The sequence below is a fragment of the Anguilla rostrata genome, chromosome 17, assembly GCF_018555375.3.
Source record: "Anguilla rostrata isolate EN2019 chromosome 17, ASM1855537v3, whole genome shotgun sequence".
Lineage (NCBI taxonomy): Eukaryota > Metazoa > Chordata > Actinopteri > Anguilliformes > Anguillidae > Anguilla > Anguilla rostrata.
Window position 1 is genome coordinate 22466163 of NC_057949.1, and position 60948 is coordinate 22527110.

Sequence of the window (60948 nt, forward strand, 5' to 3'; positions counted from 1 at the left end):
TACAGATGTGTGCCATGCATGTTTAAGATACACGCAGGGCACTGTATATACATGTCACAGCCATGTTTCGGATGGAACGAGGCAGTTCAGATATGTATCTGTGATACGCTGAGTTGGAAAGAGTGGGCCGAAAATCAAATTAAAAGCGCGTATGACATTTTAAACCCTTAAAAGCCCTGAGTTAAATGGCCGTATTTGTGTTCCACGATTCCTGCGGGCTCAAATCACGCATTGGGTCCCGAGCCCCATTTGTGCAGTTTTACCAGAATTAAATTGGTTTTAGACTCAATTTGTAGTTTCATGTAAAAAAAAAAAAAAAAAAAGTTTAAAACTGAGAGTGAGCTATGGAAAAACAACTTCCTTTCCCAGCATGTGTGATCAATCTGGTCATGGTACCTGCGTTGAATTTATGTTATGTGTACATGAAAAATAACAATAAATTCAATTAAAATAAATAGAATGAGATGAGAGCGCGTGATAGTGCTTTCACGAGTAAATCAAAACTAGGCGAAACTTCAGAGCGCTGAATTTTGCAGGCACGCTTCATAAAGAACTCAGGCTGTGGCAGTCCCTTTATCAGCCTGTAGAGGCCAGTGTGGAGCACAGGGAAAAGTAACATCAGGTTCTAGAACCACGGCGAGCGGAGAAATATGAGAATGACATAAATGTAATGAGTATTCCTTTTGTGGTTGCGATGCGTATTCATAATAATAATATTTCAATGTCAATGATCCGGGTTAAAGGAATTTTAGACAAGGTAATAACCATTGCCGGAATTGTGGAACACGAAGAGGCTTGCTTTCGGCATTAGAGACGATCGCAGTTTGCGGTAAAGTAAGGCCATGTCTGAATGGTATCGGAGCGGAGCTCTGCAGCAGTGAAATGCGAGTAGATAACCCCAGTCAGCCCCAGAGACTTGCACTGGCCTTCTAAAGGTTTCTGAGAAACTGCCTGTTTCAAAACTACCTGGGGAAAAGGCGGGCCGTGCTTCCCTGTGTGTGTTTAAAGACAGTGCTGCGTACACTGTGGGTCAGGTCTACAGAACAGGAAAATGGTTGAAGGTCTCCCTTTTACAACTCCCTGTTTGGTTTTAAAGAAAGCTTTTTTTTTTGGATGGATGGATGGTTGTAATTTGTTCATGTTCATACTAGAAGGCCTGTTGTGCCAGTAAGACTCTCAGAGTCCATTTTAAAAGCAGTTCCATAGCAGCTAAAATAGGACTGAAAAAATGTATTATAATTACAATTATCATAATTGGGTGGCCTATAAACAGCCATGAGGATCAACCCTCATCCCTAAGTCACTGGCATACAGCTTTGCTGTTTAAACTAAACACAATTCTTTTTCCTCTTAAAATGATTGGTCTGGGGTGGATGATGACATCACGTAAGTATCCCTAGACTGCAATCACAAGTTCACCAGAGGCAGCTCTATACCATGTTCCTCATAAATACATGACAACATTTCAGTCATTTTGTCTGTAATTTTCATTATCAGCATCATCATCATCTTCATCTCATCGATGGCAGTGGGTTTCAGTCTTAATATTTTATCCAATATGAGACATTTTCTTTCTAAATTCTCTGCCATACCTGACCCAATCATACCAGAGAGCATTTTGTCTGTATAAAATAAAACACAGTGAGAAGCATTCAGCTTTTCGAACGGTGCTCTGAAAGAGGTTCCACTGGGCGATACGATAGCCAAGCTGGAGATATATATATATATATTTTTTTTTTTTTTTAAAGAGAAGGAACAGCGGTCCTGGTATGTGCCGACGCCGCGTGATTTCAGTTTGCTCGGCGGCTTGCCCCCTGCCTGCCGCTCACATAAACACACCTTCACATTTTCCCCCAGCGAAGCGCGTGTTTGTGTTGACTCCGCAGCGTTCCAAAATTGGATCTCGGCTCCAGGACGTTTGCGTTTCCATGGGGATCACAAGCCTTATCTACTCCTTGGGGTATTTTTTTAAAAATATATATACCCCAGACAATGAGCTTTTCATCTTTGGTAACTGTTCCAGGACCCAGTGAAACTCAATCATGCATACATTTGAAAAAATGCTGTACTTAAAATTGAACCTTTAAAGAATTAAATAATCTCCACTGAATCTCAAATCGTGTCATATATACATTTTGATACAATATCTGTAATCCATTCTAGTAACTGTCGATTTTAAAAAAATTAATTTGATTCTTACTCAAAATTTGGGAAGAGTCAGTTTAATCATTTTAGTCATTTATAGAGCCCTATATCATTCAGGAAGAACCTCGAGCTTTCAGGTCATTTTTTCATTTTCCTACCCTGAACTGATGCAATTAGCTTTCAGGAAATTAAAATGCTTTCATACACTCATTCTGCCTCTATGTTATGCTCAATTTATATATTTTGATTAAAACAAAAAGGGGGGAATTCAGCAACCAAGTCAACAAGGAAAAAACATAAAACATAACATTCATTTTGATTGGGATTAATTACTAATAACGTCACTTTTGAAATGCTAAATACCGTGGCAAAGATTTTATTATGCACAGGGTTTCACTCTGATCAACCCTGTAATTAGTCTTTTCTCTGATGTGTGTGTGTGTGAAAGAGAGAGAGAGCGAGAGAGAATGAGAGAACGAGAGAACGAGATGGCCAAGTACAGCAGGTACTAAATGAATGAATCTTACCATTCATTTTTATTGCAGCCAAACTTAATGTCTAGCGAATAAAACCATATCTGCCATTATACAACCCAGCAGTATAGTTTAGAACGGCTTGTTTGAAAATATCACAAAAACATGAAGGGATTTTCTGTGTATGTGCCCATATACTGTCAGTACATATGTATGTGGAAGAAAACCTGGTTATTTTCTTTAATAAGAGTCTCCATTATGCCAGGAAAATCCCCCGTGTGCCCACATTAATTGCGTATCACAGTATACGCCAAAAAAAAAAAAGTTTGACTGCAAGTTCTGACGTTAAGAACAAAAACGTATAAATTTTATAATCATTGCATGATTTGTTTAACCGGTAATTATGTTTCTTTCTGTGGTAATCATGAACATTCCAGATATTAGTCCTGTTAATAAAGCTAATTTGCAGATAAAAACAAACCCAGGTGTGACACGCAGCCGTGTACGATGATGATGATGATGATGATGATGATGATGATGGATTCGGAACTGGGGCGCTGTGTTCAAGGCCCGTCGCTCCCTCGCGCGCGTCCGCACAGGCTCTCACGAACGTGCGGGCCATTAATTCTCAGACGGAGTTTTCTGTTTTTGTTTCCCCTCTGCACATCTGCAGGTTTCTCCGGTGTGACTGCAGGCTACTGTTTGACTCCGGCTCAGCCGTCCCAGGACGGCCCTGCGCTCATTTCCTTTATTAAAGATAAACTCGGAAAATTATCAAATAATTAGCCGCGTTTTCTTCTCCGGTAGCTTCCACATCCCCCCCCCACGCACACACACACACACACCCTGATGGGCTTTCTGTAGCTGCCCGAATCTGAGCTACTGGGGTTTCAGTGGGTGAGTTATCACTCTCACTGATGAATGCACTGCTGCCTTTACTTCCTTACTTTGAGAAAGCTTGCACATTTGCGCGAGGATACAGGGTTATGCATCGTCATTAAGTTATTGCTTGATGGGAAAGAGGGAACTAGACCCAAGGTCATATAAAATGTTCCAGTGTTTAGCTGAACTCCTGCAGCTGCACTCGCGTGCACACACACACACACACACACACTGATGCACGCACGCACGCACGCACACGCACACGCACACACACACATTCATGCACACACACACACGCATGCATGCACGCACACGCACACACACTCATGCACACACACAACAGCCACTTCCTCCATTCGTTATTACCATGGAGTTCTCTGCATACACCTCTGTCTTTAACTTAATCTCTGGCCATTTTTAATTGAAATAGGCCAATGCAATAAGGACCCAAGGAAAAAAAACATGCAATTCTGATTATGTTGCTGAAATAGCAACAAGGGGTTGCTTGACACTCACTTCAATCCAACCAGCCCTTCATTAATGAACTAAAACAGGAGTTACTTTTTATATCTGTTCTCACGTGTCACAGAGACTAATGAAACACTGATGAGAATAAAAGAAATGGAATCCTTTCTGAAAATCTGCAGTGGAAAGTGGGGCTCAGACTGAGTGGCCCACTGCAAAGCTGTGTTGGGGAGGAAGATGATGATGATGATGATGATGATGGAGGTGAGGATGGGGAGGAAGAGGCTAGGCCTTCGGGTGCAGCATGATTCTCACAGATGCCAGTGACCCTACATCAGAGCAGGGTATTTGTGTTTGGGCTTTGTCTGGTTTTTCGGGTGGAGCACCCTCTTTGTCTGGCCCTTCCTAATCTACACTGACAGCTGTACTGTGGCACGGGCACTCAGTGGAGCCCACAGGCTGAGAGGCCCAGTGACACTGCTGCACTCAGAACCACCCCCAAAATACACACACACACACACACACACCGCAACCACCTACCACCCCATCTTGCTCCAATAACAATGAATGGTAAAATTAATTAATTTAGAGCCTGCTGCACTTGGTCCTCTCTCTTTCTTTCACTCAGACAGACAGACACACACATGTGCACACACACACACATACACACACGCACGCACACACACACCACCTTGCCAAGTACAGCAGGCCTGGCCCGTGTCCAGGACACACAAGCAGCTCTCATGTGAGCCTGGAGCCCTGGATTCCGCAGCAGTGCCGTTCAGAGTAAACCTGCATCTCCCTGGCGACCATCTGCACTGCCACAGACGCGGTTCCAACACCACACCCCCTGCTGCTGCTTCCACAGATGTAGCCAGTATACTCAATATACCCATAAACCCGTACACCTTCACCATCATCATCGATGCCATCGTCCAACCTCGTCGCGTGCCCTTCATGCGACTATGCTCAGACATCAACCTATAGATGCGACCGGTACAAGGCCAAGGCTGGTTTCAAACTGTAACTGACAATGTCCATATACCCAGAGGTGGTTTGCCCATAAACCCTCCTTAGAACATTATATCAAACCCCACTTTGATAGGACGGTTACTTTTCAAGTTTTATGCTAATCCGTATTATAAACTTGGTCTCACACCTTTGCGTCAATAGTCTGACATCTGCCCTGGTGATGCAACTTGGATGAGACCAGGTTGCATCACCATTTTTTTGTATTTTTTACTCTATGAGCAGCACCAGTGTCCACCACTTGAAATACATTCCAACTAGAAGAATGTGGGTGTCATTTTGGCATGGGAATTATGGGTATTAGCCTGTAAACCAGAAATCCTAATGTAGCACTGTTGAATAGTTCAGATTCTTGGCTTGAATTGCTTCAAGTAGACATCCAGAAATCGATTGTGTGTAAACTGTCAGTTACACAGGATAAGTGTGTCTACTGGAAAAAAAGGAAATCATAATATTTATTAAAATAATAATCGTCATCATCATAAATTCAAAACCACAACTCCAGAAGTCTCCAGACTTCACCCAACAGAGCAGATTCTGTTGCATGTGTGTCGAGACAGGAATATTAAAGAGCACTGCTACTGTAATAAGGGTCATTCACTGTCACTGAAACCCTGTGAAAACAGATTAGGGCCATGATTAATGCAGGAGAATAACTGCTCTCACACTTAAAGTAAAGATGGGGCCCACTGGAATGATGTGGCCATGACAACCACCACCCCCAGAGGTGACATTAACCTGCGCAACGTTAACAACACTGGTCCCTGCGGCAACTGTCAATCATCTTCTGCTGCCGATATAATCTCCCTCTGTTGCTGTGTCAAATGGGGCCTCCAATCGGAGTGAAGGAGGAGAGAGACCAAGTTCTTTTAAGGCACTATGTCTAAAATAGTGCCAAGACTACCGGACACCCCACACAAAAATCAAGCCAGAAGTGGTGGTTACATATATTACTGCTATTCATTTATGATCTCTGCATTCATATCAGCCAGATTTGCCAGGCCAAAAATACATATCACAGCATCAAAAATAATAAAATGGAGGAACATGGTATGGTATGAAACCAGCAACTGACACTGCAGTGACAATCTGAAAAGCAGTGCTAAATTCTGTCCATAATAATGCTAACAGCTTCAGCATACATACAGTAGTATCTGGCAATTACCCTTAAAAGCAAGGTACCAACAACATAGCACTGTGCAACCGCACACTTATGTTCTGTACATATGTGATTACATTGTAATTGCAGTGGAACTAATATTTATCTTTCTGTTTATCAACATTTTCTTTGAGTAACCTATGTGCAGCACAAGTTAAATTCTTATGTAATTACGCAGGCCATCTGAATAAGCCCAGCTTATAAACAATAACCACAATCAAAACCCCCAAGTGCCTTCTAAACCTTTTGTGCAGGGACTTAAATGTGTATTTAAAGAGCAGTTAAGAGAACTTCCACATGTAATTACTGTGTTCACAGTGTGTTTTAAACCCACAATATATAAAGTGTTACCAAAGAGACTGAAACAAAGTTGTTTTGGACTGACTGGAACATCTTGTATATGGATCATAATAAGCATGTGAATATATTTTTGTCATGCAATTTATGAATTATTTATTTATTCATTTTTGTAAGATGACACTGCACATAGCCATTTCACTATGAATCAGCAAGTGGCCTAATTCAAGATTGACTGCAATAACAACACACCCATTTACGTTTTTCATAATGTAACTGGCCACATTTGATCTAAAAAAAGGCATGAACACACACAAACGCACACACAATAACCCTTATTGTTGCAGGGTTTTACATCATCCGCCTATTCTAGGTTCCCTAGCTGTCTAAATTAGCCGTGAGCACAATATTTCCAGGGGCTTAAATGGGAAAACATCCCTGGTGAATTCCACAAACAGCCATTTGCATTTGTTTACCTTATAAACACTGCAGTGATTATTTGCCAGAATTAGGTGCAGAGGGCAAGGAGATTAATGAATGAATTAATCATTGCATTTATATCGCACTTTTCTGAACGCTCAAAGTGTTTTACAGTAATGCATGGGAACTCACCTCACCCACCACCAATGTCTAGCACCCACCAGGTGATGCACGGCAGCCATTTTGTGCCAGAACGCACACAGCACATTAGCTAAGGGGATTAGGTGGCAAGTTCAATAGAGCCAGGTTGGAAATTAAACCAGGACACCGGGGAACCCCCTACTCTTTGCAGCAAGTGTCAAGAGGTCTCTAATGACCACAGTGAGTCAGGAAATCCAAAAGATGGCATCTCCAACAGCATAGTGTCCCCCTCACTGCACTGGGGCATTATGGTTTCTTCAACCTGAGGGAAGATTGCCCCCTGTTGGCCCACCAACACCACTTCCAGCAGCGACTTAGTTTGCCCAGGTGGTCTGTTTCAAATACTAGCCAAGCCCACACTTGCTTAGCTTCAGCCATTTGGCAGGAGCAGTGTGCATGGTGGTATGGCTGCTGGAGATGCTTTTCCTGGTTGAAAATAACTGCAATGTAATTCTGAAGCCACGGGGCCGCTTGGGTTTGAAACTGAGACGGTTTGGCACGTATAGCGTTTTGAGAGTGCATATTTTATTAAATGTTGCATCCCATATCCGAGTAACTGTGTACAATACATTAGTTGTATTGTAGGAATACCACTAAATATCAGTTACTTCTGAGGAAGACAAGATAACCGCCACCCTAAAAGTCGCACTGATGATGCGCTTCCCTCCATCAATAGTGATTACATTCAGAGGGAAGCGCTAATTTTAACATCGTATTAAAGCAAACAAACGTTATATTCTGGCAAGTTAGCGATTTACATGCTATTATTTGATCACACTCTAGCATTTATGCCATTATGCATGCAAAGTAAACTGTCAAAATATGTTTTCTGCCAAGAGGGTTGACCGCCCTACTATAGATCACGTGTACTGCCGAACAGCTAGCAGTATCCTGCGACGCAGTGCAACAAACAGGGTGAATGGTAAGTCTCGCTTTCTGGTTTGCAAACTTATAACAGCCCGAACATAATTCCGTTTTTATATAGGCTACGGTTGGAAACGAAATATCACATACATATAATTGGAGCACAGCGGAGCGGATTCAGTATATTGTTCCGGCGATTCAAATGTGCGTGCACTTTTACAAAAGTAACACGAAATAAGCTACGGTAAAACAATCGGACATGGATAAACAGATACCGTTCGTGCAACACACTACGTTACTTAACAGAAATCGACCTGGGACTAGTTGCCCTTGGAGGTTGCAGGGCTGAAATACGGAATTACTGTGCAAACCAAAGACCAAACAACAAAGGCACGCTTCCTAAAATGGCGCCTAAAAATGAACTGAAATCGGGGTATAAGGCTTAAACATGCCCAGTGAGGTCACATTTCCAAAGACCGCGACTCCTTGTTCGGTAGTTAGAGCACTAGAAACTGATGTAACCTGTACAGCAATCTAGTGGAGCCACACGTTGCTGTACAGTAGATCTCTGCTTACTGGTTATTTGGAGCATAAAGCCTTTTTTATAACATCCCTGGGATGTGTATATTGGGACCATTGAGACTTTCTGGGGAAAGGAAAACCATTAAAAGCCAGGCCAAAGTTTTTTTTTTTGTTTTTTTTTTAAACCAATTGGGGTAATGCACTCCGCCCACCCAGTCGGGTCTCAGCCGTCACTGATTTGCTTGAAGTATGCCTGGCTAATATATGGCTGAATAATAAATTGCTGCATTTCTCTGTGGCTGCTGCACAAAATTAGGATTAAATCAGTTTTTTGGTAGTTTAATACTAGGCATGACGTAGGCTATGTGTCTACTGACTAATGTTCACATTATTTTGCTATTATTTATGCATCATTTCCGAGCAGCCCTCTATTTATTTAACAGATTTCTTCTGTATTGTAGGGTTTTATTTTTCATTAAATGTATATTATCCTGCCAAGTTGGAAAATTCTGGATAGTCGATCTCTTCTTTTTTTAAATGTATTAATTTGTTTCATATATTAATGTAAAGTCTGCTTGCAGTTTTACTGTACAGTAATATTGTCTTTAACAGGCTGATACTGTATTTGTTCAAAGCTTTCATTTATTTATTTATTTATTTATTTTTCATTTCTGGTAGAAATGCAGTGTTATGTGTAACATATTGGAGGTGGCAGCTCTGTCAAAATCTCTGCTTGCCTTGGTAGAGGAGCTCAGGGAAGGGCCACTGTGTCGATTGGGGTGTGTCAGGTACTGTCAGAATGCCACCCTCTGTGACTGACACTTTTTATGCATCAGCGCAAACAGAGGAGTTCCACAGGAACATTCAGGAAAGGTGGACTTCATACTGAGAAATGAAGTTAGATTCTTCCCTATAATAACAATATAATTTTTTTTTATAAATCAACATGGTTCACGATGAAAAGTTATGTTATCAAAAAGTTACAAAAAAAAAAAAAGATTTTACAGAATATTGCCATGGCGAAATGATTTTCATAATTCATAAAACATTTACTGGAAATGACTGCTACCTTAGTAAAAATGGTATGTTTTGTGATGTTTCAATGTCTGCAACTAGATCCTTCAATGACAGGTAAACTGTGCTAACGTAAATATAAGCATGTCCTTTGCTTTTTTTAAATGAACAGTTTTGATATCATTCATCAAGTCACGAAGGCCTAAATGCAGTCAGTGTTTGTTCTTAAATTTCAGTCGACCTTATTCATGTTAGCCTTTGAAAGTCATAAAAGAAGGTTGAGTATTTGACATGGAGAGAGAGAGAGAAAGTCAGTGCAAGCATATAACAAGCAGTAGGCCTACTTCTTGTAACCATGAAAGTTTTACTATAAGGCCTGTACTATTATTGGTATATATTTCTAGAGAATGTTCATTTTCATGTCATTCTGATATTTAGTATGCGTTGCCTCCAACTGCTTGCTCAGTGTAATTTTGAATATTAGTAAAATAATTATTATGAAAGAATATATCGATATTATGCATTCTATTCTACTGTAGCAAACTGAATTAAAGTACTTGTGTTATTCAAATTAATGTCACTGCTGTACATACTGAATTTGATTTAATGTTATTACTAATATATGCAATAGAATGGGCCTCTTGAATTCTCTGAATGAGAAATAAATTTTGAAGGGGCATTGACACTTTCTTGGTGTATGTTTGTGTGAGAAGAACATTTATTGCCAATATTGGCGATATTAGCTTTAATAATTACAGCATAAAATTCCAGCTGGGGTGCATCTTTATTTCACTGACAAATTGATAATGAATATTAATTTATAAATAATGTATAATGAATCTTGAATTACACTTGGTAATAGTTTTTAATCAAATGTGAAATGCAGCATTCCTGATGTGGCTTTTTATCATTTTATTCACTTTCTTTATGGTCTTCATAAATTAAAAAATTTGAAATGAACTGCAATCCTGTTTGGATGCCCTGCTTTTGAAGTTGATATCAATGTAAACTGCCCCATGTAATTTATTTGAGTGCCAAAAGTGAGTGTATGTATATAAAGTGTTTCTTTGGTCACTTTAACAAAATTAACTTGAAACTCATAGAAGATCATTTGTTACGAGTTAGCTTTACAATATATAAATTGTATATGTGAAACAAACCTGATTTCATGAAACAAGGTGTGCTTTACTGCAGACCGCAAGCAGCCCCCAAAAAGTGCCTAAAAATAACGAAAAACCATAGAATAATATTTTCACGGTGCACTGTATATGCACATAAGCGTGACGGCCGGGCAGAAAGGAAAGCACACAGAGGCCGATTTCAGCTTTCTCTAACCCTCAGCCCATTTGCCGGGAAAATATTGTATTAAGCTGCGAGAAGATGTGGGACAGGGAGAGAGGGGGGAAAAAGAGTGAGTGAGAGCGAGCGAGTGAGTGAGCGAGCCAGCGAGGGAGGGAAGCAATTGAGAGCAAAAAAAAAAAAATTGGAAAGTGCACATATTTATAACGCTAATTCGAGGGCCAGGAAATTTGTTATTTTTAAATGGGTGAAATGGCTCAATTGTTGCCGTTGGGGCAGTATCTCGGGTGGCAGTCGGTGCTGGGGTGTGTAAGCTGAGTGTGTATGAGGCTCGCTTACCCCCTTGCCCCCCCCCCCCCTTCCCCCACAGTCTGTATGTTTATTTGGACAGTTGCACCTTTTTGGGATGTAGGCAGGCGAGGGATGGATTTGGGGCGGGGTGTGGGTGCGGGTGCTGGTGTTGGTGCCGGTGCCGGTGCTGGTGCCTGGGCCGGGTTCTTCTGAATGTTCGGCGGCCACAAAGGGGCTTCTGAGAGAACCCCGACCGGGCAGAACTGCCCGAGTCCATGACAAATAACCCCGACCCCTCCGCCTCGCAGAGGAAATACTTTAACCTCATTACTTCCAATTTGTTTTGGCTGTAGCCTGGAAAAGTACTTTTTTATGCGCCCTGAATTGAAACCCCTTAAAATAAGAAGAAATGAGGGTGATTAAAAACAGGAAAACCAGTAGAGCAGCCTCCTAATATCAAAATATTACTAAAAAAAAGGTAAATTATCAGTTACTACAGCTAGACAGCCCTGATGTAGACAGTGCTGCCAAGCTAAGCGCTTGATTGGTTCCCTTTTGAGGGATCTGGGCCTATCACGACTGGTTGCAGGAACTCCATCCATTCTGTGACCATAGCAGTTGTATTTATTTTTTGGGCAACGATGGATGCTGAATACAGATTTAAAAGCTGAAATATGTACATATATACGCGAATGACCTGAAACTCTTGCTTTGTTGAAATACCACCAGCGATATTGTGAGAGACTGAGAATAAACTTTATTCTGAAACCTTTTTGATTTGTTTTTTTTTTCCAATAAAATTTTAAAGTCCTGCACTCACATGTCACAGCTGTGTTGATTCAACCCCTGGTCAAGATAAGGTTGTGACCCGGACAAAGACCTACCAGTGTCCACGCCCACATCCACTCCTAGTGATTACCAACTTCAGAACGTTTTGATTATTTACACCTCATAGCAAGGTCATCCAGTGATTCCAAACCCCCTCCCACCCACCCCTTCGGACCAATAACCACAGAGGTCAGAGTTCAGTGTTGTAGTCCAGGCTCTGAAAGTCCTGTTTATTTTAAGTCTGAACCCAGCAGTGGAGGGTGGCACGCGGGACAGGACGGGTGGTTTGAAGACTCGAGGGCCACACTCTGATGATGCGGGAGGGGAGAGACAGAAGCAGGCGTGAGTGAGCGCGAGTGTGCTGCACAGGAGAACTCCCAGAGCACCTGCTGTGATATATAACCCCCGCTGGGCTCCTGAGCAGAGAGATGCCCCGCCCCGCCCCTCCCCGCCCCGTCCCGCCCTGCCCTGCCCGGTTAAATAAATTGATCACCGTGCATGGAAAACCTAAACATATGACCGAGACTGTCAAAAATGAAATCGGAGAAAAGGTGTTCGGGGGGGTTGGCTTGCTTAAGAGAAACAGGGCTCAGTGTCTGTCACCTTGTTTATTTTCTTGGGATTTATGTATTGCGCCATACTTAAAATAACCGTGTTTTCACTCCTTTCCTGCGGATTCTTCGCATTCCTCCGTCCGGAGAGTGGTTCCTTAAACAAATCTCGCCCTCCCCTGCGGCCACATCCCTTTTATCACTGATAACGTCGGCACGGGAACGGGAGGAGACGCGCGCTCTCTGCTGAACGTGAGGTCGTAAATACGTCCGCTGCCGTGGAAACAGCACCTCCCCATGTCCCCAGAGCTTAGACCGTCACCTGCTCAGGCGCAGGCTAATTTATAAGCCTTAATTATCAAGGTGTTAGACAAACAAAAACAGATCCGCTCTATAAATTAACAAGGGGGAGGCCTGACCTTTTGACACTTCTTTCATGTCTCTCTCTTTCTCTTTCTTTCTGTCTCTCTCTCTCTCTCTCTCGCCTCCCCTCCCCCTCTTTTCCAGATTCATGTCCACAATTTATTCTTTATATAGTTCCAACATATCAGTAATATACCTCATACAGTTAACCATAGATGAAATCGCACAGTGTATGTCAAACCTGAGTCTCTGTCTTTGGGGTGCCTGTGGTCTAAATAAGGAATAAAATTCTAAATGGTCTAAATGGAGTGAAGTAGCTGTAGAGGGGGGATTCCAGTATGAATGTGCGCATATGTTTAGATAAAATAATTATAAATTTCAATGAATAAGTGTAATTGAAAATTTTGAATAAATAAAATTCATACTTTTTAACAACAATCTGCCTGCCAGGCTGACCAGTAATTACTTTTTAATAATCCGAACCGATCAGGCAGTCAGTATTCACGGTCAGTGTTCTCCAGTATAACTAATACCCTAAATACACTTTGTAAACACTGAAGTGTTTCCCATGGACAAACCTCTCACTCAGGAAAGCTCACGAGAAATGTATCTGCGCTCTGGTTTGTGTCATTAAGCGATTGGAGACTCTTCTGTGGGAAGAAAATACTGTTGTCTTGGAGACTCCTCAGCTGCGCATGCTGTCCCTGGGTCCCAGTGTTAGCTTTGCCCTGAGATAGCTGGTCTGTGAAAACAGCCCTGTATTTAAACTAATAACATAGCCTCGGGTCACTCCGGAGTGGCGTAAACGAGGGAACGAACTCTCCTACCGAAAGAATAACTGTGAAGAGAACTTTGCCGCTTCTCGAAGGTGTACGCACTCTTGAGTTTCCTCCTTCCTGCCCCGGCAAATTAAATGAGAGTCCCATCGTTCCCAGAGGTACTCACCGAAAAGATATGTTATGGGTCTCTGAGGTGACCTGTCCTATTAGGCACAGTTCCAGACAGAGCGGGCCCCGCAGTTCGGTGTTGAACCTGTACCGTGGCAGTGCCGACTGTGGAGGTCAGACGGTTGCTGCAGCCAATCAGAATGGTTCACTGTCTCACAGCCCACCCCATAGGCCTCTGCTCATCATTGCCCATACGAGTCACTGCGACCAAATGTGTCCATTGGATGACAGATTTTCCTCATTTTTGTCGACCATGACAGTCCGAATATGTTTTTAGAAAGCTCCTTTCACCTGTATGAAGTACGTTTAAGTTTTCGAGGACCTTTCACATTGTTGTTTCGGGTGACCATCGATATTTGGTTGTTTGCGAGGGGTGTGGCACAGCTCAGGGGTGAAAGATAAAGGGGTCATTACTCAGGGGTCCTGGCAGGTTCAATGGCCCCCATCTCCCTGTTTCCATGGGAACCACATTGTAGACTGCCCCTGAAGTTGTGGTGGTGACCTTATTGGTTAAACTTGGCTGGGCGGGACTGGGGGGACGGGGGGGTGGGGGTAGCAGGGTACCGCTGGGTCCTATCTCACAGGACACCGAGACGTTTTTGGGGCTTTCGGTCAGTACCTCCATCTATCTCCCCACAGGCTTCGGGGAGCTACAGGAGGCCTCCAGGCACTTCCTGCTTTCGTAAAAACACAAATGACCCCTTTACAGTGGTTTCCCCGGGCAACTCATTCAGTTTGGGAGTGGAGGGGGGGGGCGGGCATGGGTGTACAGCAGGAAGACAAAAATGCAAGTGACCCATGGACACGACTGCGGCCCCCCCAGAGGCTGTGGTTATGGTAGTTATGGGACACTAGCATCGTTCTCACACGTCACTCCCTCAGTTTGCGTGTCGATTTACGGCTGTGTCTGCTCCGACTCTGCAGCCCCCACCCCTGTCCTCCCCTATAGGCACCGTGTGATGGAAGGAAGAGGACCTTCAGTTAAGCTTATTTTTTGGCCACATTGTAGTTCAATCCATTTACGAAACCACGTTTTTTTTTTTTTGTAGATTCTTAACACTTCCAATTGTGCCAAACTCTTTGGAATGCTCTATCACCTGGATATCAGTTTATCAGCAGGTGCAGCAATGCACATATGGTGGAGGTCTTTCACAGCTTGCTGAATTGTAAAGGCTTTGTTTTTTGTTAAAATAAGGTATTCAATGTGTAAACTGTGGTTGAACTTTAGGCCAGAGAGGGTTTCTATTCATTCTGAATGTCTTGGACTTCTTTTCCCCATTTCTCACCAACTTAAAATAAATACTAATAATAATTGGCTGGGAGCGAGACAAATGAGTTTTGAATATTTTTATTAATGAGTGTGTGAGAGGCCTTCCTCAGCGGTATCCTTTAAAGTGCATGAGCAACACCATGTATTTTGTAGAGTCCAGCAGTGGCCTGGATTTCTCTCCTGTCTCAGCAGACCTGGACATTAATCTTTTAGCGATTGAGCAGGGGGGCCAGAGAGAGGAAGCCAGAGAGCCAGAGGGTGGACATAGCATGGTCAGTCTGTGCATTTGGCTCACCAGTGAAGTGCGCTGTGGTGACCTGTTTTCCCTGTGGTCGGAGAGTGACGCAAAAATAAAGCAGGGAGCTGACTTGTACACTATCTAGTGTTTCCAAATTTAAAATTTATTCACCCCCCCTGATGTCTCTTTGGTTACACGCTTCGTGGTAAACGTGCTGCCGTATTTGTCCACGTCTCTGAAGGTTTGTCCTGTGCTGCCCTTTTTGTTTTATTTAAAAGTTTGTTTTATTTTATTTTGTGCAAGTGGGGTGTGCTGGTTGTTAGTCCTCATGTCATCTCAGTTGCGTTTCGGTCTCTGCGTCACATGTTCCGCTTATCCCCTTAGACTCAAAAATCCTTTTAATCAGATCCGTTTTTAAAGGCATGTGCTGAGTCACCTGACAGCTGCTGGGAAGAGGTGGGTCTGCGGAACTGAAAACTATTTTAAGTACTGAAAACTACTTTTTTTTTATTGTAACGCAAGTGTTTCTTCATCGTTAATAATTGTAACATTGTGTCATTACATAGTTTGATACATTTTTGTATTAGTGTCAACTACTCTTTGCCACTTTAAAAAAAGTACTTTGCATTACTTTATTTATTTGCTAACCTGATGCCTCACCATGGAAACTAACACAGCTTAGAAGTTTCACAACTGGGAAAAATATAAATGCAAAAGGAATGGCCCTATCTACTCCTACTTGCTTACATACTCCTGCTTAATGCATTCTCCAGTTAAGTGCACAATATCCCAACCACCCCCAGTATATGCAGTAACTTTAAGGAATCCACAGTATAGTTTTTCAGCTGTTTATTGTGTGTTCCATGCCCCTAACACATGGTCCAAGGTCCTGTTAATTTTATCACTGATACAGAATTTAGTCATGCCATTTTTTTGTTTATTTTAATTTAATACAACTGGAAAAAGACAAATACATTTTCCTTTTTCCATCAGGCAAATGTGTAAAGCGTTTTTCTTTTTTTAAAGTAAGATGCTTTTTCCGTTTTTGCTATAATGTCACACTTCACTTTTATAGCACATTAGTCTATTTGATAACCCTAAATTATTATTTTATTTTATTTTTATTTTTTATCTCACTTTATTATGAGTGTATTTGACACAGATAGTGCATTTGGTTGAATGTTTTTGAACTGGTCTCAGTTTGCTGTTCACCGCTAACCGCCAGATCCAGGCGGAAGAGGAAACATCTTCCAAACAATGTCAACTGGAAAGAAGCCAGACTCTTAAAATTTTGGAAAATTGAGGGCGATTGGACCATACCCACCGTGAATGCTGGTAAATTAATCCCAAATGATGGGGAGTAGAATCTACAGAGGGCAGAGTTCCACACTCACATTTGTCCTGGGTTCTTTGTGAGGTCACAATAGGGTTTCTCTGGATTGTTGCATAAGACGGGCTTCCGCACGGCATGCTTCCCCTGTAGATTAGGTAGATTTGACACTGGCGTAATTCAGCATTTAAATGTTTTTTTATACACAAGGTCAGACTCAATGCGATAAGCCCAGCTGTAATGGATGCCGTTCGTGTTCACTGGAGCAGGCTTGATGGTATCGGAGTCAGAATGTAGCTTATAGTGCGCACCAGTGGGACAGGAGTACAGTAACCTCTCACATTCTCCTCTGTCCACATGCTAATGAGTTCCAGGTTGGGACGGAGAGCTCTCCTCTCACCCACATCCACCCCCGCAACTCTGAACTTGGGAAGTGAATTTTTTCGGGAGTCAGGTTTTTATTACGATGTGGTCGGGCTGGCTTAGGCTGGTAATGAAGGGGACGGGGGTGTGGGGAGGGGGTGCGTTTGGGATAACTTAATCTTAGTGTAAACAGAGTTGGGTGAAAGGATGACTGTGTGCCGGGTTTGAGGGATCACCCCGCTGGGCCCGTGGGTCCCGGCGCGGGGCGTTCGGCAGGGCCCAGGACTGCACACGCGTTTCTGGGCTCCTTCAGTACCCCGAACCTGATCAAGAGGCCGTGTGTGTGCTCGTACTGACCCTGCTCATCCTCCTCCACCCATAACTGTAACTACCCCCCACCCCCAAGCTCCTCATCTCTCCTCTCAACATGTCCCCCTGCACCCTGTCTCATCCCTCTCGACTCCAAACAAACACGTTTTACCTCATTCATTCACATCTAACATCATTCATTTCGACCCTGTAATGCCACACTGACATTCTATAACATCATATTCTGCTCGTATTATCCTCTTCCAGGTCATGCCACGATGCCGCTTTGTCACATCCTGCTTTATTGCACGATATGTGATCCCATATCCCTCTGCACTGTGGCATCCTCTTTCATGACATCCTATGACCTCACAATGCACTCACAGTGCACTCTCATTATAAAGTTTATTAGGTCACACCAACAGCCCTGGAGGACTGTGGGGGAAACCTTTTGGTTTGAGAGTGCACCTGAACTTCAGCCTCACGACCAATTTCTGAACTCTGACCTCAAAAGCGTGCACAGTGTACAGTGTATAGAGTCTGCCTGGGAGCCACAATGCTCATTACCTCTTTTTTTTTTAAATATTTCCCTGAGAAAAACCTTGCAGTTCCTGAGAGCGATTTAAGGGCCTCAGTGATTTAGTGTTGTGTACGACCTTGCTTTTCTTTGAAAGATGACTGTTTTATTCAGAAGAAGAAAAATGACTTTAGCAGCTCAAAAAAAAGTAGAAACAAAAATGTACTAATTATTCAATCTCACACAGGCCCCTTTGCTTATCAGCGTTCCGGAGGCCTTGCTGTGAGCTCTGAAATCCTCCTGCTCAGGTCACTGATAACAGGCTGTCTGTTCGGGAAGACAGACCTTCCTGGAAAGGACAGGACAGAAACCTTATGCTATGGCTAACTATGGTAACTGCTTTTCAATACATCGTACTACTTTTTCCCCCCTGGAAGAAATTGTGCACTAAAAATAATTAAACCTTTATGTTTTGTTCTAAGGGAAATGCTTTAGCTTTACAGTGGTGGCATTGAAGATTTACTGTAAAATACACATTGACTGCACATAATCATATAGTGTACTATGTCACCACAGTGATATTATCATAACATACCAAGTGAGACGCATCATATTTGCAGTTATTGAAATAGCATTTTTGAATGTTTATGTAATGAGTGTGAGGATTGTTTAAGTACGTATGAGGAGTTATATTACTCTCATTAAGGATCATTTGTAGAAAATGCCAACTACTTACACATTGAGAAATGTAATCAGAAATGTATTAATTTTAAGGTATTACCTCGTGTCCATTGGGTGAGTTTGAGTGCTACTTAATGACTGAATGTCATCTCATTACATTCCATTGCAGGCATTCTTATCCAGAGCGACTTACACAACTTTTACTCTGCACTTACATTGCATCGATTTATACAGCTACAAATATACTGAAGCAATGCAGGTTAAGTACCTTGCTCAAGGGTACAACAGCAGTGTCCTACCTGCAATTGAACCTGTGAACTTTAGGATACAAGACCAGCTCCTTACCCGTTGCCCCAAACTGCCACCTATCTCAATGCAAGACATCCCAAAAATGCTTCTGTTTACTGTTATGGGTTAGGGGTTAGAATTTAGATATTAAGTGATAGGGTCCCAACCTCAGGTATCTCCTTTCCACTCAAAACTGATTGGCTGAGATGTAGCTTGTGCTAACAGTCCGAGCCCAATGTCCAATGCAGTGGCAGAGCCTCCAAGTGCAGGGATTTTGAGGATCGGCTGTGTAGCTTCGCACGACGAGCACAAAAATCGTTAACGTGTTAGCATCGCGCTGGCACAGTCCGAAAAGAAAACGAACCGAGTTTTATTGCCGGTGTTGATGTTGGCTTTTGGCTATTGTGTGGTGTAGACAGCGGAAGAGGCTCTTAAAAGAGTCGAGCGGTGGCATCACACAAATCCGCTTTGGGGTTGCGGAACAAAAAAATAAACACGAGCAAGGCGCAATTAAAAGCCTGCAGGCTGCCTTTCTGCTCCAGCAGCAAGACAGAGAAACGCATTAAACCGCCAAGCGGCCGATGATGAAACTCGCTGGCCCTGGCTGGCATGGCAAGCTTTCTCCCTGACGTCAGCTGGCGATCGCTATTCCATTGTGCGCTGCCATACGCCGTCATGCACTGAAATCCGATGTCATACGGTGTACTAAAAAAAATTGACCAGCTTGATAAGCAGGCTCAGAAATCGAGCGTTTCCCCACTTTGAATCTGACGATTGTATCAGCGTCCAGTGTTTCTACGTTTGATAGGTTGTTTTGGCCCACAATGCAGTTCGCTGCTGGAAAGCCTGGCCTGAGATCGAGTTTCAGAGCCAGGTTGTACAGACTGCCGTTTAGTCAAAACCTTCGACGGTGGTGCCAGCAGACGTGGTAATAGTCCTTCGAGCCAGAGAAAAATGGAGCGTTTTATTGAAAGAGGTCGAAGACTGTTTCATTACCCATGAAACATAATCCTCTTTAAAGGTAATTAAAGCCAAACTTGAATTTCCAAAAACCTGCAGGAATGGGAGGGAAAAATAACAGATCAGATATTGTTAACAGTTGAATTTTTCCTACTAGTAGGTGAGATATTCAATATCCAAGTTTTTTTTCTTTTTTTTAAAAAATAAAGTATGCTTCAGACTAACTTATTTTGGTTGGACGGCACAGCGCCGATTCCCTTATCGCTATTTGCTTAAAGCTGACATTGTCCCAACATGGGGTCCGCTCTGAGTGGAGAGCTGGCGTCCATTTCAAAGGAGCACGCGCTGGACAGACAGACTCCGCGAGTCAGGGGTAGAAAAATAAAGGGAATATAATCAACATTCGAACATAATTTTTAAATAAACATTTGCTCTCGGGTTGACGCTGTTGGCAAACGCGTTTCTCGGTCTTGCTCCCGCGCTGAGAATTTAATCCGAACTCCCGGCGAAGGCTCGATGTGTTGCGGCGACGGCCTCTGGCCCCGAAATTAGGCGATGTGAATAACGTTATCCCCTTATTTAGAGGAAGAAAGCTCAAATCAAATACAGGGATTTTGGAAGTCTGGCTTGTTCATGGGTTTTGACTTCGGTTTTGCAAGATTAGTGTGTTTAAGTTCCTTTTTTTTTTCTTTTTTTTTTTACCACAGGACGAGGCTCTACATTACACGAGCCTCTGTATTTCCCACAACAAGCCACGGTAAGCCATAAACTATTCCACACCGAAGCTAATGTCAGAGTTCAGCTGACGCAGACGTTAGGAAAGCCATTACCCACACAAGTGGAAGCCAGTGTCAACGTCAAACTGCGGCAAATTGCTCATGCGGAGACCCTGGCCAGGTGAATGTGTTGCTTTTTTTTTTCTTTTTTTTTTCTTTTTTCTTTTGGGTAGTCAAACACAATGACGTTTAAGCATCTCTTTCCAGTGTGGAGTTGCCAAATGTCAAGTGCAAATGGAAATTTAGGAGTGAAACCCACAAAAACCTGACTCTAAAATGCTTTGAATAAGACTTTTTAGAATAACAGTTTTTCATTGCGTCATCAAAACGGTTATAATGACAACCAAACAGGATAGTATGGGAAGGGTGGCAGTGTAGTGTAGTGGTTAGGGAGCCAGGCTCGTAACTCAGGTTGTGGTTCGAATCCCAGCTGGGGCATTGCTGCTGTACCCTTGAGCTCGGTACTTAAAGTGAACTGCTTCAGTAAAAATATCAAACTGTGTAAATGGACTGCATGAAAAAAAATTAATCTACGTAAGTTCCTGTGGAAAAGGCATCTGCTAAATGTTTAAGTGTAAACTTCTAGTTGCTTTTTCTCGTGCCTGTGCCTGGTCATAATATTTTGCAATCTTGTAGGGGGAAAAAAAGTAATTTACTGCACAGTATGAATTAAACCGTAAACAGACGTTAAGCAGATGGCAACAGTGCAGGTAAAATGTAAATATAAACGGCCTGATTTCATAGCGAGAAATGAATCTAAGCTGATTTTATTAGTGAAGCTATTATTACATTTTCTTGGTTTTTTTTTCTTCTACCAGTTTTGTCACTGTGGCGTTTAATTGTTTCGTATTGACTACATGTGCAACTAGAGTTTCATACACTGACACTAGTCCACAACACCGCCAGTTACTCTGACAAGACTGTGAATTTGACAGGGATTCTGATACAGATGGTACACAAGCCCTGGTGCACTAGGATCAGTGCACCTGAAGGCACTGCCATCGCTGTCTTTGGATCTCTGGATTGTAAGAAGCAGGGAGCGGTTGGAGTTTGAATAGAGCATACCCAGGAGGAGCCCCCTGTGAGAAGGTCAGTTACAGCGCTCAGTGCTTCTGAGCTTCTGTTCTTGCGTGTTCCCCACGATCCTCTGGCGGGTTTCCACGTTACGCTGTAGCCCGCCATCCTACGAGTATTTGGGCCCCGACCTCTGTGGGACGCATGTCTGTGGCTGTCCCAGGAACATGGGGTAGCGGTGACCCAGGGCCGGGGGACCTCCGGCTGCTGTTCGGCTGCTTCCCCCAGCAGAACGTCCCGAGCAGGAGAGGCCGGTCATGGGTATCAAGAGGGGCTGAAGGACTGCTCCTGTCAGTTGTATTTTCACGCTTGTGCTGTGTTTGTACTGTAACCAAAATGGACTTCAGTTGGCACAAATGTGTGCCATCTTGATAAGAAGCTTGATTGAGTACAGGCTCTACTGGCAAATGCCTGGCCCTTGTCTGCCTACATTTAATGAACAAGTGACAGTAATAACAGTCCTAGAGCTCTAGAGCTATGTTCTAGAGCTATTCCAGAGAAAATATGAGATATGTCTGTTACTAAAAGGTAGTTAAGTGTGTCAAAAATACAGGATTTGAGCTTCTATGACTACGATCAAAAAAAGTCCATGGTCAAGATTCAATCAACATTGTCTAGCTTGGACTCAAAAATGCAAGCTCAGGAAGTTGCTGAACTTGCCGTACCGTGTTTGTGGAGAAGAAAAGAAAATACGCTCGCTTTTAACTGTGAGTCGACGTTCAGGGCAAACATCGATTGAATCCAGGCCTACATCTGACGACGTCAGACAAAGCCAGCTGTGAGCGAATTAACAATTGCACAGAGACAATTAACGGCGACGGTGCCTTGGAGTCGTTCTGTTTATTGTGGGAGTCGCTCATTGCCCAGGGATTTTTAACACGCGGGAGTGCCGTGCTCTATAAAGAGGTTATTCATGTTATAATGCCTCCAAAGGGGAGGCTTGTGTAAAGTCAGTCAGGATTTACGAGGGGACAGTTGGGTGGTCCTGCTCGCACATTATCAACAGGCAACAGCAGTGCTCAGTGAGGTCGCTGGCTCTGGACATCAGCGGACCAATCCTGGTCCGCGCTTCTATCCTGGTCCCACCCCCCTCTGAGTTCTCCGTCCCTCGGCAGTCGGGGTTTCGGCGAAGTCGCTCGTCATAGCCAGGAGGCTCCTCCCCTCTACATTTACCTATTTAGAATGCCCTCTCATCCAAAGCGATTTAAAATGGCGCACACAATAAGATTACTTACCAACAGTATGGATATAAGAATAGACTGTTGCACTAATTCAATTTAAGTGGGACAATTTTATGAGACGGTTCCAGTACAGTTCAAAATCTTACGAATTTTGGAATTGATTGATTTCATTTCAGATATCAGTAATTTAGTCTGCAGCCGTAGCATTGATTCATTGCAGCGCTAGTAACCGGGTGAATGAACATCATCAGATACTGGAGCAGGCAGGAGGAGAAAGAAGGAAGGAAGATAATGACAAAAACCATGAAAAAAAACCACGTCCCCCGTCATTTCAGTTCCCTGGCATTCGGGACCAGGCGCAACCCAGGACTGCTGGGTTTCCTGGTGGAATTTTTCACTTCATTTCACTACAATTCTTTTGGATCAGGCATGCCGTCTTTGGCACGGCTGAGAGAGATGCCCGTTTGATTTTAATTGTGAGGATCTGGATGGAATTCGTTCCGAGATCAGGCTCAAGCAGAGCTGGGTGGGAGGGGTTAGACTCTGCTCCCATGACTCATCTGGGCCTGGGACAGGAGGAGGAGGATGAAGAAGAAGAAAGCTCTTTTTAGTCATCCCTGGCTTTGTAGTTTTCAAGTACAACAGCCTGACCTTTCTATGGATGGTGTTTAGCAGTCAGGAAGGGCAACCATTTGCCACACTGTATTAGCAGCTGTTTACCCCTATTCTGTGCCCCCTAAATCAACCCCCTACACCCCTTCTGCCCCCCACCAAGTCACCAAGTCAAAAAAGGTTTTCTTTTTGTCTGATGTTACTTTGAAATAACATTTTTCCTCCTTGCTGTTGGTGTATAACCAGGAGCAGGCGAATGGAACAAACGCACCTTGAGAGCAGGAGTGACACAAGCGGTTAGCGTTTCCATTTTCCGCGTGTTTTTCCTGCCTCTCAAAGAGGACGGTTTGGGGGGGCGGGGGAGCTCCTGCAGAGAACCGCGGTGTTTGGTGTTCGCTGTGACCAGCAGGAACGTGGGGGGGTGGCGGGTGGTTCGTTGGCGGTGGCCAGGTAGGTAGGTGGGCGCTCCGACGTTATCTGACAGCGCGGAGGCCTTGTCTCACTTCTATGCGGCGCCCCCCCCCCCCAGCGGCAGCACGGGGGCCGGGCTGGGTTTGGCTCTGTGGGGTCTTCATCAATCATCGCGGCCCGCGCTGTCTCCCGGCAGCCTAGCGGGGTCGGGCCTCGGCGTGGCGGACCACCGCCGCTGGACCCTGCGGCGTTCCGCGTTCGGGGTCGGGCCCCCCCCCCTGCAGGGAGGGGGGGATCTCGAGAGCCACGTGCGCTCCTGCTGCCGCGGCCTCGGGTTCGACCCTCACGCCGTCAGCCTGTCGGTCTCCGCGCTAACCTTGGCAGGAGCGCTCCCGGTGATCTCAAAACTAAAAGCCCTCATTATATGGGAGGATTGTGTTATATTTCCTGTGGGTATCACCAGGGACGGAATATAATATGAATAAAGAAACTGGACCCTTATTGCTGTAATTATGTGTGGATATATGTACATAAAATACAAGTCAGACCCAGCTTAAAATGTTTAAGGCATTTAGCAGACGCTCTTATCCAAATTGACGCATGCATATACATACAATCCATTTATAAGTTGCTATTTCAAACCCAGTTACTGTAAGTGCCTTGCTGAAGGGTACAGCCGATATGTGCCACCTGTTAATTGAACCTGATTTGCAAGCCCAGCTCCCTAAACACTTTGTGCTGCACTGTCAGCCATAGCAAATTAAACAAAGCAAATACAAATTGAAGCCGTTCGGAACCTGTTCTCTGTAGTACACAAATAAAATATAATTGAAAGGAATGGCGTGACACGGCATGCACACACACGCACACACACACACACGCACACACACACACATGCGCACACACACACACACACACACACACACACAGCACGCACACACACACACACACACACACAGTGTGTGACATGCTCGTGAGTGCAGCCACGCGTGTCTGATACTGTGGTAGTTCTGCTGGAGCACGGCTCAGGAGGTCGGGCTTCTCCCTGCCGGGGTCCAGCGCTCTGACCACGGGGGCCACGTTCAGCCCTCCTGGCCCCTGCGTCGCGGGCCTGTGGGTCCGACAGGAGCGGAGGCGGGTGCGTCCTCTCGGCTGTCAGACGGGTTGGGTCACGCACGCTGGCAGGGCCTGGCAGCCGGGTCTGGGTACTGGGGATCTGGAGTGCAGCCCCCTGTGGCCTCCTGCCCAGAATGTGGGTGCGTGTGTCTGTGTGTGTGTGTGTGTGCGTGTGCGTGCGCTCATGCATTTGTGTATGAGTATACATGCACGTCTGTTGGTGTGTGCACAGTCATATTCATGTCTGCATGTCCTCATGCATTTGTGTATGAGTATACATGTACGTGTGTTGGTGTGTGCACAGTCATATTCATGTCTGCATGTCCGCATGCATTTGTGTATGAGTATACATGCACGTGTGTTGGTGTGTGCACAGTCATATTCATGTCTGCATGTCCGCATGCATTTGTGTATGAGTTTACATGCACGTGTGTTGGTGTGTGCACAGTCATATTCATGTCTGCATGTCCGCATGCATTTGTGTATGAGTATACATGCACGTGTGTTGGTGTGTGCACAGTCATATTCATGTCTGCATGTCCTCATGCATTTGTGTATGAGTTTACAAGCATGTGTGTTGGTGTGTGCACAGTCATATTCATGTCTGCATGTCCTCATGCATTTGTGTATGAGTTTGCATGCACGTGTGTTGGTGTGTATGGACAGGTCAGCCGTGGATAGTGTGCATGGTCTCAGGGTTTGGCTTGGCGAAGGCACATGTCCCTGCCTGGAAACTACAGCCAGTGAGGTCATGTGTGACAGGCAGGGGGAAAACAAAGATGTTTCCAAATCAAAGGTGCCCCCCACTTCTGTGGGCTGTTAGCCCAAAGGGGCGCTACTGGGTGGGACGTTCCCATTGCTGTGGCCCTCCCACATGCTGTCTGACCCACCCACACATAGTGTGTTCCATCTGCAGCCACTGTCAGTGATGGCTCAATGATGCTTCGTACTTGACCAATTTCCTCAGTTCTGCAAAATGCATCATATGCAGAAATTCCCTGAGGCCATGAGACCAGGTCGGTTCACCTGATGCCGATGCAGGGCTGCACAGTCTTTCTGTATGAGTTGACACTGGTTTAAATGTAACTGACAGGGCATCTGCAAGTTCATATATATATATATATATATCCACCGTTAACTGGCTTTAACACAAAAAATTCCAGACCTTTTTCCACCATGTTTATGGGACTGTTAACAATATGTTTTCAGGACTGTCGTGTGTACTTTTGTGGACATGAGAAAATGGGAAACTCTAACACAGTTAGGACAGGGTCAGGATTTTCCACGTTTACCGTTCATATGGTTCGTATTCCGGGTGCCCTCCAGCTGCTGGGAATAGTTTCCACCGTACGTGTGAGTCTTTCCCCTGAAATACAAGAAAGGAGAAGGATTCCAAGCGAAACCGCGGGCTCCACCCTTCTGTTACTTCTGTTATGTCCTGTCACCTTTCTGGAAAATGTCTGGAGATGAGACAAGCTTCAGGGAGAGAGTTGAAGTGTTGAGGCTGGAGGTTGGGCGTTGGGGTAGAGATGTTGTTCTTGTCCAGGTTCAATGTCACAGTCTCCAACCCAAAAAGATCCTGAGAGTTGAGGACTGATGGGTACCAGCTTATTACAAGTTAATTGAGTCAACTCAAAATCGTATAATATACAACATTATTTTAGACATGGAAGACTCTGACACACAGTCAACAAATGTAAGTTTAACAGGTGTGGAAAAAGCTAGTTGTAAATTTACCCTATACAGGTTGACACAGAGACTCCAAGTTAATGCCAACAGTAACCACTACTATTTAGGAGTAGTATAATTATAGCCACCTTTGCAGATATTTTCACAGGATCATTTTATTTTACATTACTTTGTGGCCGGAGACTTGATTGCTTGTCAGGTTTGGTTTTCCAGGTGGAAAAAAGCTGCAGTCACACCACTACATCCCCACAAAACACTCTGAGAAATTTAAATCAGATTCAAAAAGGATTCTGTGGCTCTTAACTGTAATTCAGAAATGTAGCCATGCTGAAGCTCACCTTTCTTTCTTATAAAACTGAAGCAAGAAGCTATGAAAAAAGTTTTGTTTTTAAAAGACATTTTTTGTACATTTTTTTTTTCATCCCAGTAGCAATGGGAGAATTATCTCATGTGCAGAAAAAAATCTGTACCTTGTGTACAAACATGAGTGTTGCGGTCTTGCATTGTACATTTACTTTACAGTCATTTAGCACCCTCTTCTCCAGTGCAGCTCATGCATTTTCATTCATAGAATCCATTTCTGCAGTTGCATATTTACTGATTCAGTTGAGGTTAAGTACCTTGCTCAAGGGAATAACGGCAGTGTCCCACCTGGGAAATAAAAAAAAGCATTCTGGTTATTTACCAGATGAAGCCTGATTTTTAAAAATAAACTACCCGTGCGACACCTTGGGGAGCTAAGAAGTCCCTCTCTGACACACAGCCTCATGGGAACACGGCCACGCCCTCCCGCCCACGCAGGAGCGTGCGTCATCCCCGTTCTCCGGTCTCCTGGGTCATTAGAGCTGCACAAGCGTGATGCTCAGTCAGAGCCGGTTAGGCGGGTCCTGAGGAACGCGTGCGTTCGGTCCCGTACCGCTGTTGCCGTGGCACCGCGTCGAACCCGAGGGCACTGGCGGCACTGCATCTGGACAAGGGCGTACCGGCCCCAAAGTGGTGCTGTGCCCACAACGTGCCAGTCTCAATTTGCCACCTTACCAGAGGCAATGTGACCAGACAATCACAAGCCTTACACTAATGGCTCTGCTCTGTTTTTTTTTCCAAAGGCTGGGTTATGTTTATTTTCACATTTCTTTCCACTTTTTTTTTTTTCCCCTCTGAGACAAATTGAAATAATAACAATAAATATGTCCACCATATTGAAGAATGGCACAGATATTACATTATGTTACTGAGAGTCTTTAAGAACATTAACAACTTCCATTGGCTTCTATTCCCCACAACCACCCTTTCAACAGCTATTTTTGTCTTTATCTCTCTCCTTTTCAGCCTAACCAAAACCCAGAGTTTATTGTTGGTTGCCATGGGTAACACCCGAGTGCAGGTAAACACACTGGCCAGCCCTGCTACCTGCAAACAACATTGCCTCTGTACTCAAATTAGAGAAATAACAAGCGAAAAAAAAGACCTGACGTCATTTGCGAAGCTAATAAATAGGTTAAAGACTCGTTACGGTTTCCTGCAATAATTGGAAAGAAGCAGACACAATGTTGACGAAAAACAAGGTGGTACACCGGCTACTGGGAAGAGGAAGTGACCTCAGAAACGGATAAACAAGCAAACGAACTGCGAACAGACTCCAGAGTGGCTGTGTTTTTTACCAGGGACTAACGCCGCTGACGTGCTGGGGCCTCCTCTCATACTGACAGCTTTATGGAGCTGTGAACACGGCTGCAGACACCGAGGAACGGGAGCGAGAAGCAGGCCGTGTAACGTGCAGCGGGCTGAGTACGCGTGAGGGGCTGTGTGGGGCTGGGGGCCGTGTGGGGCTGGGGGCCGTGTGTGGGGCTGGGGGCCGTGTGTGGGGCTGGGGGCCGTGTGGGGCTGGGGGCTGTGTGGGGCTGGGGGCCTGTGGGGCTGGGGGCCGTGTGGGGCTAGGGGCCGTGTGGGGCTGGGGGCCGTGTGTGGGGCTGGGGGCCGTGTGGGGCTGCGGGGGTGGGTGTGGCTGGGGGGGGTGGGTGGGTCAGTGCACGTGGTTTCTCTTGCTACTGATTCTGTGGTGGATTGAGGTGGATGGCGTGCTCTTCTCACACAGAGGGCCGGGCGATAGGGACCACAACCTGGTAGGACAGCAATGCACAATAAAAAAGTTACCTGTGTGTGTGTAGAGGTGGTAGTGGTTGTGCTGTGTGTGTGTATTTGTGTGTGTGTGTGCGATACTGTGCTTATAAGCGCTTGTGTGTGTCCTCTGTGGGTTAACCGTTGTGCTGATATGATTATCCGTTTAACTGACTGAATGCTTTTTGTTTCCGGGTTTCCCATGCAGCCCAGCGCAGTGCGTCAGGCCGACACAGGACGACACGGCTTTGCGTTTCCCCGTGAGCGCGGCTCACAGCCGGATAAACCTGGGGGGGGCGCCAAACAGGGCGGGGTGACGCCCCACGCCAGGCCCCCTCCCTGTGCACGGGGCGAGCGGCCCAGTGGAAACGCGGGTGACATCACCGTCGCCGTCGCCGGCTGCGCGCCTGCTCCCCGCGCGACCGGCGGGGTGTTTCTGGGGCGCAGCGTTGCCGTCCCGGACAAAGACGCCCTTCATGTGGGCTTTCGCGTCACCCTGGAGACCGGTTCAGGTGACTCGCGTCTGGACTAAAAAAAAGGGAACCTGTGAGGCGGCACCAAGGCGCCACCTGAGAGAAAAGGGAAACAAACACAAAAATGGAGGCGCGTGGTGTTCTCGCGCAACTGACGTTCACAGGGCCCTGTGCCCTACTGTAACTCCCTGTTTGCGTTCCCTGTGATGCCTGCTGCATGTGCCGCTCTTTTTCTATTCTTCTACCCATCTCCCTTCCTGTTTCTCTCTTGTTTTGTGTGGTGGATGTTCTCTGGGCACGATGAAAAGACCTACTGCCCCAGAGATCGCCAGGCCCGAAGACAAAGGGCCTGTAGAGGCTATTTTTAATTTTTAATTAAAATAACTGCCGCCCCCCCCCCCTCTCCTTCTCGCATAATAAGGCCATACTACAGTGTTTCTCCCTGTCTGGTTACATTCATAGTGCCGGGCAGCGCTTTTTCAGGCTATCGTACTCCCCCCCCCCCCCCCCAATTAAATCCCTTCGACTCGTGCTCCACCTGCACGCCCCGCCTCTTCAGCTCACCAGACCATGTCCAGGCTTGGCCTCCAGCTGCAATTAAGCGGCCAGACTCGAACGTTAACCCCGGCCTAATTAGGGCAGAGCGAACAAAAGCTCGCCTTTTATTTTCTCTGAAAACGGGGGTTTTTATGAAAAGCCGTCGGGGCAAGCAGGCCAGACAGGGGGGGCCTTCAGCCTCCAAATAATCAAACGGCGGGACGGCTTTACGGAGCAGGGCTTTGCCGTGGATCTCCCCGAGACCACGTGAAATATTCCACCCTGTTCGTTTGTGTGTTCTGATCTCGGCTGTTGTTACGAGACCGGGCCACCAGAGTCGGAGTTAATAACACAAACGGCAGAGGCCTTAAGAGATTGTCAGGATGATTCTCTTAATGGCTGGCAGAGGGTCGAGTTGGGCGGTCACAAGTTTACATTTATTTTTGTAAGGCCTTGTTTTGGGTATTGGATGTGGAAGCGTCCACTTTTCAGCCTGCTGAGATGTCTGGTGAAGACAAAAAATGTATAAATAAATTCCCTAAATTACAAGATTAGGCAGGTTTCTAGACGGCCAAAAATATAAAAGATTGAAAGATTATGAGTCAGATTCAAACCAGGTACGATTCAAGCTTTCTTTTTTCATCTAGCACCAATAAAGGGTTTGATTTCTTTATTTTTTTAGTCTCCTTTGGTGGTAGATTAATATTATGGCACTCAAGCTGCCTGGAATATGCCATGTATTTGAATTCTGTGTTCTCGGCTTACTGCACTGCTGGGTACTCATGTTTACAGTGCATTCTGGGATGTTCTGGGTTTGCCAGATCCAGGACAGTTCAGAGGTCATCTGTATGTTCATACACATATACAGACCTCCGCGGTGAAATATTCAGTGTTAAATCTAATCCTGAAGAGTACACATGGTCCCTATTGGACTGATTAACACAGGACATCTTAAGTGCAGTTTTCTGAAATGGGGCACCTTCTCATGCAACATAATCATGTTATTATAATTATGATTATTAGTATTGTTGTTGCTGTGTTGGAGACACCTCAAGAGTCACAGTCCTAGATATTAACTTGATGTATTTGTGTTTTAGCATGCTGTTACAGCGACCATCTGGGAATCCAACCTGGCATCGTCAGGTTGTACCCCCAGTTCCTTAACTGTGTTCTTATAACACAAGTCAGGCGTCCTGTCCCAGAAGAACCAGGGTCACTGCAATTTCTATGCTTGGCAAATGCTCAGGACCCATACCATACCTGTACTTTTTTTTCCCCTGCAGAAAGGCCCACCCCTGAGCAGAGTTTCTCTGCAATACAAATGGATTTTAAAAGTATTTTAAGGAAATTCTTGCCTTATCTGAGAAAATAATACCCATACATAAATAAATTTACCCATCTACCCCAGAACAGCACTAGAGCATGTAGCCTCTGTCTGCTAACACGGTGAGCATGTGGCCTGCCACTCTTACCAGCTATGCAGTTTCAAAATAAGGAAATTAAGGCATTATGTGCTTATGGGTGGTATAGTAGTGAACTATGTATACAAAAAAGAAAATTTAAACTTGCTGGAAAGCAGTACAAATTAGATTAAATTTAATTTAACTAACCATGTTCATGTCAAAATTGTGTTACCATAAAGCTGTTTGCAGCTGTATAGCATTTTATACAATGTGCTAAGGATTTCATTCACATGGTTTTTACCGAGTTGTGTCCCTGTTTATATATAAAATATATAAAGTAAAAGGATTATATTGTAGTTTGTTAAATGCTGTAGCATTTCTATTGGGCTGTGCAAGGTAAAACATGATTGGCTAAATAACTGCAGGACGGACACATAACCTACTATTATGCTGGTTAATCTGTTCGAGGTAGAAAGTCCCTGGTTTTGATTTGGTAGCTCCCAAAGAAACAAAATAATGTAGTTTTGCGTTTTAATCGGGTGATTAACCGTGATTAACCTTGAGCGGCGGTTTCACTGACGCCAGTGCGCGACTCCAATGTTTACGGGCCCCATGATGAGTTTACAGCTTGGCCTTGTTTGTTCATCTTCCTCTACGTTAATTACATGGGCGGGTGACTATTTTTTTGGAACACTTACACAATTGCTGTTTCACATGCCAAACATCAAGAATATTCACGAGATTACTCACAGATCTATGCGTTTTTTTTTTTTTTTTTTAATACCTAAATTCAGCATTTAAATGTACTTTATTTTGATTGTGAATCATACTTAGGGATGACTGTTGACAGAGTCTCGGTTCGTGTTTTAATCCTTCCTTCTCCTGTAATTATTTGGCTGCTGTGTTGGGCGAGCTGAGTCTTCTCTGTGTGACCTCACCTCTCTCTCTCTCTCTCTCTCTCTCTCTCTCAGACTGGTGGTGGCTGCACTTCGTAATTTGGATCGCCAGTCAGTCGGTCGCTGAACCGTGACGGACTGCTGTGCCGCTGTTACTCACGCAATGCACTGTGGGAACGCCCAGCAACCCCTCTATAAGCGTGAGTTGTGCAGTCCTTGCCCAAGAGAGCCTCTAGCTAGTTGCTAGTTTTTGTTTTCACCATAAAATCCAGACAAAAAAAAAAACTAACGGGGAAAAAAACAGATTAGAAACCTGAGAGAACCACCAAGGTGTGTTTGCTTTTTAATCAACAGCTTTGAGTGCTGAGGGAAAATGAAGACTAGTGGATCCTGTGGCCATCCAGGAAGCAAGCTTGATCACCTCTACTGTATAAGAATGTTTGGCCTTGCTGCCAGTTATGTCCTGCCAAATGTAGCGAAGAAACGGTCAATGCGTCTTCTCTCAGTATGGTCACTGATGAGTTGTAGCATGTCTCTATGGTAACGTGTGTCTGTTCGCTAGGACGTAATCTCCCAATGTCAGCGAGAGCAGCTGTATCGCAGCTGTCTCAAAATGGCCGCCAAGTTAGGGGACTGTGGGGAGTAACTCTGGTTTTCTTTCTCTCTGCCCCCCAGCCCCTCCCCCCACCCTGTTTCATCAGCGTGAAAACAAACACGCCTCCCCATCACCCATCTCACAGCCGTGTTATGCTTAATTAGTACATGGTTATAAAATCATAACATAATCCGTCTCCTGTTCCATCTAATCACGACGCTCATTTAGAAAGCCAGCTTTTTTGGAAAAGTGAAATTTGGGATCTGGGGCTGAGGTGTTTATGTGTGTGTTGGGGGCAGGGGTCTGGCAGGAAGGCGGCTCTGGGGTTCGGAGGTCCCCCTTGTTTACCTTAGCGGCGTCTGACACTTGCATAATATCGGGGGACCCTGGTGGAGTCCAGGCTGCTTGACCCATCCATTCAAAATAAGCAGCAGTGCGCCTGGCCCACCTCTGCTCACTCTCACACACTGCACTGTAAATGAGAGGAGATGCTGTTCTGGCCTCACACACACACACGCACACTCGCATACACACACACATACACGCATGCATACACACTAACATACACACACACACACACACACACTCGCATGCACACACACATACACGCATGCATACACACTAACATACACATACACACACACACACACACATGCACGCATGCATACACACTAACATACACACACATACACGCATGCATACACACTAACATACACACACACACATACACACACACACACACACACATTCGCATACACACACACATACACACTAACATACCCACACACACACACTAACATACGCACACACACACACACTAACATACACACACACACACATACACACACACACACACACACACACATACACGCACGCATACACACTAACATACACACACACATACACACACACACACACATACACGCATGCATACACACTAACATACACACACACACATACACACACATTCGCATACACACACACATACACGCATGCATACACACTAACATACCCACACACACACACTAACATACGCACACACACACACACACATACACACACACACACACATACATGCATGCATACACACTAACATACACACATACACACACACACACATTCGCACACACACACACATACACGCATGCATACACACTAACATACCCACACACACACACTAACATACGCACACACACACACACACACTCATACACACATTGCTGATGCATACACACCACTGGGGTTCACACACACACCACAGACTCATACGACTACTACTGGTCTCAGTGCGTGGCTCAATTCAAAAGACATATGAGGTCCTAATGTCTCAGAGCATTCTCTACTGTTAGTGTACTGCATATGAACCCAAACACATTACTTCAGCTCACACACTGGAGAGGGAGAGGTAAGCACTGTGAAACTATCTTATAAAACTTACAGGGCATGTAATTATAGTGTTATGGTAAGGGTTGCGATTCACTTTAAGGTTAGGGTTAAGTATAGGATTGAAGTTACGCTTGAGGTTGGGATCATAGTTCGCGGTGGTCCTGTGGCTGTTCCACAAATCTGTGCAATTACATAAACCATGGACTTGTGTTCCTCATGTGTCTGTAACATGATGTTGAGAAATAGTAAGTTGTGTGTTAGTTACACAACAGTTACACGTACAATTGCATGGGTACATTTCCTGATCCCTAAAGAGGGTCTGCTCTATGGGATAACTAGGGAATACTGTACAGGCTCGCTGTGAGGTCTTTCTGAAGGCCATTTTGATGGAAGGCCATTTTACATGCATTCTGGTGTCCATGTTTGAGCACTGATTGGGTTAGCAGTCTTTGATCCAGCTTCACTAATTACAATATCAGCAAAAAAAGACCACCTTTAATAAAACTTCCCCGTTCTCTCTGTATTATAGCTTGTCCCCATTGGCTGGTTGATTTGGTAAACACACTGACGATTTCATATCCAGTTAAGATCACTAAAAGAGTAAGGAACATAACCCCTTTTCATTAATAGATGAATTTGCGATTTGAGGAATTGATAAGGCATCCGTGTTAGTTGCCTGGGTGTGGAATGAGAAACACGGCAGGTCAAGGGATGTCGTCCTTGGCCTTTTTTCTTTCTTTAAAGGTTGAGGAAAAAGCATTTTAGTCATTTTTACAACCCAGCGGCGTGGCTAACTTCGCTACGCTGCACTGAGAGAGAGTGACTGTGCAGCTCTGCTAGGGCTGTCGTCGGCTGTGAAATGAAGCGGGATGCAAAGGCGAGTCCCCGTCGAGTGTAGAGCTGAAGAAAATAACTATAAATATAATTCGACGAAACGAATGAAACGCATCCTCTCCTGAGTCTTTGCACACTGTACGCACGGTGTGGACCAGTGACTTCCATATTCATCAACTGGTCTGGCTCTGAGCTCCTGTTACGAGATTAAGGCATAATTCATTATTAATCTTGAACTTTTTGTGGTTTGGAAATGCATAGTGAAGAAAATAGATACTTTTTTTTTTGGGGGGGGGGGGGGGGCTGTATGAGGGCAGTGACGAGTTGCAAGCGGGACGTCCCCCTTATCAGATCCTCCGGCTCCTGTCCGACACCCCAAAGCAGAACCAGATGTCTTTCGGCCGGGAAGAGGGAGTTGGGGGCGTCCGGAGTGAGACTCCACGGGGCGGCCGACGTGAGAATTAAAAAGGAGCCACGATGTGGAAACATGAAATGCAATAGGTCTCATAAGTGGGGGGGCGGGGGTGGGGGGGTGGGGGGGTGAGGGGATGGGAGGGTGGGGGGCAGGCAGGGGCATTCTCCCCTCCCTGCCTCTTCATTTGTACGTAGTCTGTATTTAGGTCAGAATAGTGTTCACTGTGTGAACTAAACTGTGTTCTTGGTTAGAAATAGCTGCACAAAATAAGTATTGTATCTTATTGAACCTGTGTTTTTTAGTTGTCCATGACCATGAAATGCTCTTTTTGTACGTCGCTTTGGATAAAAGCGTCTGCCAAATAAATGTAATGTAATGTAGTCTCCTGAAATCCTCGGGAAGGGGGGGGGGGGTGGCCGTAAAAATTGATTTATAACCTCCAGTTTGACGCCTTGGTCACCTTTATTATCCTTGTGAATCCCATATGATCGAGGGATCCTGAGGGGTTTTCTTGTCATCATGTTTGCACATGCATTAAGATTGCAACTGAACTGAAAACCCATTCCCCCACTTAAATGGTCCAGTTAGCTGGTAGTATTTACTTTCTTCAGGCACACACGCAAGCTTCCTTCTAAGTGTATCATCTATTCCAAAAACAATACATTTATTAAACGACTAGGCTAATTAGGAGATGGATAGAGAATACACACGCACACACACGGCCACACCTGCCATATTATTAATTGAGACATCCTTTTTGCTAAATGTGTGAAGCATTTACTTAGGTAGGTATCTCCAATGTCCAGTTGTATTCAGTCACTTAGTTTTCCATGACTACTCAAAAAACCCAGAGGACCACGACATTGTAAAGTCCTTCCTGACTGCTCTTGGAATTGTGTGACGGAGTTGCTTTGGACCCATTGTCTCAGGAAGCGCCAAATGTGACATCATCAGCGCGAGCCGGTCGTGCGTTCAGCCGCACTGAGCGAAGTTTTACCGCCACTGTCAGGAACGGAACAGCCAGTAAGAAAGGAGCCAGGTCGTTCATCGCGACGAGTAACGAGCGGTGGCTAGAAGCCGGCGGTGGCTAGAAGCCGGCGGTGGCTGGAAGCCGGGGGTAGCTGGAAGCCGACGGTGACTCCCGACGTCGACTCTGACGAGGCTGATTGGGGACGTTGATGCGTGCGGTAATTTTGATTTATTCATTAAGAAGTGCGTTTAAGGATCCCGGGTCTGTTAATCAATCATTGCCTCCCCCGCCCCCCCACCCCGTTCCTCGACGGGGCTGTAAATTTTACTCTGCTCCATGTCTTTCAAGGCGCTGCACCCTCCGTGTTAAAATGGAGGGGGGGCGACGGGGGACAGGGGGAGGGGGAGTCTGGCGGAAGGCCACGAGGCAGATCTGTGTTTTTACGCCTCTGTGTTACTCTGAAAACGTGTGCGCCCCTGCGCCCCCTCTTAGGTCTGCCTCGTCCCATGCTGGAGGCACGCTGGTTAGGGGCAGAAATATGTGACTGGGTGACAGACAATGGGGGCGTAACGCTCTTTTGGTACAATGCATCCCAGCCCACCTTCAGCTTCCTACTGTTGTGAGGCGGGGTGCGATGTGTGCAAGGCAAGGGCTATCATTAGAGCTTCGGCGCCGGGCAGCAGGATGAATCAGATGACGAGGGCTGGACTTGTAATTAGACAGCTTGTTGGATTTGACCGTTTCTCAGTGCGGTTTTTAAATGCATTTATTTATTTATTTTATAGCTGAAACTTTGAGTTCCAGAGAACAGCTCTCATGTGTAAAGAGGCGCATCCCCTCCTTTCTGAAGAAGAGTGTGTGTTTGTGTGTGTGCATGAGATGGGTGCATCAGTGAGAACATTGCATTGTGCAAGTGGTGTGTGTGTGCGTGTGTGTCTCTGTATGTCTGTGTGTGTGTCTGCATGTCTGTGTGTGTGCGTGCATGCGTGTATGTGTGTGCGTGTGTATATGTGCATGCATGTGTGTGTGCGTGTATGCATGCATGCATGTGTGTGTGCGTGTATGCATGCATGCATGTGTGTCAGGTCCTGAGGCTGCAGATGGGTCTCGTAGCTGTGTAGAGCTCAGCAGCAGCCTGCGAGGCCCCAGACTCCCTGTCCCTGCTTTTTGAACACTGGAAGCTGTTCATGGAAAGCTGTCTGTCCGGAGCAGAGATGATGTATGATGCCAGTCCCGCATCATACATCATCTTTACCAGCCCACGCATCCATCCACCGAGCCCCCAGGCGCCTATCCCACACATCACAGAGTACCACGGCAGTGTGTGCGCTCTGGGGTCAGTGCCCAGTACCCACCGAACCCTGTCATAAGCCTACAGAGGAGGTGGGCCAATAAACGGTGCTCTCTCTCTCTCACGCTCTCTCTCTCATTCTAGCCTGTCTTCAGTCTTTCTTCCACTTTATATCCCTCTTTCTCCTTCATTCATTCTCATCTTTCTGTTGTCCTTTTGCTATGGGCTAAATCTCTTATCTGCAGTTCACCCAGATGGAGAGAGAGCACAGGTCACTTCTATTTATTTACTTAAAAAAAGGAAAAAAAAGAAAGAAAGAAAAAAGCAATCAAGGATATTTTGGAAGGAGAATCTGGATGTTTGCAAAACACATCTGGACCACAATCAGCCAGGGGGGGAAACGAGAAGCTGAAAACAGATGTGGCGGTTTGGGGTGGTGGGGTGTGATGGCCTGCAGGAACCTGATACAGTACACCCACCCCCACCCCCCAACTGGGGAATTCTCACAAAGATAGCGGGAGGTTTTTTCTGGGGAGTGGCCACGGGGCGTGTGTTTTCGTCAGAGGGGTGTACAGTAGTTCACGCGCGCTCGCTGTACGGTATGTGTGTCAGCGGAAGGGCGGGCCCCTTCGCCGGTGAGGACGGGAGAAAGCCGCTTCCGGGCCCCTGGTCGCGCGCGGGGACCGGTCCGGTAAGAACCGGGAAATCGGGCCGTGACGCTTACGAGGAGGAGGAAAGCGCTCCGGCGTCCTGTGGAATTCTCCCGGGATGGATACCGCCTCCGCCGCTCGTCTCGCGCGTTTGTGTACTTCGCTTGTTGTTGTTCGTTTCTGTTCTGCCGTCTGTTCACTTTTCTGACTAGATTAGAGCGTGTTCCCTGGCATCTTGGGACGTGTCGACCGCATTCCAAAATTATTTACTTGAGACTGGCTATACATTTAAAGTTAAATTGGTCTCTTAATATCCATTTGAGTATTCACGTCCAGACACCTGAAAATTTTTATTTATAGCTTTTCCTTGTGAAGAGATTTCACCTCCATTTACTCGTCTCCAAGGAGCAATGCTATCAATATCCATCAATTGTCTCATTTTATTATTGGGTTCTTCAATGTTTCTTGATGACAAATAGAATGAAGTTAAATGCTGTCTTCATCTAAGTACTGATTCAGTTAATCAACCAGTGATCAAAGTTCCATAATTATTTACTTGAGGCTGTTGTTTGTTGTTTATTTGTTTTGTTCCCATGCATTGACTACAGTCTTTCTTTGAAAATTCTGTTTGCAATGAGCCCGAAGCTTGATTGCATGAGCAAATAGAGCCAAACCTGGAACCTTCCAAGATGTTTCGGATATGAAGAGCTGTTGCCCTCTGACCTCTATCCCGGCTTATTTCCAGCAGAGCAACTGCACAGTGGCTTCCCAGCACTCTCTCCCCCCCCCTCCCCCCACCCCCATCCCCGACCCTCCCCCCATCAACAGGAATAGCGGGACTGTGATGCTGGCCAGGACACTTGTTTGGTAAACAGACGCTACCCTGCACGACATCAAAATCACTTCCTGTTTTTCTCCATTTCCTCCAATTAAACGAGAGGTCTCTCACTTCCGTCTGCCTTGCTTTAAAGCTGCACGGGTCATGACGGAGCTCATCGGAAGCGCGTCCACCGAGCAGCTGTTGACCCTTGACCTTTCGGACCCTGGGGAAGCGAGACGCAGCAGGGCTTTTATTTCGGGAGTTCCGGTCTCTCAGGGAGAAGCTGAAGTATCCATGTCTCGCCATCTCACCGCAACGAACAGCGAAGGGCTTCTATCGCAACCAACGCTAAGTAATCGTTCGCAAAACGGTTTCATCGCAGTGACGTAACCGTGTTACACTGCTGCTGCATTGCAACAATGTTGGGAGAACATTGTTTTTTCTCTTGGTATTCTGACCATTTCCAGCACACAGCCAATCACAAGACCTGAGGTTTTGCCCCCCCCAAAAAAAAGCACGAACGACCGTTTTGGTGATAAACTGCTAATAATTCAACTGCTAAGAATTATTATTTTTTGGCCGAACTGGAGTTGAATTACCACAGTGCAATTACTAATGTGGAATTATAGAGCGTCGGCTTCTGGAAAATGGGGTTCTGTAGCTTGTGGAGTTAGGCCGTGGAACAGATTGGATTCAGGGTTGAAGTTACGACCCCAAAAGTTAATCTTCCCCCTTCCGAGACGTTTGTATTGCAGGTTTGGCCGAGGAGCCGGCCCGCGTGAGGAATGGCCCGAGACCGGCAATGTGATGTGGCTTTCCCCGGGGAGCGTTAGCCCACACCGGTCAACAATAACCTTTAACTGTAAAGAGGTAACTGCTCGTCAGGATCCTTTTTTACACTGAAGGCAATACATTTATTTATGAGCGTCTATGAACATGTCCATTTCTGAAGGAGGAGTGTGCTGGCAGTGTGTGTGGTCAGAGGAAGGCTGGATGCAAAGTAATACGAGATATTTGATGAGGAGCAGAGTTAAAAGGTTGAGTGAACTGTTAAGGATGGTAAAAGGCCTCAGAAAGCCATCAATGTGGAAAAAGCTTAAAATAAATAAGAATGATTGCATACAGGTATAAAAGCATACATGTGGAAAGAGAGACCAGGGGAAAATACTTGCATGCACACACAAAAAGATATTTAATCCACTGTGTAATGTGGTATCAAGGGATCTATGGGAGGTTGCAGGTTTGATTCCCCTGTTGTAACTGTGTTGTTTACCTGAATAACTCTGGGCACAGCAGCACAATGACAAGCCTTTCTGGGGAAGAGAGAGAGGGGAAGACGATAGCTGAGATGTCCTGTGCAGCTCCACATTATCGAGTCCTAAAAGTAGTCAAATCCATCCATCCGTTTTCTTAATCCGCTTGTTCCTGTTCAGGGTCATCGGGTGGGGGAATGTGGGATTGGAGCCTATCACAGCATGCAGTGGGAAAGAGCTTGGAATACACCCTGGACAGGTGGCCCATCCATTGCAGGGCCCACACAGCCTTCACTCACACATTCATAACTATAGGCAATTTAGAGTAACCAGTTAGCCTACTGTGGACTGTGGGAGGAACCTGGGGTACCCGGCAGAAACCCACATGGACATGGGGAGAACTTACAAGTTCCCCACAGAAAGGGATTCGAACTTCAGTAACTTCAGTACGACAGTGACATTCACTGCACCACCGTGCTGACCTCAGTCTAAAATATATTGGGCAAAAGGGGAATGCAGTGGTTGGGAGCCCCTAAATCTGACATTGACAAATGGCCTGTTGGCTGACTAAGACTTCATAGCCACAGAACGACCCTTCGAGATAACTTTATTTGGTGGGCCTGAGCCGTCGATAAATATGAACCAGAGTGATGGGGGGGGGGGGGTCAAATCCATACAAACCAACGACCTGTTCTCAGCTGAAATCCTTTGGTTTTCTTTTTCCCCTCCTCTTTCCTCAGTGCAGCTGGGATGAAAGTAAAACAGTGCGGTTTCGCTCCTGCATAATGCCGTGTTTGCTCACGGTGGTGCCGAGGCGGAGACGGCACAAAAGGCCGTGTGTTGGAGACGGCGGGGTTCACGCCGCGCGCCAGCGGAGCCGCCGGACGGGCGGCCGGACGGGCAGCCAGACGACCAGCCTGCGCTGACGGGAGGGAGGGAGGGAGGGATTGATACTGTCACACTCAGACCCGTGCGACCCTATCTGTTTCAAGGAGTCTCGAGCGCACGCGCCAATGTAAACATGATTTTGGAATGGAGGGGGTTGGTTGGGGTGTTAGGTAGGGGGGGCGCGGGGTGGGGTGGGTGGGGGTGGGGGGTGCCGGGTGGGGGGAGGTCTCATACTTCATTTCAGAATTTAGAGGAAATGTGAAGCGTGCGGATGACAAGATGCCAGTTTCCCCGGAAAGGAAACAAAACTCCCTCGACCCTCCTCTCGACCTTCCTGGGAAGAGCTCCTAAGAGTTGGTTTCCTGTTTCAGGACTAATACCGCCGTGTGGCATATCTTGAACAGGTCTCTGTCACCTCAGAGGTGTTTCTCTCTCTCTCTCCTTCTTTTCTCTCTGTATCTTTCCCTCTCTGTCTCTATGCCTCTCTCTCTCTCTCTCACTCTCTCTCTCTCTCTGCATCCCTCCCTCCCTCCCTCCTATCCTACCCCTCATCCCCCAAAAAACACCTTGGCTTCCTGCCAAGGCAAACACACGGCCGAGGGGGCGGCAGGGCTCCCGTTCCCATGGCGACGGCGGCGCGGGGGCGCGGCGCTGGCCCTGGCGATTCGGATCGGCGGGCCGAACAAAGAGCCCGATTCAGGGGCAGGAGAGCCGCGGTCCTTTTCAGGGCCTGAACGCCGTGTCCAGGCGCGCGGTCGGAGAACCCAGAAAACCGCAAGGACTTATCGCGGCCAATCAAGTGAGTGATACTAACACGTCCTGTCACACGGGGGGAAACCGGCAGAACAAAGAGGGTGTTTGTGAGTGTGGGAGCGGGCCGCGAACAGGGGAGTAATGCGAAAGGATATAGGTTTGCTAGGTGTAATTACCTCACTGTAATGTGGAGAGAGCCCTGGCGCCTCTAATGTGAGTGTGTCTCGCACAGGAATGACTTTGTCTCCGCCCAAAATGTCAAGAGGAAATAAACGAAATGACACGGCCTGGCCAACGCTGTTGGTTATTTTTCTGTTTTTTTTTTTTTTAATTTAATTTTTTTAGTTCGTCCCTCGCTTGCTTGCTCGCTGACACACAGGACCACTGTGCTACAGGCTGATTCAGTGACGTGTCTCCACTTCTCCTCATCCTCATACAGTTGCCTGAACCGTAACACGGCGTTGCTGGACTTTTCTGCAACGCACTGGCTTCATGCCTCGCACCAGGATCACTTTCAGTGGGTGGGGAAAAGATTGACCACCTAAACCAATTATTTTTAATTTAGTTTGTTGTTTTATTTATTTTATTGAACACCCTGAATTCAATTTTATTATATATGACTCTCTATATATGACTATATGACTGTGAGATCTATTTTTCAGGTTTGATGGAAAACATGATTTTTCACAATAAATGACTCAAAACACCTTGGATTAATTTTATTTATTGGTATTTATTGAATATAACTCATTCTGCATGCATTACAATGATAATAACACATATTTAGAATTTTTGTACTTTTTTCACTTTTTGGACATAAGACTATAGTCTTTTATATTTTTCTGATGTGATGGAAAACATGATTTTTCACAATAAATGACTCAAAACACCTTGGATTAATTTTATTTATTGGTATTTATTGAATGTAACTCATTCTGCATGCATTACAATGAAAATAACACATATTTAGAATTTTTGTACTTTTTTCACTTTTTGGACATAAGACTATAGTCTTTTATATTTTTCTGATTTGATGGAAAACATGATTTTTAATAATAAATGACTCAAAACACCTTGGATTAATTTTATTTATCGGTATTTATTGAATATAACTCATTCTGCATGCATTACAATGATAATAACACATATTTAGAATTTTTGTACTTTTTTCACTTTTTGGACATAAGACTATAGTCTGTTATATTTTTCTGATTTGATGGGAAAAAAATGCTTTTTCAACCATAAATGACTCAAAACACCCTGAATTATTTTTATTTCTTGTTATTTATTAAACGTAACTCATTCTGTATCCATTGCAATGATAATATGTCATATTTACGATATTTGTACTTTTTTCACTTTTTGGACATAAGACTATAGTCTGTTATATTTTTCTGATTTGATGGAAAACATGATTTTGCACAGTAAATGACTCAAAACACCTTGGATTAATTTTATTTATTGGTATTTATTGAATGTAACTCATTCTGCATGCATTACAATGAAAATAACACATATTTAGAATTTTGTACTTTTTTCACTTTTTGGACATAAGACTATAGTCTTTTATATTTTTCTGATTTGATGGAAAGAAATGATTTTTAATAATAAATGACTCAAAACACCTTGGATTAATTTTATTTATTGGTATTTATTGAATATAACTCATTCTGCATGCATTACAATGATAATAACACATATTTAGAATTTTTGTACTTTTTTCACTTTTTGGACATAAGACTATAGTCTGTTATATTTTTCTGATGTGATGGAAAGCAGGATTTTTCACAATAAATGACTCAAAACACCTTGGATTAATTTTATTTATTGGTATTTATTGAATATAACTCATTCTGCATGCATTACAATGATAATAACACATATTTAGAATTTTTGTACTTTTTTCACTTTTTGGACATAAGACTATAGTCTTTTATTTTTCTGATTGATGAAATATTTTAAATAATGACTCAAAACACTTGGATTATTTATTTATGTATTTATTGAATATAACTCATTCTGCATGCATTACAATGAATAACACATATTTAGAATTTTGTACTTTTCACTTTTTGACATAAGCTATAGTCTTTAATTTTCTGATTTGTGGAAAATGATTTCAATAAATGACTCAAACACCTTGTTATTTATTTTGGATTATTGAATTAACTCATTCTGCATGCATTACATGATAATAACCATATTTAGATTTTGTACTTTTTCACTTTTTGGACATAAGACTATAGTCTTATATTTTTCTGATTGATGGAAAATGATTTAATAAATGACTCAAAACCTTGATAATTTTATTGGTATTTATTGAATGTACTCATTCTGCATGCATTACAATGAAATAACTATTAGAATTTTTGTACTTTTTTCACTTTGGACATAAGACTATAGTCTTTTATTTTTCTGATTGATGGAAAAATGATTTTAAATAAATGACAAAACACCTTGGATTAATTTTTTTATTGGTATTTATTGAATATAACTCATTCTGCATGCATTAAAATGAAATAACACATATTAGAATTTTGTACTTTTTCACTTTTGGACATAAGACTATAGTCTTTAATTTTCTGATTGTGAAACATGATTTTTAAATAAATGACTCAAAACACCTTGATTAATTTATTTTTGTATTTATTGAATTAACTCATTCTGCATGCATTACAATAATAACACATATTTAGAATTTGTCTTTTTTCACTTTTTGGACATAGACTATAGTCTTTATATTTTTCTGATTTGATGGAAAACATGATTTTCACAATAATGACTCAAAACACCTTGGATTAATTTATTTATGGTATTTATTGAATTAACTCATTCTGCATGCATTACAATGAAATAAACATATTTAGAATTTTTGTACTTTTTCACTTTTTGGACATAAGACTATAGTCTTTATATTTTTCTGATTGATGGAAACATGATTTTTAAATAAATGACTCAAAACACCTTGGATTAATTTTATTTATTGGTATTATTGAATTAACTCATTCGCATGCATTACAATGAAATAACACATATTTAGAATTTTTGTACTTTTTCACTTTTGGACATAAGACTATAGTCTTTATATTTTTCTGATTGATGGAAAAATGATTTTAATAAATGACTCAAAACACCTTGGATTAATTTTATTTATTGGTATTTATGAATATAACTCATTCTGCATGCATTACAATGAAATAACACATATTTAGAATTTTTGTACTTTTTCACTTTTGGACATAAGACTATAGTCTTTTATATTTTTCTGATTGATGGAAAGATTTTCACAATAAATGACTCAAAACACCTTGGATTATTTATTTATTGGTATTTATTGAATTAACTCATTCTGCATGCATTACAATGAAATAACACATATTTAGAATTTTTGTACTTTTTCACTTTTGGACATAAGACTATAGTCTTTATATTTTCTGATTGATGGAAAAAATGATTTTTCAAATAAATGACTCAAAACACCTTGGATTAATTTTATTATTGGTATTTATTGAATTAACTCATTCTGCATGCATTACAATGAAATAACACATATTTAGAATTTTGTACTTTTTTCACTTTTTGGACATAAGACTATAGTCTTTTATATTTTCTGATTGATGGAAAAATGATTTTAAATAAATGACTCAAAACACCTTGGATTAATTTTATTTATTGGTATTTATTGAATATAACTCATTCTGCATGCATTACAATGAAAAAACATATTTAGAATTTTGTACTTTTTGACTTTTTGGATATAAGACTATAGTCTTTTATATTTTTCTGATTGATGGAAAACATGATTTTTAATAATCAATGACTCAAAACACCTTGGATTAATTTTATTTATTGGTATTTATTGAATGTAACTCATTCTGCATGCATTACAATGATAATAACACATATTTAGAATTTTTGTACTTTTTTCACTCTTTGGACATAAGACTATAGTCTTTTATATTTTTTTGATTTGATGGAAACCATGATTTTTCACAATAAATGACTCAAAACACCTTGGATTAATTTTATTTATTGGTATTTATTGAATGTAATTCATTCTCCATGCATTACAATGATAATAACACATATTTAGAATTTTTGTACTTTTTTCACTTTTTGGACATAAGACTATAGTCTTTTATATTTTTCTGATGTGATGGAAAACATGATTTTTCACAATAAATGACTCAAAACACCTTGGATTAATTTTATTTATTGGTATTTATTGAATGTAACTCATTCTGCATGCATTACAATGAAAATAACACATATTTAGAATTTTTGTACTTTTTTCACTTTTTGGACATAAGACTATAGTCTGTTATATTTTTCTGATTTGATGGAAAGAAATGATTTTTAATAATAAATGACTCAAAACACCTTGGATTAATTTTATTTATTGGTATTTATTGAATATAACTCATTCTGCATGCATTACAATGATAATAACACATATTTAGAATTTTTGTACTTTTTTCACTTTTTGGACATAAGACTATAGTCTGTTATATTTTTCTGATTTGATGGAAAGAAATGATTTTTAATAATAAATGACTCAAAACACCTTGGATTAATTTTATTTATTGGTATTTATTGAATATAACTCATTCTGCATGCATTACAATGATAATAACACATATTTAGAATTTTTGTACTTTTTTCACTTTTTGGACATAAGACTATAGTCTTTTATATTTTTCTGATGTGATGGAAAACATGATTTTTCACAATAAATGACTCAAAACACCTTGGATTAATTTTATTTATTGGTATTTATTGAATATAACTCATTCTGCATGCATTACAATGATAATAACACATATTTAGAATTTTGTACTTTTTTCACTTTTGGACATAAGACTATAGTCTTATATTTTTCTGATGTGATGGAAAACATGATTTTTCACAATAAATGACTCAAAACACCTTGGATTAATTTTATTTATTGGTATTTATTGAATGTAACTCATTCTGCATGCATTACAATGATAATAACACATATTTAGAATTTTTGTACTTTTTTCACTTTTTGGACATAAGACTATAGTCTTTTATATTTTTCTGATGTGATGGAAAACATGATTTTTCACAATATATGACTCAAAACACCTTGGATTCATTTTATTTATTGGTATTTATTGAATATAACTCATTCTGCATGCATTACAATGAAAATAACACATATTTAGAATTTTTGTACTTTTTTCACTTTTTGGACATAAGACTATAGTCTTTTATATTTTTCTGTTGATGGAAAACATGATTTTCACATAAAATGACTCAAAACACCTTGGATTATTTTATTTATTGGTATTTATTGAATGTAACTCATTCTGCATGCATTACAATGAAAATAACACATATTTAGAATTTTTGTACTTTTTTGACTTTTTGGATATAAGACTATAGTCTTTTATATTTTTCTGATTTGATGGAAAACATGATTTTTAATAATCAATGACTCAAAACACCTTGGATTAATTTTATTTATTGGTATTTTTTTAATGTAACTCATTCTGCATGCATTACAATGAAAATAACACATATTTAGAATTTTTGTACTTTTTTCACTTTTTGGACATAAGACTATAGTCTTTTATATTTTTCTGATGTGATGGAAAACATGATTTTTCACAATAAATGACTCAAAACACCTTGGATTAATTTTATTTATTGGTATTTATTGAATGTAACTCATTCTGCATGCATTACAATGATAATAACACATATTTAGAATTTTTGTACTTTTTTCACTTTTTGGACATAAGACTATAGTCTTTTATATTTTACTGATGGGATGGAAAACATGATTTTTCACAATAAATGACTCAAAACACCCTTGATTATTATTATTGTATTTTTGATGTAACTCATTCTGCATGCATTACAATGAATAACTATTAAATTTGTATTTTCACTTGGAATAAATTATAGTCTTATATTTTCTGATGAGTAATAATGTCATATTTACGATATTTGTACTTTTCTCACTTTTTGGACATAAGAAATCATTTAATTTCTTGTTATTGTTGTTCTATTTCTCATTATGTATTAAATTTAACTCATTATGCATGCATTCCATTGATGAAAATTGAGTATTTATGACATATATGCTTATAGGCATGCTACTATAATTTTTTTCATTAATGATTTGTTTGAAAAAATTAATGAAAACTTTTTCACAATAAATGACTCGAAATACTTCAAATTCCTTTTAGCCTTTACATTTATTTTAAGAACCTCATTGTGCCTCCATTCCTATGATGAAAAAACAATTTAGGATTTTTGTTCTTTTTCAACATAACATTGTGGTCTTTTCTATATTAATGATTTTCCTCCAAAAAATGAATATCATTCTGCATGAATTCCCATTGCGAAAACACATATTCAGCTGTGGGTAGAGTGTTATTGTTAATTAAAATGGTTTAAAAGCCAGGAAATGTTTACATCATGTACTCAGGCCTTTCACAAGAGACGGCCAGTGCTAACATCCTCCGGCAACATCATGATTCTTCATGAATTATCCCCAACGCTTCTTCATGACTGTTTGTGGGACTGAGCATGCGTACTCCAAATGAGAATGGAAAGTTAGAGTTAGAATTAGTTAGAGTTAGTTAGTTAGAGTTAGTTAGTTAGAGTTAGAGTTAGAGTTAGTTAGTTAGAGTTAGAGTTAGTTAGTTAGAGTTAGAGTTAGTTAGTTAGAGTTAGTTAGTTAGAGTTAGAGTTAGTTAGTTAGAGTTAGAGTTAGTTAGTTAGAGTTAGTTAGTTAGAGTTGTTGGTTAGGGTTAGAGTTGTTGGTTAGGGTTAGGGTTAGGGTTAGGGTTAGGGTTAATTAAAATGGTTTAAAAGCCAGGCAATGTTTACATCATGTACTCAGGCCTTTCACAAGAGACGGCCAGTGCTAACATTATCCGGCAACATCATGATTCTTCATGAATTATCCCCAATGCTTCTTCATGACTGTTTGTGGGACTGAGCATGCGTACTCCAAAGAGAACGAGTAAAGGTTAATAGTTGGTTGTTGATGAGTCTTTAGGAGTTAAATGTGAGATACAGACTAAAGCCATGTTCAAAAGCCACTGTCACTTACATTTACATCAGGCCTTAAGAGAGCGGCTCTTATCCGGCAACATCATGATTCTTCATGAATTATCCCCAATGCTTCTTCATGACTGTTTGTGGGACTGAGCATGCGTACTCCAAACGAGAACGGAAAGTCAATCGTGTGTGACTGTCCTCTTTGACGTTAAATGTGAAATAGCACCAAAGCCCATCTTCAGGAATAGTCCACTGCTCACTTTACATTTTACATTACAGGCATTAAGCAGACGTCTTATCCAGAGCAACTTACACAACTATTACATAGCATTTACACTGTAATCCTTTTTACAGCTGGATGAATATACTGACACAATGCAGGTTAAGTACCTTGATTAAGGGTACAATGGCAGTAAATCAGGGATCAACCCTGTGACCTTTAGGTTACAAGATCAGTTCTTTACCCATCATACTACACTGTCACCTGCACTACTGTACATCTTAGCCTTACAGAGCCTTTTTCCTTTTGGAAACAATGTCTGCAGAAAATTATAAAGCAATATGAAGCCATTATTATGTAACTAATATATACATACATACTATATGTGTGTGTGTGTGTGTGTGTGTTCATTATCCAGTCTGATCATGAAGACTTTTCAACCTCTGACGCTTGAGTTGTAAACTTGCAGAAGCTGTGGGAACAAGTCACATCACACCAAGGAAAATTTCAACTTTTAAGAGTTACAGGGATTTAAGGCAAAAATCACTGCTGTTAGACCTGTTAAATATAACTAATAGATCAGACACTAGGGTTTTATTCATTGTGAATTTTAATAAAATATACCAGCGTCTTCCTGAAGCTTGCTGTCAAGGCAATATTTTAAGTTCCGTTTATATTTGCAGTCTTTTGAAGGCGATAAAACGCAAAGAAATAAAAATATTTTTACTGACTTACAGTTGCAACTGTCATGTTACATATTCTTTCTTTATCTAAATAAGCACTGATTCCATTAAGGGGAATAAGGATTGGGGGAAAAGCAGAGGGGCCAATAGGACAAACAGCCAGACTGTTGTAACTTCTGGACAGGCAAATCGTTTTCAGATTGAAAAACATCAATTTTCAATCAATCAACCTAACAGTCTTTGGCTGTAGGGTTATTCGCTTCCTTGCTCCGTGGTTGCGGTGACAATCTATCTCTTTCTCTCCTGAGGAAGAGAGAAAGAATTGGTGATGAAGAGGAAAACACAGAGAGAGAGAGAGATATTTACAGGCAATACACAATACACTGTGGTGGACAATCTATTTATGGTGAAAGATAATAAGCTAAGACATGTTTTGACATACAGTAGTTTAAGCTTAGTGAGCCCAACCTTACAATAAAGACCAGATGATGTCAGTAAACCTGGCAATCCAGAGAGGACAGAATATGCTCACATGACAGACAAAAAAAAAAAAAAAAGTTTAGACTGAGGCTGTGCTTAATAAAAATCTGAAAAGTACAGAGAAGTAAGACATGCTTCCCAAAACATCGCAAATCAATCCACTGACCTCGGTCCAAGACTGCATGGATGAATTACGCACAGAGAGTTGTGGTACATTGATGTGTGCACGTCTGGCAACAACAGTTATTCCTGAAATTAGGTCCTCTACTTTTCCTCCAATGTTGATATTTCTACTGGTACTGCTAGTATTGTTATCATTAGTTATGAATTTTGTTATGAATTTGGCCATGTAATACCAAGTGGTTGTCGTACAACAAAGTTGTGAGTGACAGAAAGATAGAGAAAAAGAGATGAGAGAGAAAGACTAAAAGAAAGAGAGAGAAAGACTAAGAGAGAGAAACAAAGATAAAAATAAAGAGAGCACTAGCCTCACCGGCACAGTCACATGCTCATGTCGAAGCAGACAGGAGGTTGGGGTTGTCGAGCTGCGGTTCGACCTCCAGTGGAGCTGGACACTGTCCTGCGGAACTGCTTTCCCACCTCTGCTCCTGGTGGGTTGAGGGGGTACGTAATGGTCTCTGGGCCTGACTGGGTTGTCTGTGGACGGGCGGCACAGCCACAGGTTCCTGTGGCGCAGCAGACGCACATGCGCATGCATATTCAGAGCGTGGACGCGGGCCCGTGTCAGTAAAATGGCCGCCGCGGTCATTCCATTAATAAACAGATATCCTTGTGTGTGGCCAGACAAGCCACACACAAGGCCCGCTGTTCTAACGCTGCTCACTCAAGCCATTCACGCCCAATCACACGTGCGCAATTACTTAGAAAAATATTACTGCAGCGTGCATGAAACGAAATTGGTTCCAACACTCATCAATATCAGAATCGCTCATTAGGTTCCCCATTTGTGCTTTTGGCAACACTTTTGGTCAGGGTACAGCTGTTCAGTAACCTAATAACAGGGCATCAATACAGTTGTTAAGAAAACACTATAGAGCAAAGTGGAGGCAAGGGGTGCTATAATCCTGCACATATCTATAAAACAGTGTGTGATGTTGCTATGTGGTGAATACGTCCATATTAAATGGGCAGAAATTTGTTCGAATTGTGTGGTATTTTGTTTCATAGAAACATATATGTATTGTGCTCATTTAAACGGAGTGATCATTTAAAATCTGTTTTTCAAAATTCACTGCCTACCCTATCAGGGGTACGACTATTTTCAGAAGAACTTATCCAAAGTGACAGATTGCATTTTTACATGCAGTACAATCCATTTATACGGCTAGATATTTACTGACGCAGTACAGGTTACATTACTGGCTCAAGGTCAGGTAGCTTGTCTGGGAAATTAAACCACAACCTTTGAGTTACAAGCCCAGTTCCATAACTATTCTACTACACTGGCACCCATTGCATACATACAAAGAGATGTTTTGAGGTGTGCTTGGTTAACTGAATATCCCTTTTTTCCATGCAAAAATGCAAAATTTGAATGTGGGTAAGCCTCAGTTATTGGCAATAAAATAAGCGATTTTCTCTTTCCTCTACCAAGCTTTCTCACGCCTTAGAGTGCACTTCACTCTGTGGGAACTGGAAACAAGGCTTCCATTTTAGAATTTTAGCAAATCACAAAATTTAGATGGAAATATCCTTAGCCAATATGATGCCGTGCAAGATGATGCATGAACCAGTACTTTGAGAAGTGAAAAAAAAACACTGCTTCCAAACTCTCCTCTCAGCTGCTGATGTCATCACTGATTCCGAGGGCTGATCCATTTCAGGATTTTGTGCCAACTTCTGCTCTTTTGTGCCAACTTCTGCTCTGCTCTTATTTAATTAGCTCAATCATATCTTGATCTCACATTTGTATAAGCACCAGCTATGGCCACAGACTGCAAGTGTATCCTAAAGATTTTACTGTGCTCAAGAACAGCAGTGAACCAGTGTAGTTTATAGAGCCGTCAGAAAACTAAAACTAAGGTAATTGATTGGAACAAAAACCTGCCAGTAGTTCTGCACCCATCTAAGGCAGCTCTAAGTTGTTGCTGAAAGTTTGACAAAAGAAGCATTTTGTAAATCTCTTCATTTTGTGAATTCTTCCTATCAGGGATCTCTGGTTGCTCAATGAGACAAACAAGCTGATACACATAGCCTACATCACAGATATACTTTATCAGAGTGTATAGATGTGTGCTTTGCACATGGTTAACAACTCAGAGTTTCCTAAATGTGTATTTTGGCTAAGGTCATATTTGCAACAACAGATCAGATATGCTGCTTTAGATCCAGTTAAATTCAAATAAAGCTGACAAAATCCCCAAAGGATGAAAACATTGCCCATTTGAAACGATATCGGTATACTGTACGACACAGCTTTTGAGCACTGCAGCTCTACATTCATTCATCCTGGGCCCCACTGCTGAGCACCTTAACTAATTTGTATCATTTTTCACATTTTTGTCCCGTTAAGCCATTGGCAGTCCGGAGGAAATTTCAGATGTTTGGAGGCACCGCTCTCAGTCATCCAGATAATATCCCACACATTTTACACAGCATGTCGAATTATGGATTTTGCCCGAAGGGTGGATAAAGTATCATTTTGGCGTTCGGCACAGTTAGCCGGCGATAGCGAGCGCGGTCTGCGGGTCGGTGCGGGCCTCCGGCGCGCGGAGCGGTGCTGTCGCGCAGCCGTGTTTATTTCTGCTCTTAATTGGGCGAAATGATTCCCATCTGCGTCAAAGCTATCGTTCCGCCCGTTACCCGTAGAAAGAGCTTAGCGGGCTGGCTGATTAATCGGCCGTGTCTCTGGGAAAGCGCCAGCCCCCGCGAGGCCGACGACGCGGACGTGTTTGTTTTCGTCGCCGCGCCGAAGTCGGAACGGGGCTGACGGGGCGATCGGGGCGATCGGGGTGAGGAACCGGCGCGACGGGGCGCCCCGTTCGGGCCTGCTTTGAGAGCGGGGGCGAATGTTGATCCCCCCTCAGTCTGTCACTCAGTTTCACCGGCGCTTGATTAATGCTTACAAGGGCACGGTCAACACCCCCGCTGCTTAAATATTCCATTTTTGCGTCGTGTCTCTGACAAAGAGAGCTCTTCTTAATTCATTTAAACTGAATACGGGCACGGGGGGGGTTCCCCCTATTCTCATGTATGTATGCAGGAGAGGGTTTGCGGTTTGTAAAATGCTGTGGTTTGTGGTCGTTTTGTCCAGACATGCGCATGTCGCGCAGTTGGGTGTCCCAATGAATTTTCCTCTAGGCTCATTCAATGTGTGTGCATATGAATGACGTGTATATAAATATATACATAATGCATATACACTTTGTTACATTGTACATTCAACTGTAAAAGAAGTTAAGTGACTATGCAGCAAATGGATAATTAATTATCTAGCTAGCACATATGACTGCAAACTGCAATAATTTCATTTAGATGTAAGCAAGAATGGGTGGAAGACAGCAGTGGAAATACAGAAATACACAAACAGGTTTTACAGAAGACAAGTTTACACTTCATGGAACACAAGGTCAACCACAGCATGCGAATGAGACGCTGTATAATCCTTTTCTCCCACCAACGGAAGTACACACGCGCACGCACACACGCGCGCACACACACACGCACACACGCACGCACACACACGCACGCACGCACGCACACACGCACTCGCACAGACACACACACATTCTGTCCCTGTCAAACTTTCTCCCTCTCCCTCTTTCTTTTTCTACTCCTTTCCAAACGCACGGCTGCATCTAAAGTGCATGTGGAAACTGAAATTTTGCAAGATGTTTTTTTTCATGAATAATCCATGCGTGTCGGCAGATTTTTATTACCAATGGAAAAGTGTAAGTATGCATATGTATGTGTGCAAACACACACACTTTTGCATTTATGACGATTCATACTTTACCAGCGGATCTAGCCTCAGCACATACCCTCCACCAAAACATGAAATCATAGCCTGCGAATTTAAAAAGCCAGGCAATAGCATTACATAAACTAACAAAGGAATGCAATACTTCAGATATTGTAATCAATAACCAATCATATCTGAACACAATGCCTCTGTTTGTCTTTTCCAAATATAATAAAGCACCTGAAAATAAGGTTATGTTCTGTAAGCCATGATATGTTGTGCGAGGTCATAATTCAAAAAAAGGAGATGCCTTTCACCTCGTGAGTCATGCTTAAAATCACATTAGGTTTGGTGGTTCAAGTACTATTTTTTTTTTATTCTTTAAAGCTTACAAAACTTTAATTGGATCCGAGTGAGGCAGGTTCAGGGACATGTAGCAAGCTAAGGATGGCCATTCTGTTCGGCATGGCAGCTGTCTAAAGGAGAACGCACCTACCCCTAAACAATCTCAGCGTGTATTGCTACTGAATCCAGTAGTTTTCTTGTGACCTCATATTCTACCTGCTTGTCTGCATTCCATCACTTGTCACACACCCTGTAAAACTGATAGTGTTGCTCTATGGGGTGCTAATTGTTACATGTTCTGTTCAGGCTAATGGCAAATAACCTTAAACTGCTGTCAGCATCCATTCATGGATTGTAAAACTATTGCCCATAAAGCGCTGTGCGTTGGGTATGGATGCAAATGCAGCCTTTGTGCTTGTTTGGAGTCTGTTCATGAGGTCACATTTCCAGGTTTCTTTTTTTCTGTGCCCCATAATTAGGGCTCTGTTGTATTTAAGAAGTACAATTTATGGCCTGCAACCAAGCAACCGTCGGTTATGTTTTCTGTCGTCCAATTAGAAGGGACCGTTTTATTGAGTTTCCGTGCTCCCAACGTTGGGGGTTTAAGGGCATTGTTGGATGAAAACAGACATGTTTTCTGAGGGCAAAGGCTGTGGCTCAAGCCTGATGATCTTTACTGGGGAGCAACACACACCCTAGATTCACAATGTACAGTAGATGTTTGTAAGTAAAGCATCTTTGTCACTGTGCCTCCGTAAAATCATTATACAAATAAAATTCAACTGAACCAGATGTTTCTAGAGTCCATGATTTTCTCTCTTTCTCTCTTCTCTCTCTCTCTCTCTCTCATGGTTATAGTCCTAGGCAGTGTATCCATGCAAAGTTTCCACAAGATTATAATAAGGCTTGCGCAATTATTAAGACATCCTTGAGGGCATTACAAAAATGTAATTTAATATTGCGCAGCGTAATGGTCACTCCACTGTGATGAAGGGCTTTCACAGAAACTTCAACAGGGAGAAAAATGAGAGAGGAAGCACTCATTATTGAGTGTCCTGATCTCACTTGTGTTCTCAAAGGCTTTTCAGGGGATTCCTGTGGGAGAGCAAAATATAAGTGTCCTCCCTTGATAGCTATTTAAAGCAAACATAATTACTGCATTAAATCAGTCTCATTTAATTAAGAAACTACAGTGAAATACAGCTTGTACTTGCATGTTTGTGTTCTCTTTTTTTGGTGGAATGTCTGTGTGTGTATGTGCGTGTGTCTTGTATGCGAATTGTGAATGTATGTGCATTTGTGTGTATACTGTGTGTGTATGTGTATGCATGTCAGTGTCTGTGTTCACTGTCATTATGTAGCAAGACAACGGTTCACTCTGGACTCATTCCCACAATAAACGAATATTTCTACTCCTCTTTCTCCTCATTTCCCTGCTCCTGCTCTCCTTCCACCTCCTCCCTGCCCACCTCTAGTGGCTTAGGAGCAATCCCACACTTCACCTCATTGGTTGTTTTCCCAAAAGATATAGCGCTGAAGTGATTTTAAGAATTTTGCTCATTTTGATATTCCAGAACTGTGGACTGCGTGACATCATCACAAAGATCCGATGCCATCTCCAGAGTGGCTCTGAACCACGGGCGAAACTGCAGCCAAGTTTCAGCCAGCCTGAAAGACAGAAATTTCTCCTGCCTGGGGTTGTAAAAAAAAAAAAGAAAAAAAAAGAGCGAAACAGCGGATGCTGTGAGATGAATTGGAAAGGTGACAGCCAGCGAGAGTGGGAGAGCTTCATTTCCCCATAAATCAGCCACAGCTGCAACTTCAACGGAAAAACATGTTTTTTTTTTTGTTATTTTGGCAGCTCGTATTTCTTTGGCCGTTTTCTCCCCATCCTTTATCTCATACAGAATTAGTCTGAGAGATCTAAACCGTGTGAAAACATCCTTCTTCATGCCCAGGCTAAGGTACGTGCCACTGTGGAGGAAATGAAAAGGAAGTGCATTACCCACCTTGCCTATTGCACTCCACGCCATCAAAAAAAGCTGCCCTGCATGGCTGTCATCTTTATTGCCCAAACATACGGGATTTTTCATTCATCAGGATTTTCAACTCAACCGGATCATTCTTCACTCAAGTTGCCCTACCAACAGATATCAGAGATTCCATTGGCCAAAAATGCCATTTCTGTTTTTAAATTCAACATGCCAGCATAATTTAATTGCCAGTGTAACCTCTCACATTCCTGTTTGAACTTTCCCCTGAACATTGCATAACCCTTTTGCACGCATGGTTTATGAGCTAGACCTGTAAGCATAACTGTGATTATCCCTGCACCAGCAATGTCCTTCATTTAGGATTGAATGCTACTGCCCTCTGGCCATGAAATCAGGTCCCCAACAAACCAGCAAATAGGTAGGTAGGGTAGCGTTTAAATTCAGTTGGACTCCATTTCCCATCATGCCAGCATTTTCTTGCTCATTTATTTCATTTTACTTCACTGAGCCTTGCAGGTAACCCAATTATTCTTACTACTGGCAGTGAGACATAAACTTGGGCCCCTCTGGCTTCCTTAGACAGTAGGAGAACTGTTGCATTACAGATATCTCTTTGCTGTGTCTTCCATCATGTCTAAGATTTTGAAAGAACCTATCAGCAAGCAAGCACTGAGGCCTAAATTCAACGGAAACATGCCGCAAATCAATCATCACTGCCCTCAGCACCACCGTCACTGACCCCACTGCATTAATTACTAATGATACTGCACTGAAAAGTAAAAACTACAATTGAAATGTCTCTTCTAATGCGTTCCACATAGTTTGGACAATGTTAGACTCGCAATGAAAATCGGATTTAAAAGCCCTGAAGCTTCCTCAAGTGTGCAAATAAGAGAGACTTTTCAGTGAGGCCAGCAAAAAAAAACAAAAAAAAACAAAAAAAAAAAAACAACAAATCCAGCGCATGTTAAACGGAGCCGCTGACAGCAAGTCAGTCAGGAAAAATATTGAATCGCTGGAATTCCGCGGGAACACCACACACGTTAAATATACAGAGACGTTAACATGTGGGGGACTGGAACCATGGGCCTCTGTCAACCCCCGTCACACTCTTCCTGTAAGTTATGCTCGGGGGGTCCGCCGGGTGGGGGTGGGGGGGTGGGGGGGGGTCTGAAATGGGAGCCAGGAAACTGCCACGACGTGACGGACATGAGCCCCCCCCTCCCCAGGCCATGAGCTCGGACACAGGGAGGCTGTGAAACGCTGGGACGCTGCTGACACTAACCAGTCCCAGTAGGCATGACTTAATCAACATCTTGTAAAAGTCATAATTATCGTTATTTGTTTGGTTAGCACAAATGCCGGTATCCTGGGCAACACACGCTGGTAACATGTTAAATATTGTCCATTCACATAGCTGAGTTATTTGCATAAGTGACCGGGGATGGGAAACCTATTTCTAGGAATCTAGGGTACAGGACGACAGAAGTGCCTTATTGGGGAATCAAGCCTGCTATCGTTCTTTCACAACCTCCGTTTCTTAACCAGCAAGGTGTGCTGTCAGCTCTGTATTACTTACCATAGAGGGTTACAATATGTTTGTAGTTATCCTCATAATTATATAAACTGAAATTAAATGTCTTTAGTATAATGCTCAGAGTGAGAATGTGTGCATGGAGGTGTGATCTCCTAGGTTTTTAGAGAATGCAGTGAGACTGGACTGATGTTATGAAGTTTCCAAGGGAATGTTGTGTAATTGGTCTGAAGGTCTGAGGTTTTAGATACTGTCGTGTGATTGGTCTGATGCTCTGAGGTTTATAGAAAATGGCATGTGATTGGAGCGTTTCCCTGACCCCAAAACTATTTCTTCCTTTTGACCTAGAGGTCTGTGTGGTCTCATCCTTCTTTTCTTTTTAAACCAACAGTACACGGTATCTCTGAGGACCAGAGCCTGACCTACAGTTAAAACACCCTTCCAAGATTTAAAACTTAAAAGTTTATTTTCTCTTGATGCTGCAGGGTTGTAAATTCTTTCTTGAGTCCATAAGTGTAAATAAGCTCAGATCTTGATGGGGGAAACTGGACTGTATCAATGCCATCCATTTTTTTTGCAGGCCTGTGAGAGCTGGCCCCTCTCTTTAGGAATAGAACTCCAACCCCAATTTCGCTGTGACACAGACTAGAAACAGCAGAGAGAAGCCTGTCATTACACATACATTACTGCATTTAGCAGACGCTTAGCCAGGGAGACCAACTCAGATGACTCATTTTGGGGGGTTTTTTTTTTCATACAATCAATGTATGTAGCTGGATGTTTTACTGAAGCAATTCAGTTTGAGTACCTTACTCAAGGGTAGAACAACATGGCCACCTGGGAATCAAACCTGCAACCTTAGAGTCCAATTTCCTAACAATTATACTGCACGGCTGAAGGTCGTGTTGCAGTTATACTTCAGCAGAGAAATGTGCATGTTTGCATCAGCAGCTGCATTAAATGCAGTACTAACGATGTGCACAGACACTATCTGTACGTCTGACCAAAGCTATACGGAAGGCAGGGTTGGGCAGTGTTGGTGCCAACAGACTGTCAAACTGGTGGGGGGGAAGAGGGGATCTGTTCATCTTGCACTGCTATTTAAGAAATTTTAGGAAATGCCTTGAAATGTGTTTGTTGCGTGCAACAAATTACCACAGCTCACTTTTTCTACCAATTTAATGTTCTGGATAGCATTGGGCACATTCAGAAGGAAAGAAAGGTGTATGCTATTCATAATCGGAATTTGGATTCAGTTTTCCCCCATACAGAGCTGTATGAAATTTTACAATTCTTCAAGTCTTTCCACGTCACAAAACACACCTTGTTTCTTCACAATTACACTGTTTAGACTGTGTAGACAGTAGCTCTGCAGAATGCAGAATACTAGAATACTAATTGCAGAACATTATTCATAAAACCTCATTGCCTGCAATAGGGTAGCTCCCTATTCCCTGTCAGCTGTTTCTGCAGCATTAAAAAAAAAACTTGCAGTGTTACAGTACTTCAATGGGTCAGGTGACCCACGAGGATGATTCCCTCCCTTTTGCAGTGGGGACTCCGGAGGATGGAACGGGCCCGTAGTCGCGGGGTCCAGCGACTACGGGCCGGGCCCGGAACTTCCAGAACACGTCTCCTGTCTGTTCTGGCCCCACGATGGTGGAATGACCTCCCTGTGGAGGTCAGAACAGCTGAGACTGTGACCCATTTCAAACGACGACTGAAGACCCACCTCTTCAGGCTGCACCTCTCCCCATCCCTCCCTTCCCCCCCGTAAATGACTAAACTTAGGGTTGTAACTAGGCAGCTGTTTAATAGGTGACTTAGTTGATGCACCAGTCTTAACGACTACTTGTATTTTTATTTATTTTTTTTTTCCATAGATTGCGTTGTTGCCGTTCTCGTTGTTAGTGTTAATCAGTTTAACCACCAGGGTCCAAGTTGAACTATGCGGTTGTTCCCTGTACTTGGACCGGTACTTCTCTCTAGGGGTTTCGTCATACTTGTTCCTGGTTATGGTTATACACTTTGTTGTACGTCGCTCTGGATAAGAGCGTCTGCCAAATGCCTGTAATGTAATGTAATGTAATGTAATGGGTCGAATGATTCGGGAAAGGCCTTCGGTGCGGACCGGCGAGGAGGCGGGGTGCTGCCGCCGTGCTGAATTCCTGAGGGATGAGGTGGCACGGTCCTCTAATGCACTATTCTGGGAAAGTCCCTGTAGAATCAACAACCTCTGCATGCGCCTTCACGCCAGGGATAGGGGCTACGAATTCCTCAGGATATATCCTGTAATTAGCGCATGAAGCATGAGAAGCTCTTTCTGGTTGGACAATTTAAATCGGAGCCCCCCCCCCCCCCCCATTCAGGATTGCCGCAACTAGAAAGGGCAGGTTTGAGCCAAACCCGAGCAGAGCATGCTGGGAAACTGAGCGATAAAACAGGCTGTGGTACGGTGCGACCACACCTAAGTTTGTTCAAGGTAAAATCAGGTCACCTGGATCACGTTGCTATTAGCCGGCGATAAGAAGAGTTAGCATTTCTGTGATTGCCACTGAATTGTTTTTATTGCTCCGGTATGATCCAGGACCACTTACATCGGCTTTCATTTGCGGTCGCTTAATTCCTATTTAAACTATGTAGCACTGAAACAATTTTGCCAAGAGAAATAAATAGCTGGGATTGTTGTCACAACATAGCTGAACTACGTATTTTAAAACCACATCATCTGCCACATGTATGGACTCAGTTTGAGCCCCTAACTCCTCAACTATAATCCATAAGTTGGCTAGACTTCTGATGGCGCCCCCCCGCACACCCCCCCACCAAATCCCTCGACTACTACCCCGCCTCCACGCGGCTGACTCCTTCCTGAGGGCTTCAGA

General features: G+C 43.0%; 1 long non-coding RNA gene across 3 annotated transcripts; it reads left to right on the forward strand.

Annotated features, from left to right (window-relative positions):
* The first annotated feature begins 35390 nt into the window (after positions 1 to 35390).
* Positions 35391 to 42569, forward strand: LOC135243739 (uncharacterized). 3 transcript variants are annotated; one of them, XR_010326772.1, is made up of 3 exons: positions 35391 to 39823; positions 40947 to 41893; positions 42193 to 42569. It is a non-coding gene; the product is annotated as an uncharacterized LOC135243739 (long non-coding RNA). The 3 variants fall into 3 exon arrangements; XR_010326771.1 differs by having other exon boundaries at positions 35391 to 39000; positions 39105 to 41893; XR_010326770.1 differs by having other exon boundaries at positions 35391 to 41893.
* The last annotated feature ends 18379 nt before the right edge of the window (positions 42570 to 60948 follow it).